We start from the raw sequence: 72089 nt of genomic DNA on the forward strand, positions 1-72089 counted from the left end.
ACTGTATCTGAAGTCTCTTTTATATAGACCTTAGTGGTCCCTAATACTGTATCTGAAGTCTCTTTATATAGACCTTAGTGGTCTCCCTAATACTGCATCTGAAGTCTCTTTTATATAGACCTTAGTGGTCCCCTAATACTGTATCTGGGCTTAGCTCTTTTATATAGGTCTTAGTGGTCCCCTAATACTGTATCTGAAGTCTCTTTTATATAGACCTTAGTGGTCCCTTAATACTGTATCTGAGGTCTCTTTTATATAGACCTTAGTGGTCCCTAATACTTTTTTAGTTTTTTTTTTATTTAGCTTGGTCCCTAATACTGTATCTGAAGTCTCTTTTTATATAGACCTTAGTGGTCCCTAATACTGTATCTGAAGTCTCTTTTATATAGACCTTAGTGGTCCCTAATACTGTATCTGAAGTCTCTTTTATATAGACCTTAGTGGTCCCCTAATACTGTATCTGAAGTCTCTTTTATATAGGCCTTAGTGGTCCCCTAATACTGTATCTGAAGTCTCTTTTATGTAGACCTTAGTGGTCCCCTAATACTGTATCTGAAGTCTCTCTTTATATATGACCCTTAGTGGTCCCTAATACTGTATCTGAAGTCTCTTTTATATAGACCTTAGTGGTCTCCCTAATACTGTATCTGAAGCTCTTTTATATAGACCTTAGTGGTCTCCTAATACTGTATCTGAAGTCTCTTTTATATAGACCTTAGTGGTCCCTAATACTGTATCTGAAGTCTCTTTTATATAGACCTTAGTGGTCCCCTAATACTGTATCTGAAGTCTCTTTTATATAGGCCTTAGTGGTCCCCTAATACTGTATCTGAAGTCTCTTTTATATAGACCTTAGTGGTCCCCTAATACTGTATCTGAAGTCTCTTTTATATAGACCTTAGTGGTCCCCTAATACTGTATCTGAAGTCTCTTTTATATAGACCTTGGTGGTCCTCTAATACTGTATCTGAAGTCTCTTTATATAGATCTTAGTGGTCCCCCTAATACTGTATCTGAAGTCTCTTTTATATAGATCTTAGTGGTCCCCTAATACTGTATCTGAAGTCTCTTTTATATAGATCTTAGTGGTCCCCTAATACTGTATCTGAAGTCTCTTTTTATATAGACCTTAGTGGTCCCCTAATACTGTATCTGAAGTCTCTTTTATATAGATCTTAGTGGTCCCCTAATACTGTATCTGAAGTCTCTTTTATATAGGCCTTAGTGGTCCCCTAATACTGTATCTGAAGTCTCTTTATATAGACCTTAGTGGTCCCCTAACACTGTCATCTGAAGTCTCTTTTATATAGGCCTTAGTGGTCCCCTAATACTGTATCTGAAGTCTCTTTTATATAGACCTTAGTGGGCCCCTAATACTGTATCTGAAGTCTCTTTTATATAGAGCTTATTGGTCCCCTAATACTGTATCTGAAGTCTCTTTTATATAGGCCTTAGTGGTCCCCCTAATACTGTATCTGAAGTCTCTTTTATATAGGCCTTAGTGGTCCCCTAATACTGTATCTGAAGTCTCTTTTATATAGGCCTTAGTGGTCCCCTAATACTGTATCTGAAGTCTCTTTTATATAGGCCTTAGTGGTCCCCTAATACTGTATCTGAAGTCTCTTTATATAGGCCTTAGTGGTCCCCTAATACTGTATCTGAAGTCTCTTTATATAGGCCTTAGTGGTCCCCTAATACTGTATCTGAAGTCTCTTTATATAGGCCTTAGTGGTCCCCTAATACTGTATCTGAAGTCTCTTTTATATAGGCCTTAGTGGTCCCCTAATACTGTATCTGAAGTCTCTTTATATAGACCTTAGTGGTCCTCTAATACTGTATCTGAAGTCTCTTTATATATAGACCCTTAGTGGTCCCCTAATACTGTATCTGAAGTCTCTTTTATATAGATCTTAGTGGTCTCCTAATACTGTATCTGAAGTCTCTTTATATAGACCTTAGTGGTCCCCTAATACTGTATCTGAAGTCTCTTTTATATAGACCTTAGTGGTCCCCTAATACTGTATCTGAAGTCTCTTTTATATAGACCTTAGTGGTCCCCTAATACTGTATCTGAAGTCTCTTTTATATAGACCTTAGTGGTCCCCTAATACTGTATCTCTTAGGATGTGGAGGTGGAGGGTGCAGACAGACAGGCTCAGACAGACAGGCTCAGACAGACAGGTACAGACAGGTTCAGACATACAGGCTTAGACAGACAGGTACCGACAGGTTCAGACAGACAGGCTCAGACAGACAGGTACCGACAGGTTCAGACAGACAGGCTCAGACAGACAGGTACAGACAGGCTCAGACAGACAGGTACAGACAGGCTCAGACAGACAGGTACAGACCTTGGCTCCACAGGTGACATAAGGAGATTGACCGTCCTTCCCCGGCAACATGCCGATCACCTGGAGAGACAGACAGGTAGACAGACAGGTTACTGGTTAATAATAATAATAATAATACAGTTACAGGTAGGGGCTGTATGGAATGAATAAATAAATAAATATGCCTTTGAAATACATCATGAAATAAATAAATGAGGCAATAAATACATAAATAATTAATTAAATTTAATTATTTCATGGTACTTTCTGTGTCCATATTTATTTATTTCCCTCTCTATTTATTTCCAGTTCTTATATGCAAATCAGGGGGCGTGGCTATCTCACATTCAGAACAGAGCCGTGGGCATAAAAGGCGAAGTGAGAGTGCACCACGACCACGCAGAAGTGAATTTAGTGATGAATAAGATGGTGAAAATTGTTAAAATTGTCCCTGTTGTGTTCCGTCGTCTTTCCTTACAAGTCCCTTCCTTTACATTATTTTTATATTTATATTTATATCATATATATATATATATATATATATATATTTATATATATATTATATATATATATATATATGTATATATATATATATATCATATATATATATACATATATATATACATACATATATATACATATATATATATATATGTATATATATATATATATGTATACATATATATATCATATATATATATATATGATATATATATATTGTATGTATATATATATATGTATGTATATATATATATACATACATATATATATACATATATATACGTATATATATATATATATATGTATACATATATATACATATATATATATATGTATATATATATATATGTATATATATATATATGTATATATATATGTATGTATATATATATATGTATGTATATATATATATATGTATGTATATATATATATATATGTATATATATATCTATACATATATATGAAGGTTATTATGGGATGGAGGGGAACATACCCGGTTGAGTTTGATGAGGACACAGGGCTGACCTCTGCTGTAACCATAGAAACGGTCCGAAATCCCAGAGCACTCCTCCAACATGGTGCGGTTAAACTGACAAGAACGCTTTGGGTTATTCCTGACCTGCAGACAGACAGGTAGAGAGACAGACAGGTTAGAGAGAGACAGACAGGTTAGAGAGAGATAGACAGACAGGTAGACGGACAGGTAGAGAGAGACAGGTTAGAGAGACTGACAGGTTAGAGAGAGACAAACAGGTAGAGAAACAGACAGGTTAGAGAGAGACAAACAGGTAGAGAGACAGACAGGTTAGAGAGAGACAGACAGACAGACAGGTAGAGAGACAGACAGGTTAGAGAGAGACAGACAGGTTACAGAGACAGACAGACAGGTAGAGAGACAGACAGGTTAGAGTGACAGACAGACAGGTAGAGAGACAGACAGGTTAGAGTGACAGACAGACAGGTAGAGAGACAGACAGGTTAGAGAGGGAGACAGGGGCTGTGTACACGTAGTTCTAAGTGTATGGTGGAGATAACAGACTGGAAGTACCAGGATGTTCCCCTGAAACGTCCTGTGTGAACCGACAGACCCTACGCGCACTAAACGGGCGCCATCTGGACCACGCAGCGGAAAGGGGCGGGACCAGGGACGTGGACCGGCAGCTGATTGGACGAACGCGTCACGTGGGTCTGGCTTCTCGCGGCTGTCACCACAGAGCTTAACGGGCGTTCAGAATACGAGCTCGTATTTTACGAAAACAGTTAACCGGAATGTTCTTAGCCTCCCCTTTCGAAATTCAAATTACTAGAAAAAAGATTATATCCTGAGAATAGTGGACCTCCATCCATACAGGTCTGGCCTGTGAGGTCCACAGAGCTCCATTCATTCAGCACTGGCCTGTGAGCTCCATAGACCTCCATCCATTCAGGTCTGGCCTGTGAGGTCCACAGAGCTCCATTCATTCAGCACTGGCCTGTGAGCTCCATAGACCTCCATCCATTCAGGTCTGGCCTGTGAGCTCTATAGACCTCCATTCATTCAGCTCTGGCCTGTGAGCTCTATAGACCTCCATTCATTCAGCACTGGCCTGTGAGCTCTATAGACCTCCATTCATTCAGCTCTGGCCTGTGAGCTCTATAGACCTCCATTCATTCAGCACTGGCCTGTGAGCTCTATAGACCTCCATTCATTCAGCTCTGGCGCCTGTGAGCTCTATAGACCTCCATTCATTCAGCACTGGCCTGTGAGCTCTATAGACCTCCATTCATTCAGCTCTGGCCTGTGAGCTCTATAGACCTCCACTTATTCAGCTCTGGCCTGTGAGCTCTATAGACCTCCATTCATTCAGCACTGGCCTGTGAGCTCCATAGACCTCCACTCATTCAGCACTGGCCTGTGAGCTCTATAGACCTCCATTCATTCAGCACTGGCCTGTGAGCTCCATAGACCTCCACTCATTCAGCACTGGCCTGTGAGCTCTATAGACCTCCATTCATTCAGCTCTGGCCTGTGAGCTCCACAGACCTCCATACATTCAGCACTGGCCTGTGAGCTCCATAGACCTCCATCCATTCAGCTCTGGCCTGTGAGCTCCACAGACCTCCATCCATTCAGCACTGGCCTGTGAGCTCTATAGACCTCCATTCATTCAGCACTGGCCTGTGAGCTCTATAGACCTCCATTCATTCAGCACTGGCCTGTGAGCTCTATAGACCTCCATCCATTCTGCTCTGTCCTGTGAGCTCTATAGACCTCCATTCATTCAGCACTGGCCTGTGAGCTCTATAGACCTCCATCCATTCAGCACTGGCCTGTGAGCTCTATAGACCTCCATCCATTCAGCTCTGGCCTGTGAGCTCTATAGACCTCCATCCATTCAGCACTGGCCTGTGAGCTCTATAGACCTCCATTCATTCAGCACTGGCCTGTGAGCTCTATAGACCTCCATTCATTCAGCACTGGCCTGTGAGCTCTATAGACCTCCATTCATTCAGCACTGGCCTGTGAGCTCTATAGACCTCCATCCATTCAGCACTGGCCTGTGAGCTCTATAGACCTCCATTCATTCAGCTCTGGCCTGTGAGCTCTATAGACCTCCATCCATTCAGCTCTGGCCTGTGAGCTCTATAGACCTCCATTCATTCAGCTCTGGCCTGTGAGCTCTATAGACCTCCATTCATTCAGCACTGGCCTGTGAGCTCTATAGACCTCCATTCATTCAGCACTGGCCTGTGAGCTCTATAGACCTCCATTCATTCAGCTCTGGCCTGTGAGCTCTATAGACCTCCATTCATTCAGCACTGGCCTGTGAGCTCTATAGACCTCCATTCATTCAGCACTGGCCTGTGAGCTCTATAGACCTCCATCCATTCAGCACTGGCCTGTGAGCTCTATAGACCTCCATTCATTCAGCTCTGGCCTGTGAGCTCTATAGACCTCCATCCATTCAGCACTGGCCTGTGAGCTCTATAGACCTCCATTCATTCAGCACTGGCCTGTGAGCTCTATAGACCTCCATCCATTCAGCACTGGCCTGTGAGCTCTATAGACCTCCATTCATTCAGCTCTGGCCTGTGAGCTCTATAGACCTCCATTCATTCAGCTCTGGCCTGTAGCGCCCCCTATATGGATCCCTGGTGGAACTGCAACCAGTTCAGAAGCCGGAAGTAACGAGAGAGGAACTTCTCCCTTATTAGAAATTCTTTGGTTTGACACGTGGGTTAGAGAGACAGACAGACAGGTAGAGAGACAGACAGACAGGTAGAGAGACAGACAGACAGGTAGAGAGACAGACAGGTAGAGAGACAGACAGGGTTACCTCGCCACTGTCCTCTTGAATGAAGAATTGATCTGGAGCACAGTTATCATTCATCTGAACCTGATAACTGTCGTTATACGCTGCAGACAGGTTAGAGAGACAGACAGGTTAGAGAGACAAACAGGTTAGACAGAAAGACAGACGGACAGACAGGCAGGTAGACAGACAGACAGGTAGACAGACAGGCAGACAGACAGGTCTCTTACAGGACAGGAAGGTGTTGAGGTTCTGGATGAAACCCTCCCAGCTCTCTGACACGGAGAACCTGATCCAGACAGACAGGTAGACAGACAGACAGACAGACAGGCAGACAGGCAGACAGACAGGTCTCTTACGGGACAGGAAGGTGTTGAGGTTCAGGATGAAACCCTCCCAGCTCTCTGACACGGAGAACCTGATCCAGACAGACAGGTAGACAGACAGACAGACAGACAGACAGGTAGACAGGCAGACAGACAGACAGGTCTCTTACGGGACAGGAAGGTGTTGAGGTTCTGGATGAAACCCTCCCAGCTCTCTGACACGGAGAACCTGATCCAGACAGACAGGTAGACAGACAGACAGACAGACAAGCAGACAGGTAGACAGGCAGACAGACAGGTCTCTTACGGGACAGGAAGGTGTTGAGGTTCAGGATGAAACCCTCCCAGCTCTCTGACATGGAGAACCTGATCCAGACAGACAGGTAGACAGGCAGACAGACAGACAGACAGACAGGTAGACAGGCAGACAGACAGACAGGTCTCTTACGGGACAGGAAGGTGTTGAGGTTCTGGATGAAACCCTCCCAGCTCTCTGACACGGAGAACCTGATCCAGACAGACAGGTAGACAGACAGACAGACAGACAAGCAGACAGGTAGACAGGCAGACAGACAGGTCTCTTACGGGACAGGAAGGTGTTGAGGTTCAGGATGAAACCCTCCCAGCTCTCTGACATGGAGAACCTGATCCAGACAGACAGGTAGACAGACAGACAGACAGACAAGCAGACAGGTAGACAGGCAGACAGACAGGTCTCTTACGGGACAGGAAGGTGTTGAGGTTCAGGATGAAACCCTCCCAGCTCTCTGACATGGAGAACCTGATCCAGACAGACAGGTAGACAGACAGACAGACAGGTAGACAGACAGACAGGCAGACAGACAGGTCTCTTACGGGACAGGAAGGTGTTGAGGTTCTGGATGAAGCCGTCCCAGCTCTCTGTCTCTGACACGGAGAACCTGATCTCCAGCTGATCTCCTTTTGGACGAATCATCATCCCTAAAACATGGAGACACTCGTTAACCAATCACAGCGCGTCTCTCTGTGACCTCATGGTAGTCCCAGGAGAGGCTCTGAACCCTTCTTCTTCATTTACACTCGTTAACCAATCACAGCGCTTCTCTCTGTGACCTCATGGTAGTCCCAGGAGAGGCTCTGATCCCTTCTCCTTCATTTACACTCGTTAACCAATCACAGCGCGTCTCTCTGTGACCTCATGGTAGTCCCAGGAGAGGCTCTGATCCCTTCTCCTTCATTTACACTCGTTAACCAATCACAGCGCGTCTCTCTGTGACCTCATGGTAGTCCCAGGAGAGGCTCTGATCCCTTCTCCTTCATTTACACTCGTTAACCAATCACAGCGCGTCTCTCTGTGACCTCATGGTAGTCCCAGGAGAGGCTCTGATTGGTCCCCTCTAATCAGTCCAAAGGTCCAGGTCTGGCCTCTTAAGGGAACCTATTAAAAGGTGCCCCTGTAATAACAGACATGTTCTCGTTAACCAATCACAGCTCCAGAGTGTAGTCTGTTGGAGCCGTTTGATTGGTCGAGAGAGTTAGATAAACATGGAGGTGAGTTATTGAGCCGTTTGATTGGTCGAGAGAGTTAAACATGGAGGTGAGTTGTTGAGCCGTTTGATTGGTCGAGAGAATTAAACATGGAGGTGAGTTATTGAGCCGTTTGATTGGTCGAGAGAGTTAAACATGGAGGTGAGTTGTTGTGAAGTGGGTGTGAAACAGATTCAGCTGATTATTTCTCACTGAACTGAAATCAGAGAAACTTTCTAAACAAGTCGCCATGTTGGTGTGTGTGTGTGTCTCTGTGTGTTACCTGGGGTACTGAGGCGGTCCTGCCAGGTGGGCTTGTAGTCGTCCAGCGTGTGTGTGTGTGTGTGTGGTGGTGTGTGTATATGTGTGTGTGTATATGTGTGTTACCTGTGTGTATATGTGATGTGTGTGTGTATCTCTGTGTGTTACCTGGGGTACTGAGGCGGTCCTGCCAGGTGGGCTTGTAGTCGATCCAGCGTGTGTGTGTGTGTGTGTGTGGTGTGTGTATATGTGTGTGTGTATATGTGTGTTACCTGTGTGTATATGTGATGTGTGTGTGTCTCTGTGTGTGTGTACCTGTGTGTGTGTGTGTGTGTTATATATGTGTGTGTGTACCTGTGTGTCTCTGTGTGTTACCTGGGGTACTGAGGCGGTCCTGCCAGGTGGGCTTGTAGTCGTCCAGCGTGAGCAGCATGATGTACATCGTCAGAACAAACATCCCCGCCAGGAACAGGTAGAACACCAGGTAGAACAGCAGGATCAGCCCTATTAGATATTAATATTATTACTAATAATCATCCTAATAACAGGTAGAACAGCAGGATCAGACCTAATAACACATTATTAATACTATTATTACTAATAATCATCCTAATAACAGGTAGAACACCAGGTAGAACAGCAGGATCAGACCTAATAACACATTATTAATACTATTATTACTAATAATCATCCTAATAACAGGTAGAACAACAGGTAGAACAGCAGGATCAGACCTAATAACACATTATTAATACTATTATTACTAATAATCATCCTAATAACAGGTAGAACAGCAGGATCGGACCTAATAACACATTATTAATACTATTATTACTAATAATCATCCTAATAACAGGTAGACCACCAGGATCAGACCTAATAACACATTATTAATACTATTATTACTAATAATCATCCTAATAACAGGTAGAACAGCAGGATCAGACCTAATAACACATTATTAATACTATTATTAATAATAATCATCCTAATAACAGGTAGAACAGCAGGATCAGACCTAATAACACATTATTAATACTATTATTACTAATAATCATCCTAATAACAGGTAGAACAGCAGGATCAGACCTAATAACACATTATTAATACTATTATTACTAATAATCATCCTAATAACAGGTAGAACACCAGGTAGAACAGCAGGATCAGACCTAATAACACATTATTAATACTATTATTACTAATAATCATCCTAATAACAGGTAGAACAGCAGGATCAGACCTAATAACACATTATTAATACTATTATTACTAATAATCATCATAATAACAGGTAGAACAGCAGGATCAGACCTAATAACACATTATTAATACTATTATTACTAATAATCATCCTAACAACAGGTAGAACAGCAGGATCAGACCTAATAACACATTATTAATACTATTATTACTAATAATCATCCTAATAACAGGTAGAACATCAGGTAGAACACCAGGATCAGACCTATTAGATATTAATATTATTACTAATAATCATCCTAATAACAGGTGGAACACCAGGATCAGACCTAATAACACATTATTAATACTATTACTAATAATCATCCTAATAACAGGTAGAACAGCAGGATCAGACCTAATAACACATTATTAATACTATTATTACTAATAATCATCCTAATAACAGGTAGAACAGCAGGATCAGACCTAATAACACATTATTAATACTATTATTACTAATAATCATCCTAATAACAGGTAGACCACCAGGATCAGACCTAATAACAGGTAGACCACCAGGATCAGACCTAATAACAGGTAGACCACCAGGACCAGACCTATTAGATATTAACATTATTACTAATAATCATCCTAATAACAGGTAGACCACCAGGATCAGACCTAATAACAGGTAGAACACCAGGATCAGACCTAATGACAGGTAGACCACCAGGATCAGACCTAATAACAGGTAGACCACCAGGATAAGACCTAATAACAGGTAGACCACCAGGATCAGACCTAATAACAGGTAGACCACCAGGACCAGACCTAATAACAGGTAGAACACCAGGATCAGACCTAATAACAGGTAGACCACCAGGATCAGACCTAATAACAGGTAGACCACCAGGATCAGACCTAATAACAGGTAGACCACCAGGATAAGACCTAATAACAGGTAGACCACCAGGATCAGACCTAATAACAGGTAGACCACCAGGACCAGACCTAATAACAGGTAGAACACCAGGATCAGACATAATAACAGGTAGACCACCAGGACCAGACCTAATAACAGGTAGACCACCAGGACCAGACCTAATAACAGGTAGACCACCAGGACCAGACCTAATGACAGGTAGAACACCAGGACCAGACCTAATGACAGGTAGACCACCAGGATCAGACCTAATAACAGGTAGACCACCAGGACCAGACCTAATGACAGGTAGAACACCAGGACCAGACCTAATGACAGGTAGACCACCAGGATCAGACCTAATAACAGGTAGACCACCAGGACCAGACCTAATAACAGGTAGAACAGCAGGATCAGACCTAATAACACATTATTAATACTATTATTACTAATAATCATCCTAATAACAGGTAGAACATCAGGTAGAACACCAGGATCAGACCTATTAGATATTAATATTATTACTAATAATCATCCTAATAACAGGTGGAACACCAGGATCAGACCTAATAACACATTATTAATACTATTATTACTAATAATCATCCTAATAACAGGTAGAACAGCAGGATCAGACCTAATAACACATTATTAATACTATTATTACTAATAATCATCCTAATAACAGGTAGAACAGCAGGATCAGACCTAATAACACATTATTAATACTATTATTACTAATAATCATCCTAATAACAGGTAGACCACCAGGATCAGACCTAATAACAGGTAGACCACCAGGATCAGACCTAATAACAGGTAGACCACCAGGACCAGACCTATTAAGATATTAACATTATTACTAATAATCATCCTAATAACAGGTAGACCACCAGGATCAGACCTAATAACAGGTAGAACACCAGGATCAGACCTAATGACAGGTAGACCACCAGGATCAGACCTAATAACAGGTAGACCACCAGGATAAGACCTAATAACAGGTAGACCACCAGGATCAGACCTAATAACAGGTAGACCACCAGGACCAGACCTAATAACAGGTAGAACACCAGGATCAGACATAATAACAGGTAGACCACCAGGACCAGACCTAATAACAGGTAGACCACCAGGACCAGACCTAATAACAGGTAGACCACCAGGACCAGACCTAATAACAGGTAGAACACCAGGACCAGACCTAATGACAGGTAGACCACCAGGATCAGACCTAATAACAGGTAGACCACCAGGACCAGACCTAATAACAGGTAGAACACCAGGACCAGACCTAATAACATGTAGACCACCAGGACCAGACTTAATGACAGGTAGACCACCAGGACCAGACCTAATAACAGGTAGACCACCAGGATCAGACCTAATAACAGGTAGAACACCAGGACCAGACCTAATAACAGGTAGACCACCAGGATCAGACCTAATAACAGGTAGAACACCAGGACCAGACCTAATAACAGGTAGACCACCAGGATCAGACCTAATAACAGGTAGACCACCAGGACCAGACCTAATAACAGGTAGACCACCAGGATCAGACCTAATAACAGGTAGACCACCAGGATCAGACCTAATAACAGGTAGAACACCAGGACCAGACCTAATAACAGGTAGACCACCAGGACCAGACCTAATAACAGGTAGACCACCAGGATCAGACCTAATAACAGGTAGAACACCAGGACCAGACCTGATAACAGGTAGACCACCAGGATCAGACCTAATAACAGGTAGACCACCAGGATCAGACCTAATAACAGGTAGAACACCAGGACCAGACCTAATAACAGGTAGAACACCAGGACCAGACCTAATGACAGGTAGACCACCAGGATCAGACCTAATAACAGGTAGAACACCAGGACCAGACCTAATGACAGGTAGACCACCAGGACCAGACCTAATAACAGGTAGACCACCAGGACCAGACCTAATAACAGGTAGACCACCAGGATCAGACCTAATAACAGGTAGACCACCAGGACCAGACCTAATGACAGGTAGACCACCAGGATCAGACCTAATAACAGGTAGACCACCAGGATCAGACCTAATAACAGGTAGAACACCAGGACCAGACCTAATAACAGGTAGAACACCAGGACCAGACCTAATGACAGGTAGACCACCAGGATCAGACCTAATAACAGGTAGACCACCAGGATCAGACCTAATAACAGGTAGACCACCAGGACCAGACCTAATGACAGGTAGAACACCAGGACCAGACCTAATGACAGGTAGACCACCAGGATCAGACCTAATGACAGGTAGACCACCAGCAGACCTAATAACAGGTAAACCACCAGGATCAGACCTAATAACAGGTAGAACACCAGGACCAGACCTAATAACAGGTAGAACACCGGACCGACCTAATAACAGGTAGACCACCAGGACCAGACCTAATAACAGGTAGACCACCAGGATCAGACCTAATAACAGGTAGACCACCAGGACCAGACCTAATAACAGGTAGACCACCAGGATCAGACCTAATAACAGGTAGACCACCAGGACCAGACCTAATAACAGGTAGAACACCAGGACCAGACCTAATAACAGGTAGACCACCAGGATCAGACCTAATAACAGGTAGAACACCAGGTAGAAGAGCAGGATCAGACCTAATAACACATTATTAATACTATTATTACTAATAATCATCCTAATAACAGGTAGAACAGCAGGATCAGACCTAATAACACATTATTAATACTATTATTACTAATAATCATCCTAATAACAGGTAGAACACCAGGTAGAACAGCAGGATCAGACCTAATAACACATTATTAATACTATTATTACTAATAATCATCCTAATAACAGGTAGAACAGCAGGATCAGACCTAATAACACATTATTAATACTATTATTACTAATAATCATCATAATAACAGGTAGAACAGCAGGATCAGACCTAATAACACATTATTAATACTATTATTACTAATAATCATCCTAATAACAGGTAGAACAGCAGGATCAGACCTAATAACACATTATTAATACTATTATTACTAATAATCATCATAATAACAGGTAGAACATCAGGTAGAACACCAGGATCAGACCTATTAGATATTAATATTATTACTAATAATCATCCTAATAACAGGTGGAACACCAGGATCAGACCTAATAACACATTATTAATACTATTATTACTAATAATCATCCTAATAACAGGTAGAACAGCAGGATCAGACCTAATAACACATTATTAATACTATTATTACTAATAATCATCCTAATAACAGGTAGAACAGCAGGATCAGACCTAATAACACATTATTAATACTATTATTACTAATAATCATCCTAATAACAGGTAGACCACCAGGATCAGACCTAATAACAGGTAGACCACCAGGATCAGACCTAATAACAGGTAGACCACCAGGACCAGACCTATTAGATATTAATATTATTACTAATAATCATCCTAATAACAGGTAGACCACCAGGACCAGACCTAATGACAGGTAGACCACCAGGATCAGACCTAATAACAGGTAGACCACCAGGATCAGACCTAATAACAGGTAGACCACCAGGACCAGACCTAATAACAGGTAGACCACCAGGATCAGACCTACTAACAGGTAGACCACCAGGACCAGACCTAATAACAGGTAGAACACCAGGACCAGACCTAATGACAGGTAGACCACCAGGATCAGACCTTAACAGGTAGACCACCAGGACCAGACCTAATGACAGGTAGAACACCGGACCAGACCTAATGACAGGTAGACCACCAGGATCAGACCCTAATAACAGGTAGACCACCAGGATCAGACCTAATAACAGGTAGACCAAGACCAGGACCTAAACAACAGGTAGAACACCAGGACCAGACCTAATAACAGGTAGACCACCAGGACCAGACCTAATAACAGGTAGACCACCAGGATCAGACCTAATAACAGGTAGAACACCAGGACCAGACCTAATGACAGGTAGACCACCAGGACCAGACCTAATGACAGGTAGACCACCAGGATCAGACCTAATAACAGGTAGACCACCAGGACCAGACCTAATAACAGGTAGAACACCAGGACCAGACACCAGGACCAGACCTAATAACAGGTAGAACACCAGGACCAGACCTAATAACAGGTAGACCACCAGGATCAGACCTAATAACAGGTAGACCACCAGGACCAGACCTAATAACAGGTAGAACACCAGGACCAGACCTAATAACAGGTAGACCACCAGGACCAGACCTAATAACAGGTAGAACACCAGGATCAGACCTAATAACAGGTAGACCACCAGGACCAGACCTAATAACAGGTAGAACACCAGGACCAGACCTAATAACAGGTAGACCACCAGGACCAGACCTAATAACAGGTAGACCACCAGGACCAGACCTAATAACAGGTAGAACACCAGGACCAGACCTAATAACAGGTAGACCACCAGGATCAGACCTAATAACAGGTAGAACACCAGGACCAGACCTAATAACAGGTAGAACACCAGGACCAGACCTAATAACAGGTAGACCACCAGGACCAGACCTAATAACAGGTAGAACACCAGGACCAGACCTAATAACAGGTAGACCACCAGGACCAGACCTAATAACAGGTAGACCACCAGGATCAGACCTAATAACAGGTAGACCACCAGGACCAGACCTAATGACAGGTAGAACACCAGGACCAGACCTAATAACAGGTAGAACAAGGCCACTACAGGTAGACCACCAGGACCAGACCTAATAACAGGTAGACCACCAGGATCAGACCTAATAACAGGTAGACCACCAGGATCAGACCTAATAACAGGTAGACCACCAGGACCAGACCTAATGACAGGTAGAACACCAGGACCAGACCTAATAACAGGTAGACCACCAGGACCAGACCTAATAACAGGTAGACCACCAGGACCAGACCTAATAACAGGTAGAACACCAGGACCAGACCTAATAACAGGTAGACCACCAGGACCAGACCTAATGACAGGTAGACCACCAGGACCAGACCTAATAACAGGTAGACCACCAGGATCAGACCTAATAACAGGTAGACCACCAGGACCAGACCTAATAACAGGTAGAACACCAGGACCAGACCTAATAACAGGTAGAACACCAGGACCAGACCTAATAACAGGTAGACCACCAGGATCAGACCTAATAACAGTAGTAGTTGTGTAGTGTGTAGTGACTGCTGTGTAGTGTGTCTGCATTAGCTGGATGTGTGTGTGTGTGTGTGTGTGTTATCTGAAAACAGTGTTTGCTTTGGGGTCAAGATAACAGAGTTCTGAAGTGTGATATAGCAAATCATAAATACTGTAATAACCAGGTAGACCACCTGGACACACATTATTATTATTATTATTATTATTACTACTAATAATCATCTTGATAAAGCCTCTGACCCAGGAACAGAAGACCTGCCTATTTAGCCTTTTTCTTGTTTTTTAACCCTTTTTGTCACGTTTCTTTCTATAATCTTTATTTGTAGTTTCTATAATCTTTATTTGTAGTTTCTATAATCTTTGTTTGTAGTTCTCTTTTTTTAATTATATACTTTTTTTTTTTTTTTTTTTTTTTTTTTTTTTTTTTTTTTTTTTTTTTTTTTTTTTATATTTTTTATTAAAATTATTAAAATTTAAAAAAAAGAAAGATAGAATAAAAAAAAAAAAAAAAAAAAAAAAATATAAAATAAAAAAAAAAAAAAAAAAAAAAAAAGAGAGAGAGAAGAGAGAGAGAAAAAAAGAATGTTTTTGTTTTTTTTTTTTTTTTTTTTGTTTTTTTTGTGTTTTTTTAAGGGACAAAGCCAGAGAGAGGTAAAAAATGATCAACAGGATGGAGACAAAGAGACAGAGAGACAAGAAAGGAGGGGAGGGGGGGGGGGGGGGGGGGGGGGGGGGGGGGGGGGGGGCAGAGAGAGAGACAGAGACAGAGAGAAAGAGAAGAGACAGAGAAAGACAGAGAGAACAGAGAGCGTTCAGAGAGAACAGGAAGAAGAAGAAATATTAACGTTCAGCATTTTATTTTATATCCCCTTATCTTCTCATGTGTAGCCCACAGTGGATGACCTACATTCAGAGGTGTTATGTTATATTAACAGCAGTCGTTTTCACCCAGAAACACAGAATCCTGCGTTCTGATTGGCTGCCAGTTTATCCTCAGATTATTATTCTAAGTGTGTGACAGCATTATGGGATGGATCCCTACAGAGATAGACCTTTTAGTTAAAGAGTAAGATCCTTTTAGTTTAACATGAAACAGCCCCGAAATCACCATCACCAAACTCCACCAGACTCCATGTAAATAATCAGGACTTTATCGTCGTAAAACACACTTCATTCAAAGTGGACAGAAACTAAATAAAACTTCCAAAAGCCGTCTTGGTTCATCTTTACACTGTTCCAACAATCACCACTCTGGTTTGGTTGAAATAAACCCTTAATTCACCCATTTGCATGTGGAGATATGCTGGCTCTATACACACTAAAAGTCCTGATTATTTACATGGAGTCTGGTGGAGATATGCTGGCTCTATACACACTAAAAGTCCTGATTATTTACATGGAGTCTGGTGGAGATATGCTGGCTCTATACACGCTAAAAGTCCTGATTATTTACATGGAGTCTGGTGGAGATATGCTGGCTCTATACACGCTAAAAGTCCTGATTATTTACATGGAGTCTGGTGGAGATATGCTGGCTCTATACACACTAAAAGTCCTGATTATTTACATGGAGTCTGGTGGAGATATGCTGGCTCTATACACGCTAAAAGTCCTGATTATTTACATGGAGTCTGGTGGTCAAGTCGTTTTTATACTTTTCAATGCTTAATGTTTTAATGTGTGTGCATGTGTGTGTGTGTGTGTGTGTGTGTGTGTGTGTGTGTGTGTGTGTGTGTGTCTGTGTGGATAGATTACAGTCCAATCAACCCTGTTTTCTTAATCCAGATTAACACACACTGTAACCCTTTGATGGCGTTCATTGTGTCCTTCAGTCTCTCCATCAAGGCCAAACATCCCGAGCCCCGGTGCATGATGGGAGATATGATTTATTCTCAGAGAGGAGTTATGTAAACCAGAGCAGACTTCAGACCAGAGAGAGAGAGAGAGAAACACACACAGACACAGACACACACACACACACACACACACACACACACACACACACACACACACACACACACACACACACACACACACACACACAGACACACACACACACACACACACACACACACACACACACACACACAACACACACACACACACAGACACACACACACACACACACACAACACCCACACCACACACACACACACACACACACACAGACACACACACACACACACACACACACACAGACACACACACACACACACACACACACACACACACACACACAGACACACACACACACACACACACACACACAGACACACACACACACACACACAGACAGAGACACACACACACACACACACACACACACACACACACACAGACACATGTTCACATCTCCAGCTAACAACCCAAACATGTTCAGTACCAACACGGTGAACAGCTGACCACCCCAAAAACATCAGATCTACTACATGACATCATGATGACACATGACATCATGATGACATCATGCCAGTGTTTCCTCTCTGTTGATTTGACCGTCCCCCCCACGGTATCAGAAGCAGGGCTGCATGGTCAGAGTGATGTCAGAGAACGTTAGTATTTGAGGAGCATCACCAGACCTGCCAGCCCTGAGAAACTGTTGAGGAGAAACTTCCTGATTTATTGTCTACGTTCTGGTTCATGAACACAGCAGCACGCAGAATAAATGTGCCATGACATGTCAAACCTGTCTACATTTAAACCCTAGAAAATAATCATGTTCAAGTAGGCTACTTTAATTAAATAAAACATTTTATTTAACTTATCGGTCATATTTAATACAACTAATTGGATCATAATATGATCCAATAAAATAAAATAAATTACACTGCATAAGGAGCACTTTTACTTTTGGTACTTTAGGTATATTTTGATAATACTTTTGGACTATTACCTAGGGAAGATGTTGAATGCAGGACTTGTAACTGACAAGTAATGTGTAACTCTACAACACAGTTTTTTCTACTTTTACTGCGATACATGATGTGAGTGAGTCTTCCACCTCTGGAGATCACCATGAACACCTGCAGCTGCGTTTAACACTGAAAACACACCGCTCAGTTCAGGGTTTACCTGCAGCTCTGCTACAGCAGCAGCTAACCGCTAACGTTACCTGCAGCTCTGCTACAGTAGCAGCTAACCGCTAACGTTACCTGCAGCTCTGCTACAGTAGCAGCTAACCGCTAACGTTACCTGCAGCTCTGCTACAGCAGCAGCTAACCGCTAACGTTACCTGCAGCTCTGCTACAGCAGCAGTAACCATACGTTACCTGCGGCTCTGCTAGTAGCAGCTAACCGTAACGTTACCTGCAGCTCTGCTAAAAGCAGCAACTAACCAAGTACCTGCAGCTCTGCTACAGTAGCAGCTAACCGCTAACGTTACCTGCAGCTCTGCTACAGCAGCAGCTAACCGCTAACGTTACCTGCAGCTCTGCTACAGTAGCAGCTAACCGCTAACGTTACCTGCAGCTCTGCTACAGCAGCAGCTAACCGCTAACGTTACCTGCAGCTCTGCTACAGCAGCAGCTAACCGCTAACGTTACCTGCAGCTCTGCTACAGTAGCAGCTAACCGCTAACGTTACCTGCAGCTCTGCTACAGCAGCAGCTAACCGCTAACGTTACCTGCAGCTCTGCTACAGCAGCAGCTAACCGCTAACGTTACCTGCAGCTCTGCTACAGTAGCAGCTAACCGCAGTTACCTGCAGCTCTGCTACGTAGCAGCTAATATCGTTACCTGCAGCTCTGCTACAGCAGCAGCTAACCGCGTTACCTGCAGCTCTGCTACAGTAGCAGCTAACCGCACGTTACCCAGCGCTCTGCTACAGTAGCAGCTAACCGTAACGTTACCCGCAGCTCTGCTACAGCAGCAGCTAACCGCTACGTTACCTGCAGCTCTGCTACCAAGCAGTTAACGCTCGCTTACTGGCTCTGCTGCTAACCAGTTAACCCATACGTTACCTGCAGCTCTGCTACAGCAGCAGCTAACGGCTAACGTTACCTGCAGCTCTGCTACAGTAGCAGCTAACCGCTAACGTTACCTGCAGCTCTGCTACAGCAGCAGCTAACCGCTAACGTTACCTGCAGCTCTGCTACAGCAGCAGCTAACGGCTAACGTTACCTACGGCAGCTCTGCTACAGCAGCAGCTAACCGCTAACGTTACCTGCAGCTCTGCTACAGCAGCAGCTAACCGCTAACGTTACCTGCAGCTCTGCTACAGCAGCAGCTAACCGCTAACGTTACCTGCAGCTCTGCTACAGCAGCTAACCGTACGTTACCTCGGCTCTGCTACAGCAGCAGCTAACCGCTACGCTTACCTGCAGCTCTGCTACAGCAGCAGCTAACCGTACGTTACCTGCAGCTCTGCTACAGCAGCGCTAACCGCTAACGTTACCTGCACCTGCTACAGCAGCAGCTATACATGCGTTACCTGCAGCTCTGCTACGGTAGCGCTAACCGTTAGCGTTACCTGCAGCTCTGCTACGGCAGCAGCTAACGTAACGTTACCTGCAGCTCTGCTACGCAGCAGCTAACCATGCAGTTACCTGCAGCTCTGCTACAGCGGCTAACATACGCGTTACCTGCAGCTCTGCTAGCAGCGGCTAACATGCACGTTACCTGCACTCTGCTACACGGCACTACACTAACGTTACCTGTAGTCACACTAGTCTCTCACACGAAGTCTGCACGGATAACACTGTTAGAGTCGACTGCTCGCTCTGTTTGTTAAGGCAACACAATTAATCCCCCCCCAGACTACAGCCTACAGCCAAGTACCTGAACACACCACCCAGACTACAACCTACAGCCAAGTACCTGAACACACCACCCAGACTACAGACTGCATCCAAGTACCTGAACACACCACCCAGACTACAGACTGCATCCAAGTACCTGAACACACCACCCAGACTACAGACTGCATCCAAGTACCTGAACACACCACCCAGACTACAGACTGCATCCAAGTACCTGAACACACCACCCAGACTACAGACTGCATCCAAGTACCTGAACACACCACCCAGACTACAGACTACATCCAAGTACCTGAACACACCACCCAGACTACAGACTGCATCCAAGTACCTGAACACACCACCCAGACTACAGCCTACAGACAAGTACCTGAACACACCACCCAGACTACAGACTACAGCCAAGTACCTGAACACACCACCCAGACTACAACCTACAGCCAAGTACCTGAACACACCACCCAGACTACAACCTACATCCAAGTACCTGAACACACCACCCAGACTACAGACTACATCCAAGTACCTGAACACACCACCCAGACTACAGCCGACAGCCAAGTACCTGAACACACCACCCAGACTACAGCCTACAGACAAGTACCTGAAACACCACCCAGACTACAGACTACAGCCAAGTACCTGAACACACCACCCAGACTACAACCTACAGCCAAGTACCTGAACACACCACCCAGACTACAACCTACATCCAAGTACCTGAACACACCACCCAGACTACAGACTACATCCAAGTACCTGAACACACCACCCAGACTACAGCCGACAGCCAAGTACCTGAACACACCACCCAGACTACAGCCTACAGCCAAGTACCTGAACACACCACCCAGACTACAGACTACAGCCTAGTACCTGAACACACCGCCCAGACTATAGCCTAGTACCTGAACACACCACCCAGACTACAACCTACAGCCAAGTACCTGAACACACCACCCAGACTACAGACTACAGCCAAGTACCTGAACACACCGCCCAGACTATAGCCTAGTACCTGAACACACCACCCAGACTACAACCTACAGCCAAGTACCTGAACACACCACCCAGACTACAGACTACAGAGAGATAGAGATAGAGAGAAAGAGAGAGAGTGATGTAGCTAGTGGGTCAGAGAGATAGAGATAGAGAGTGATGGATAGAGAGATAGAGAGATAGATAGAGAGAGAGAGAAATAGAGAGAAAGAGAGAGAGAGTGATGGATAGAGAGATAGATAGAGAGAGAGGTCCGGTTCCTACCCCAGCTTGAGGCGGTCCGGCCCAGTAGCTCGTGGGTCAGAGAGAAAGATAGAGAGAAAGAGAGAGAGTGATGAAGAGAGAGAGAGAGAGATCCCGGTGTTAACCTACCCCAGCTGGACGCGGTCCGGCCCAGGAGCTCGTGGGTCAGAGATAGAGAGATAGAGAGAGATAGAGAGATAGAGTGATAGAGAGAAAGAGAGAGATAGAGAGATAGAGAGAAAGAGAGAGATAGAGTGATAGAGAGAAAGAGAGAGATAGAGTGATAGAGAGAAAGAGAGAATCCCGGTGTTAAACCACCCCAGCTGGACGCGGTCCGCCCAGGAGCTCGTGGGTCAGAGATAGAGAGATAGAAGAGATAGAGTGATAGAGAGAAAGAGAGAGATAGAGTGATAGAGAGAAAGAGAGTGATAGAGAGATAGAGTGATAGAGAGAAAGAGTGATAGAGAGAAAGAGTGATAGAGAGAGAGATGATAGAGAGAAAGAGAGAGATAGAGTGATAGAGAGATAGAGTGATAGAGAGAAAGAGAGTGATAGAGAGATAGAGTGATAGAGAGAAAGAGAGAGATAGAGTGATAGAGAGAAAGAGAGAGATCCCGGTGTTAAACTACCCCAGCTGGACGCGGTCCGGCCCAGGAGCTCGTGGGTCAGAGATAGAGAGATAGAGAGAGATAGAGTGATAGAGAGATAGAGAGAGATAGAGAGATAGAGAGAGATAGAGTGATAGAGAGATAGAGAGAGATAGAGTGATAGAGAGATAGAGAGAGATAGAGAGATAGAGAGAGATAGAGTGATAGAGAGATAAGGTCCCGGTTCTTACCCCAGCTGGACGCGGTCCGGCCCAGGAGCTCGTGGGTCCGCGGGTTCCAGAAAGCGTCCCTCCACTCGCTGCTCGAGCCTTTCCGCTCCTCGTCCTTGGTCCCGGACATGGTGGCGGACCGGAGGAACAACCGGAGGAGAAGGAGGACAAGAAGAAGATGGAGGCGGTCTCTGCGTGCGACGCTCAAGGCTCAGATGATGGCGCGAGCTGCTGCTGCTGTGACGGCGCGAGCTTCCCGCCTCTTCTGCTGCTGCTGCTGCTCTGATAGTCCGGGTTAAAATGGACCCGTGCGGGCGAGGAGGACCGGCGATTACCACAGATAGAGAGATAGAGAGAGGGACAGATAGAGAGAGAGACTGAGAGATGGAGAGAGAGACTGAGAGATGGAGAGAAACAGAGAGAGAAGGAGAGAGAGAGAGAGAGAAACTGCGGTTTACCTCCTCCTCCCCCCAGCAGCGCCTGACGTCACATCTGCCCTCTCAAACAGCCAATCAGAGAGCACCATCAGCACCATGCCTGGTGTATGATGATAATAATAACAATCGGATGATACCAGACCCAAAATGGCGTCTCTTCACTTCAGTCTGAAACTGGAAGAACCATCAGCTGTTTACCTTTAAAAGATCTCAGATCACATCAGATCACATCAGATCACATTAGATCAGAGTATTCCAGTTATTCATGTATTGTATTGCTGCTCCTCTGGTTAACTGGCTCGTGGAGATATATTTTGGTCCTGTAGTTTGTTACCCTCCCATCATTAATCTGACCCGTTACTCTCTATATTTCATATGACAACCACAAACATCCTTTTAAACAATTAGATATTCTAAAAGTAAGAAAGCTATCACAACCGTCCATCTTTGGAGCCACTTTAAGACTTAAATTACCTGATTTATGTGTATAGTCAGTACATATAGTTATATGTGTAAATAATGGGCATTATGTCTATGTCCGTCCGTCTTTGAATGTTGTTTAAATAAAGATTTGAAAAGGTGTACTTCTGTATTCTGTTGCCCCCTGAATATGTGTAAATGGAGTTGGTTCATTTAGTCACCAAACCCACCAGACTCCATGTAAATAATCAGGACTTTTAGTGTGTATAGAGCCAGCATATCTCCACCAGACTCCATGTAAATAATCAGGACTTTTAGCGTGTATAGAGCCAGCATATCTCCACCAGACTCCATGTAAATAATCAGGACTTTTAGCGTGTATAGAGCCAGCATATCTCCACCAGACTCCATGTAAATAATCAGGACTTTTAGCGTGTATAGAGCCAGCATATCTCCACCAGACTCCATGTAAATAATCAGGACTTTTAGCGTGTATAGAGCCAGCATATCTCCACCAGACTCCATGTAAATAATCAGGACTTTTAGCGGGTGTATATAGAGCCAGCATATCTCCACCAGACTCCATGTAAATAATCAGGACTTTTAGCGTGTATAGAGCCAGCATATCTCCACCAGACTCCATGTAAATAATCAGGACTTTTAGCGTGTATAGAGCCAGCATATCTCCACCAGACTTCATGTAAATAATCAGGACTTTTAGCGTGTATAGAGCCAGCATATCTCCACCAGACTCCATGTAAATAATCAGGAATTTTGCGCGTGTATAGAGCCAGCATATCTCCATCAGACTCCATGTAAATAATCAGGACTTTTAGTGTGTATAGAGCCAGCATATCTCCATCAGACTCCATGTAAATAATCAGGACTTTTTAGTGTGTATAGAGCCAGCATATCTCCACCAGACTCCATGTAAATAATCAGGACTTTTAGCGTGTATAGAGCCAGCATATCTCCACCAGACTCCATGTAAATAATCAGGACTTTTAGCGTGTATAGAGCCAGCATATCTCCACCAGACTCCATGTAAATAATCAGGACTTTTAGCGTGTATAGAGCCAGCATATCTCCACCAGACTCCATGTAAATAATCAGGACTTTTAGCGTGTATAGAGCCAGCATATCTCCACCAGACTTCATGTAAATAATCAGGACTTTTAGCGTGTATAGAGCCAGCATATCTCCACCAGACTCCATGTAAATAATCAGGACTTTTAGCGTGTATAGAGCAAGCATATCTCCACCAGACTCCATGTAAATAATCAGGACTTTTAGCGTGTAGAGAGCCAACATATCTCCACCTGTAAATTACATTACAGCTTGGTTCTGGTTTAACACTGGACCAGTTTCACAGATTGTTGTTCCCATCAGACACACAAACCAAAGTTACCCTTTAAGGATGCGGTAGTCAGTCTTATTGTTAGCGTCATTTGAAAGAAATAATGCAGACCCAAGACTGTAAAAAATGTTTCTTTTACTCCTGCAAAAAGCACAAATGAATGTGGTTGAACACTGCCATCTGCTGGTGCTATTAGGAGCCACCAGCCTCTGGCCCCCCCACACAGGTGTGTTAGTGTAGTTATTCTAGGTTGATTACACTCTGCTCAGACACTTCACTCACAGGTTCAGTGTGGACACACCAGACAGGATCAGAAGGCATACGTGCAGGTTAGTTCCCAAATCCCACCACGGCCACACCAAGACCTGATCTATGAAGCAGAGTGACTGGTTGGTTAGGCATTTGACCTCGAGGGGTTAAGGTTAGGATAGGGTTAGGGTTACGTTACAGGGAATTTGGGACATTAAACTGCACGTATACGGAAACAGAAAGCTGTGAGTAACAATGAGTAAATACAACAACACAAAGGAACAGCAGCAGCTTGAACAACAACAACACTGAACGGTGACAGTTATAATGTTGAATCTGTAGTGTAAATATATAAAAGTATTACACAAAATGCACATTTGAGTCTTTGTCTTGCAGGCAGAGACCGCTGGCAGTTTGACTTCTATCCAGCTACACAAAGCTGTAACCAGAGCATCTGCACCCGAACCAGGAAGGACCAGGTCAGTGGTGATTTTAGACCCTTTTTAGGGGGGCTTTTAAAAAAAAAACTAAAATCAATTTTAGTGCTTCAAGTTTTCATGAAGTTTCTATATCAGAAATTTGGGTTTTCTTTCAACCAAAGCGTCAAAAGAAATAATGTGGATGGTTCCCTACAACCGTCTTCACAAGATAAATAAATTCACTGCCTTCACTTCACTACTTTCATTGAATTTGGGGGTTTTAGTCAATTTTATAGCTTTAATAAAATGTTTTGATAAAAGAACGTCAGAAAAAGCGCCGAAAGAATCGACAAAAACATCAGAAAAAGTGACTAAAACGTCAAAACATTCCCAAAAACATCGGGAAAAGTGTAAAAAACGACGACCAAAACATTGAAAAATGTTTACACAGAAAAGCAAAGTTGCACGAAGACAACAGCAGGGTTATTATCCTGTGTGTCTGTGCACCTGTAACCATGTCAAGGGAAGATTATTTTTAATTTATTGGTTGTTTACACCTCACTATCATTTCATTTGATTCTGGTCCTTAAAGGGACTTTGGTAGTTTATTTTCATATGTTCAATATCTTGCATGTATCCTCTGTTATAATAACAAATACATACACTCACCTAAAGGATTATTAGGAACACCTGCTGAGATCCTAACAATCGTTATCCAGTGAAATTACTGATTTAGCAGAGGGGGGGGGGGGGTTAACACTTTTGCAAGGCACCGTATTTGTGTCACATTCTCATTAGGGGCTGAGCCCCCCTAAAGGTCTGGTCCTAGAACCGCCCTTGTTAGGAGCTGAGCCCCCCTAAAGGTCTGGTCCTAGAACTGCCCCTGTTAGAAGCTGAGCCCCCCTAAAGGTCTGGTCCTAGAACTGCCCCTGTTAGGAGCTGAGCCCCCCTAAAGGTCTGGTCCTAGAACTGCCCCTGTTAGGAGCTGAGCCCCCCTAAAGGTCTGGTCCTAGAACTGGCTCTGTTAGGGGCTGAGCCCTAAAGGTCTGGTCCTAGAACTGGCCTCTGTTAGGAGCTGAGCCCCCCTAAAGGTCTGGTCCTAGAACTGCCCCTGTTAGGGGCTGAGCCCCCCTAAAGGTCTGGTCCTAGAACTGGCTCTTTTAGGGGCTGAGCCCCCTAAAGGTCAAAAAAAAAAAAAAATTTAAAAAAAAAAAAAAAAGTAAAAAAAAACCCCTTGGGGGGGCCCCCAAAAGGTGTGTCAAAACCGCCCCTGTTGTTAGGGGCTGAGCCCCCCTAAAGGTCTGGTCCTAGAACTGGCTATGTTAGGGGCTGAGCCCCTCTAAAGGTCTGGTCCTAGAACTGGCTTTGTTAGGGGCTGAGCCCCTCTAAAGGTCTGGTCCTAGAACTGCCCCTGTTAGGGGCTGAGCCCCCCTAAAGGTCTGGTCCTAGAACTGCCCCTGATCTAGGTTCTGCCTGGTTTTCACTGTTTGATAAACCATAATGTTTCAGATAGATGTCATTGAAAGGCGATCGTATATCCCTTAAATAACCTGGTGATAGTTATGTTAGGACATTAACGTGGTTTAATGGACCTAAACAACCATCAATCATCACCAATCTCTCTCATATTGCTCCTCGTAACCACTGACAACTGTCAAAACATCTAGCCCATCCGATCAGGAAAAAGCTTAATGTTTCCTTACAATAGGCTAACCCTAATCCTAACCCAATAGGCTGTAAGGAGGCAGAAACTCTTAATGTCTGATAACGTCCATAATAATGGGACTTTGGGTTAGGTGTTTTGACAGTTGTCAGTGGTTATGAGGTGCAATATGAGAGAGAGATTAGGTGATGATTGATCGTTGTTTAGGTACATTAAACCGCGTTAAGCTTTTTCACGTTAAGAGTTTTCTAATGTCCCGTTACGTCAGGTTTGGTGGGAGAGTGTAGTTCAGCGGTGGGACAGCGACTATGTTCTGGATGAATGGGCGAGTAGTCTGGTCTCTATAGTTCCCCAAAGCCCAAGATGTTGTCCCTAAATGTCTTGTTTTGTCCACAACTCAAAGATATTCAGTTTAGTCGACAACTTATGAACTAATCCAATCATCTTTCTTCTCTCTACTAATATAGATTTATTTTACATTTACATATGGTGACTTTTAAATGTCCGTATGGTTAAATAAATAGAACACAATTCATGTACAGCTTGTTAAGTGTTTGTTGTGGGAGAGGACTATTTAATGCTGTTCAGGAAGACCAGAGACTAATGGAGGCCAAATGCTTAATACAGTCATTATCAGGTTGTAACGGTATGTGTATTCCTCCCCTATAACTCGTTGGTTCCAGCATCACTATGGTCTATATCTAGTTACTAGTGGCGGCGCCCTCTAGTGGCCGTAGTAGTTCTGACAGGAGCACAGCAGAAGGTAAGGTGAGGACGTATAAGAGCACCAAATGTCCTGGTAAGGAGATAGTTTTAATTTATATGTACCTCTGCTCAGATCCTCCTTCCCAGTCCGAACCCTAACCCTGAACCATTACACCCCACCAGTCATTAGTACGGTCCATCAGAAGTGGACATGTCCAGAGTGTGGATTGGGCTGCAGGTTCCGGTCCAGCTGCCTGCTGACCGAGTAGTGTTGGGCCAAAGACTCGTCCGTCCACTCGGTTCTGGACAGCAGCTGGTCCATGTGAGGCCCCAGAGTCCTGTGTGGGAGTTGGTATGGACTGAGACCGGGCTCCCGCTCCAGTAGGGACTGTCCCGGGGCTCGATGTGGCCCCTCAGAACCATAATGTGGACCCGTCAGTACAGAAGTGTCCCGATGCTCGCCCATTGGATACAGCTGCTTTTTATGGATCTGAATTTGGTCCTGGTGTGCTATTCTCGCATGGCACAGCTGCTTTTTCTGAACTTCAAGATCCATCTGGGTATGGTACTGCTGTTTCTTCTGATTCTGAATGTTGTCCTGGTCCTGAAGGTCCATCTGGGTATGGTACTGCAGTTTCTTGAGATTCTGAATGTTGTCCTGGTCCTGGAGGTCCATCTGGGTATGGTGCTGCTGTTTCTTCTGATTCTGAATGTTGTCCTGGTCCTGAAGGTCCATCTGGGTATGGTACTGCTGTTTCTTCTGATTTTGAATGTTGTCAAGGTCCTGGAGGTCCATCTGGGTATGGTACTGCTGTTTCTTCTGATTCTGAATGTTGTCCTGGTCCTGGTGGTCCATCTGGGTATTCTTCTGGTTGTGGTCCGTGCCGTGTTGGTCTACCTGAGCCTGGTACTGCTTCTTGTGATTTTGGATTTGCTCTTGTTGTTCCTGGTTGTCTTGAAGGTCCATCTGGGCGTGGAACTGCTGCTTCTTTTGGCTCTGGATCTGGTTGTGGACCTGGTTCTTGATGTCCTTCCAGTGTCGTCCTCTGAGGACCGGTTCCAGGTCCAGACAGCGCTGACAGATCTCCTTCCCTGGCACCGACTGGACCAGAACGTGGACTCCCAACTGTCTCCAGACTGCCTCCTTCTCTGCAGACGACCAGGGCCGACGTCGGACCTTCCTCGGAGCAACGGGGACTGAAAGACAGATGGAAAAGTTGGACTTCACGAACACGTACAGACTTCCCAAACATGTACAGACTTCACGAACACGTACAGACTTCACTAACACGTACAGACTTCACGAACACGTACAGACTTCACGAACATGTACAGACTTCACTAACACGTACAGACTTCACAAACATGTACAGACTTCACTAACACGTACAGACTTCACGAACACGTACAGACTTCACTAACACGTACAGACTTCCCAAACACGTACAGACTTCACAAACACGTACAGACTTCACGAACACGTACAGACTTCACTAACACGTACAGACTTCACGAACACGTACAGACTTCACAAACACGTACAGACTTCACGAACACGTACAGACTTCACTAACACGTACAGACTTCACTAACATGTACAGACTTCCCGAACACGTACAGACTTCCCAAACATGTACAGACTTCACTAACACGTACAGACTTCACTAACACGTACAGACTTCACAAACACGTACAGACTTCACTAACACGTACAGACTTCACTAACACGTACAGACTTCACTAACATGTACAGACTTCCCAAACACGTACAGACTTCCCAAACATGTACAGACTTCACTAACATGTACAGACTTCACTAACACGTACAGACTTCCCAAACATGTACAGACTTCACTAACACGTACAGACTTCACTAACATGTACAGACTTCACTAACACGTACAGACTTCACTAACATGTACAGACTTCACTAACATGTACAGACTTCACTAACATGTACAGACTTCACTAACATGTACAGACTTCACTAACACGTACAGACTTCACCTCCAACATGTACAGACTTCCCAAACATGTACAGACTTCACTAACACGTACAGACTTCACTAACACGCATAGACTTCACTAACATGTACAGACTTCACTAACATGTACAGACTTCCCCACTAATGTACAGATACCTTCACTCAACACGCACAGACTTCACTAACACGTACAGACTTCACTAACACGTACAGACTTCACTAACACGTACAGACTTCACTAACACGTACAGACTTCACTAACACGTACAGACTTCACTAACACGTACAGACTTCACTAACACGTACAGACTTCCCAAACATGTACAGACTTCACTAACACGTACAGACTTCACTAACACGTACAGACTTCACTAACACGTACAGACTTCACTAACATGTACAGACTTCCCAAACATGTACAGACTTCACTAACATGTACAGACTTCACTAACACGTACAGACTTCACTAACATGTACAGACTTCACTAACATGTACAGACTTCACTAACACGTACAGACTTCCCAAACATGTACAGACTTCACTAACATGTACAGACTTCACTAACATGTACAGACTTCACTAACACGTACAGACTTCACTAACACGTACAGACTTCACTAACATGTACAGACTTCACTAACATGTACAGACTTCACTAACATGTACAGACTTCACTAACACGTACAGACTTCACTAACATGTACAGACTTCACTAACATGTACAGACTTCACTAACACGTACAGACTTCCCAAACACGTACAGACTTCACTAACACGTACAGACTTCCCAAACATGTACAGACTTCACTAACACGTACAGACTTCACTAACATGTACAGACTTCCACTAACATGTACAGATCTCCAACACGCACAGACTTCCCAAACATGTACAGACTTCACTAACATGTACAGACTTCACTAACATCCAAGACTTCACTAACACGTCAAGACTCCCAAACACGTACAGACTTCACTAACACGTACAGACTTCACTAACATGTACAGACTTCCCAAACATGTACAGACTTCACTAACATGTACAGACTTCACTAACACGTACAGACTTCACTAACATGTACAGACTTCACTAACACGTACAGACTTCCCGAACATATATTAGTAATTAGTGGTGTCATGATTTTTAATTGAAAATTGAACAAATGATCTTTTAATTTCTACTATTGAAATCAGAAAAAGGATCGGTGATTCCCTCAGTGTTTTTTCTCTCTCCAACGTCAGACGCATCTTAACTTACCAGCTGGTAGCATGCAGCTAAAGACACAGGTTAATGTTAGCTTAGCTGTAGCCTGGAGCTGCACTTGTCCAGACACCATGGCCATTGCCGAAGAAACGACAGAAAATCCTCCTACTTCCTTGAAGTCACCGTGTGGCAACATTTTGTCTTCCCGTGCCAAGCGTGGGTGAGTTATGAAAACTAGCAACGAAGGTAAAGCATGTGTGCTCCGACGGGTCTCCATGGTGCATTGATGTACACTTTGTTAAACTAATGGTGCATTCATGTGCACCCTGTAAAGTCTGAGAGAACTCAAACTGTTGTTGTAAATATATAACTTCTGCCATCTCGTGGCTCTTACTGTGGCATTGTCGTCACTGCTGAAAAGTTTGAATCGAACGTCAAATTGAATTGTGACTCCCCTATTAGTAATGGATTGATGGCGAGCTGAATCTACGAGGACCCACCTGTGATCGGGGTCTGCAGTCTGGACTCTATTTGAATCATGGAGGTCAGTGGTCGATTACTGCTCTGTGCTGGAACTACAGACGGGTAGAAAGACAGAAAACAACGTCAAACAGCACTCAGTCATTTCATACTCTGTGCATACTGTGCATGGACCGGGGTAAAGATCAACGGTTAGAAGTCAGTGGTCAGGACCAGGACTCACCCTCTGGTCTTGGGTCAGACGGCTCTTTACACTTCTCACTTATTGATTGGACCGATCGTTTCTTCAGCTTAGCTTCCTCTACTGAAGTGGCTAGAAAAAAATGCAAAGCAGTGGGGGGATTGATCATACAACCGTGTGAATCAGTGATAGTAAGTTTACGTATATAACATTTAACCAGACATCCCACATGGTTGACTCAGGGGTTACCTGTGTGGTGGTCGGGGTCCAGCAGCCCCAGGTTGTCCCACTCCCTCCCCAGCAGGTGGTAGAAGTCGGTGGTCTTGGCTGCAGCCTCCCAGTCTCCGTCCTGCAGACTCTCTCCGATGGCTATCTCGCAAACCGTCTTCAGTGTGGTCTTCACGGCCAGCGGAGGGCGACTCCAGCGGTATCCAGAAGCTTTTCTGGCAGCGGCCAGCACCAGGCTGAGGCGGCCCGGAGCCAGAAGGTCCTGCAGGGTCCGAACGCCAGAGTCCAGAGATATAGCAGCAAGGACGAACCTGCCGAGCTCCCGCAGCTTCTGACTGACGTAGTCGTACCTCCTCTGGCTGCCATCTTGGTTCCCCATCAACTTGTTTCCGTATTTACAGATCAGCCAATCAGATTTGACCTGGACAGAGCAGGGGAGTCAACACAGAGACAGGTAGAGAGACAGACAGACAGGTAGAGAGTGTACAGACCTGGTGTGAGACGTGGTCCTGGTTCATGCGATGCAGGACTTCGCTGCAGCTCTCAGACGCTCCGCTGGAAATGGGAAGGAGGCGGGACGCTGCAGCCTGGACCCTGCTGCGCTTCCTGGGCAGCTCTGGCCCGCCGGGGTCACAGGTCACATCCTGATCCACACTGGGGTCAGAGGTCACGGGCCGCTTGGTCCCGGTCTGGTGTGCTGTGGTCTTATCTCCCAAGGGGTCAGAAGGTGCACCCTCTGTGGCCCCGTTGTCTGCTGGATCACAGGCCGACTTACCTGTGGGGTCAGTGGTTGTGTCTGCTGTGGAGGTGGGGTCTCTTGAAGGGTCAGTGGTGCAAGGATTAGTGGTTGTGTCTGCTGTGGAAGTGGGGTTCCTTGAGGGGTCAGTGGTTGTGTCTGAAGTGGAGGTGGGGTCCCTCGAGGGGTCAATGGTTGTGTCTGCTGTGGAGGTGGGGTCTCTTGAAGGATCAGTGGTGGAGGTGGGGTCCCTTGAGGGGTCAGTGGTCAGCTTCTTGCGGCAGGACGCCTGATGTTTCCAGAGGTCAGCGCGGAGGAAGAAACCGAGGCAGAGGGGGCAGGGGAGGTAGTTCCTTGCATCCACTTCCTCTGAGGGCTGACGCCACGGGACGATCTCTCCACTGCCCTGTCTGATCACCTGGGAGACAGACAGGCAGAGAGACAGGTGGACAGACAGAGAGACAGGCTTGAATATTGTGCAGGTAGTTTCCTCTGCAGGTAAACAGACAGACTGGGGCTCCGTTCTGACCTGGTAGTAAAATCTGATCTGAGTGATCAAAACACAAGGGGACAGCTGTACGTACAGGTAAACCCCTCTCAGTGAGAACAGGTATGTGTCCTGGGTCACATTAAGGACCGCCTACTCAACTATTGTGAGGGGACTATTGCTGTGTTCATCTGGTGTTGGACACATGGGGAAAAGCGCCTGATGTCGGAACAACAACTCTGGAACTCCGGAAAGATTGGTGTCCGACACAATGTTTTATTAACGGTAAGTTTTTGAAGTACTTGAGTAAAGAACTGAGAAACCAGTGCTGTGTCTCAAAGCGCCAACTTGCACACTTCATATACTTAGTTTTAAGTATATAGTGTAGACAACACACTGAAAGTACCTGGATGACCCCATAAAAACGGTCAAAAAGTTCAGTGTGGAACGATTGACCCTACGTGCACTGGCGCCGTGCACCATCTGGACTACAAAGCGGAAAGGGGAAGGACCAGGTATGTTGACCAGCAGCTGTGGTCAGTGACCTACAGAAGGAAGTGGTCAGAGACCGTTAGTGGACTACAGCAGGAAGTGGTCAGAGACCATTAGTGGGCTACAGCAGTAGTGGTGAGAGACCATTAGCAGTGGACTACAGCAGGAAGTGGTCAGAGACCGTTAGTGACTACAGCAGGAAGTGGTCAGAGACCATTAGCAGTGGGACTACAGCAGGAAGTGGTCAGAGACCGTTAGTGGACTACAGCAGGAAGTGGTCAGAGACCATTAGCAGTGGACTACAGCAGGAAGTGGTCAGAGACCATTAGTGGACTACAGCAGGAAGTGGTCAGAGACCATTAGTGGACTACAGCAGGAAGTGGTCAGAGACCATTAGTGGACTATGGCAGGAAGTGGTCAGAGACCATTAGTGGACTACAGCAGGAAGTGGTCAGAGACCGTTAGTGACCTACAGCAGGAAGTGGTCAGAGACCATTAGTTGACTACAGCAGTAAGTGGTCAGAGACCATTAGTGGACTACAGCAGGAAGTGGTCAGAGACCATTAGTGGGCTACAGCAGGAAGTTGTCAAAGACCATTAGTGGACTACAGCAGGAAGTGGTCAGAGACCATTAGTGGACTACAGCAGGAAGTGGTCAGAGACCATTAGTGGACTACAGAGGTCCGACAGTCTATGGGTCAGACACACATGCGCGCGAGTCACAGGGAGTCACAGCGATGCCGATAAAGTGGTTTCAAGTGTGGTTACAGTTTTTAAAATCTTCAGGCAGGCAGCAAGTAAATAACTGAATTTTATAAGTAAATAACAGACTGTTATAAGTAAATAACAGAATGTTCTCAGTAAATAACAGAATGTTATAAGTAAATAACTGAATGTTCTCAGTAAATAACTGAATGTTATAAGTAAATAACTGAATGTTATAAGTAAATAACTGAATGTTCTCAGTAAATAACAAAATGTTCTAAGTAAATAACTGAATGTTCTCAGTAAATAACAAAATGTTCTAAGTAAATATCAGAATGTTCTCAGTAAATAACTGAATGTTATAAGTAAATAACTGAATGTTATAAGTAAATAACAAAATGTTCTCAGTAAATAACAAAATGTTATAAGTAAATAACAGAATGTTCTCAGTAAATAACAAAATGTTATAAGTAAATATCAGAATGTTCTCAGTAAATAACTGAATGTTCTAAGTAAATAACTGAATGTTCTCAGTAAATAACAAAATGTTCTAAGTAAATATCAGAATGTTCTCAGTAAATAACTGAATGTTATAAGTAAATAACTGAATGTTATAAGTAAATAACTGAATGTTCTCAGTAAATAACAAAATGTTATAAGTAAATAACAGAATGTTCTCAGTAAATAACAAAATGTTATAAGTAAATATCAGAATGTTCTCAGTAAATAACTGAATGTTATAAGTAAATAACTGAATGTTCTCAGTAAATAACAAAATGTTATAAGTAAATAACAGAATGTTCTCAGTAAATAACAAAATGTTCTAAGTAAATAACTGAATGTTCTCAGTAAATAACTGAATGTTATAAGTAAATATCAGAATGTTCTCAGTAAATAACTGAATGTTATAAGTAAATAACAGACTGTTCTCAGTAAATTACTGAATGTTATAAGTAAATAACAGAATGTTATAAGAAAATAACAGACTGTTCTCAGTAAATTACTGAATGTTATAAGTAAATAACAGAATGTTATAAGTAAATAACAGACTGTTATGAGTAAATAACAGACTGTTATAAGTAAATAACAGAATGTTATGAGTAAATAACAGACTGTTCTAAGTAAATAACAGAATGTCATAAGTAAATAACAGACTGTTCTAAGTAAATAACAGACAGACTGTTATAAGTAAATAACAGACTGTTATGAGTAAATAACAGAATGTTATAAGTAAATAACAGAATGTTATGAGTAAATAACCGACTGTTATAAGTAAATAACAGACTGTTATAAGTAAATAACAGAATGTTATAAGTAAATAACAGAATGTTATAAGTAAATAACAGACTGTTATAAGTAAATAACAGACAGACTGTTATAAGTAAATAACAGAATGTTATGAGTAAATAACAGACTGTTATAAGTAAATAACAGAATGTTATGAGTAAATAACAGACTGTTCTAAGAAAATAACAGACTGTTATGAGTAAATAACAGAATGTTATAAGTAAATAACAGAATGTTATAAGTAAATAACAGAATGTTATAAGTAAATAACAGACTGTTATAAGTAAATAACAGACTGTTATAAGTAAATAACAGAATGTTATAAGTAAATAACAGAATGTTATAAGTAAATAACAGACTGTTATGAGTAAATAACAGAATGTTATAAGTAAATAACAGAATGTTATAAGTAAATAACAGAATGTTATAAGTAAATGGGATAAATAGGTTTGGAATTATTTTTACAACTGAAATATTTTTTTTGTAACAGACAGAGGGAAAGTACCATTGGGTACTAGAACCTTATTTGAGGTACCGGTACCGGTACTGGTATTGGTTCAGATGTGAAAGGTACCCAACCCTGACTACAGCAGTAAGCAGACTGAGACCCAGACTAAGTGACCTCAGGTCCTTAGGGCTGGGTCTCAGTCTGCTTAGAGTTATTTGAGGTACCGGTACTGGTACTACAGCAGTAAGCAGACTGAGGCTTAGAGTTATTTGAGGTACCAGTACTGGTACTACAGCAGTAAGCAGACTGAGACCCAGACTAAGTGACCTCAGGTCCTTAGGGCTGGGTCTCAGTCTGCTTAGAGTTATTTGAGGTACCGGTACTGGTACTACAGCAGTAAGCAGACTGAGACCCAGACTAAGTGACCTCAGGTCCTTAGGGCTGGGTCTCAGTCTGCTTAGAGTTATTTGAGGTACCGGTACTGGTACTACAGCAGTAAGCAGACTGAGGCTTAGAGTTATTTGAGGTACCGGTACTGGTACTACAGCAGTAAGCAGACTGAGGCTTAGAGTTATTTGAGGTACCGGTACTGGTACTACAGCAGTAAGCAGACTGAGGCTTAGAGTTATTTGAGGTACCGGTACTGGTACTACAGCAGTAAGCAGACTGAGGCTTAGAGTTATTTGAGGTACCGGTACTGGTACTACAGCAGTAAGCAGACTGAGGCTTAGAGTTATTTGAGGTACCGGTACTGGTACTACAGCAGTAAGCAGACTGAGACCCAGACTAAGTGACCTCAGGTCCTTAGGGCTGGGTCTCAGTCTGCTTAGAGTTATTTGAGGTACCGGTACTGGTACTACAGCAGTAAGCAGACTGAGGCTTAGAGTTATTTGAGGTACCGGTACTGGTACTACAGCAGTAAGCAGACTGAGACCCAGACTAAGTGACCTCAGGTCCTTAGAGCTGTCGGTTCCTCCCTCAGGTGGTATTAAAAACGTTACCGGTACCTCGATGTTGTGCATGTAGTTTCCGCGGCAGCGCAGGTGTTCCAGCAGCAGGTGGCGTTGTTTGGAGCCCGTGGGCAGCGCGCTGGCGGCCGCCACTTCCTCTTGGTCGGAGTGTTTCCTCAGCAGGTGGCGAGCGATCTTCACCTGCGGCCGCCGGCAGAACACGCAGTAATGCTTCTTATCCCAGCGCCTCTTCCCATCGCTGTACGTTCGCTTCACCGTCACACCCTCCTTCTTCTCCTCCTGACCACGCCTCTTCTCCTTCTGGCCCCGCCCCTTCTCCTTCTGGCTCCGCCCCTTCTCCTTCTGGCTCCGCCCCTTCTCCTTCTGGCTCCGCCTCTTGGTTCTCTGGCCCCGCCCACTCAGAGCGGCCGAGAAGGCAGCAGCGCGCCGGCGAGGCCGCCGGCCGCCAGGCTTCCTCAGTTCTTCCTCGGGACACGAGGTTTGGCTCGAGGCTTTTGGGTCGGTCCTGTTCGCCATGGCAACCTCAGTGTGGTCCAAGCGGTCTCCACGGTAACGGAGGACCCTGATCAGACACACACACACACACACACACACACACACACACACACACACACACACACACACAAAATCAACAAACTGCACCAGATCACAATTAATAGTAAATAGATCGACAATATCAGACTGACATGACATGCTACTAAATGTTATTAGTGCCACGCCAGACTCCATACAAATACCTGGCAATTTAAAGTTTCTCCACTGATGAGCACATAATCTAACATCGTACACAGTTTAAAAGCAGATTATTGAGAGTGTAAACAGCTTCACAGAAGCTAAGTCTCCATCCACTTGTCAATCGAATTATCTGAAGTTCGGTAAAAAAACGTATGTGAATAAAGCTGAGTGTGAAAGTGTGTTTCCATCAAACAGCTTTAAAGCGAATAAAAACCTGTTAAGTAATGACGGCACATTCTGTTTTGCGATTAAATTGGTATATCGAATTGATTTGAGACATTTTATGGTGTTTCCATTCATTTCTGAACTGAATCGCACAAGATTCAAGCGAACTTTTGCGAACAAAGTTTTGCTAGACAGAAGTAGTTGTTAATATTAGAAGCCAAGCTACAGCCTAAGCTCCGATGGGCCTTTGGCTGAGGATCTGATCCAGCTCATCTAAAAGGTGAACTTGCCTTTTATTTTCCTCCGGCACCGCTGAGAGACAACTCTCTTTTTTGAGCCGTGTATCGCTGTTTGAGCGCCTTCCATTTACTCCGCAGGACGTCCCACGGCTGGTCGTAAGGGACACTCTAAAACGCTTAACTTGAAAAAGCTTAACATGGTTTAATATCTAAACAACGATCAGTCATCACCAGATGTATCATGGTCATATCTTGTCATGAACACTTAAGCCTGTCAAAAAAACTAAATCGAAATCCAACGATTATAAGTTATCTCACGTTAATGTGTCAGATAACGTCCATAATATTTGGACATTGGGTTAGATTTGACCGGTTTAAGTGGTTATGATGAGCAATATAGAAGAGGATGTTTTGGTGATGATTGATCGTTGTTTAGGAACATTAAACCACGTTAAGCTTTTTCACATTAGGACTTATAAAGCCAATGAGAACCGTGGAGAGTCAACCCCCAGCCGCTCCGCTGCCCTGAAGCAGAAACGCTTTATGTCAGATAACGTCCATAATAATTGGACTTTGGGTTAGATTATTTGACAGTTTTCAGTGGTTATGATGGGTAATATGAGAGAGAAATTTGGTGATGATTGATCGTTGTTTAGATACATTAAACCACGTTAAGCTTTTTCAAGTTAAGCGTTTAATGTCCCTGTCGTAACCTTTATTGGTCATTTCCTTCGCGAGCTCCTGATAAATGTTGGCGTTTCTTAGATTTTTGCTATCTAAAATAGCCGTTATATTTTTCTGGTGAATTAAAAAAGTCTCTTGTCTCCTCGTTTGTCCACTTACATCTGTTTTTGTTTTGCAAACAGAGCGGAAATACTGGGCGGAAATGAACTGAAACTTCTTCTTCTTCGTTTTATTGAGGGTTGCAACCATAAAATGACCTAAAACTTAATCGCAATTCATTATTTATTCGGCAAATAACGTTTCCATCAGCGTTTATCGCATAAGCCGTATATCGATCAAGAGAAAATCCGATGAGACCGAACGTATTTCATTTGAGTCGATATTCATGAAATTCAGTCGGATTTTACTGTTTCCATGACGACATTCTTAATTCGGATAAAAACGGGTCCATGGAAACATAGCTATTGTCTTCCTACAGCAGCATTAATCAGTTATTACACCAAACTGGACCAGATCACAATTAATAGATCCACTCCAGACTCCATACGAATACCTGCCAGTTTAAAGTTTCTCCACTCTTCAGCACATACACTAAGGTCGTAGAAAGTAGCGCTGCCACCTCTTAGTCGATTAGTCGACTAAGATTTCTTTAGTCCATTAGCCATTTTTTATGCTTATTCATGCTTAATTACTCATTTCCAAGAAACTTCTGAGCACATTTATGGTAAACACAAGATTTAAAGTGGTGCTTTTGCAGGATTAATTGTGGAGAAACTCAGTTTTACAGATGGTTAATTAACTACATTTATATTGTGCTTTTCTAGTCTTAACCACCTCTCACAGCGCACAGCTCTGTCACTTAAATCAACTAATCGATTAGTCGACAAAATCGTACAAGTGTTAGTGGACTAAGAATTTCTTTAGTCGAGGACAGCCCTAGTAGAAAGACAACCACAATGTTTCATAAATATTTAGTTAGTGCTCTTCAATTCGGCATTAAGAAAAGTCGCAGTTATTAAGACAGACTTCTAAATTGAAGTGCTGAATCTCATGTCCTCCTCGCGCCAAACACACCGCCGTGGATTACAGCCAAAACCGTTTACCAGCCAAATGCTGGTGAAATATGCAAGTGGCTGGTAGATTTGCATCACTCACCAGCCAAAAAACCAAATGGTAATCTACTGAGTGGCTGGAAATATTTGAACCTTTGCTTGGCTGGTAGACAAAAAGTTAATTTTGAAGCCTGATTACAGCGATCAGAGTCAACCTGTTTAATGAGTACACGTTTTACTGTTAGAGTGTCCGGTTCTTATATGAACTCAATGCCGCACTAATTACAATAAAACAATATTCCAACAAAGGCTCCGGGTATGTCGTGTGGTGTAACAGTAAGCAAGCAACACTAAATGGGCTGTTTTTATAACGGAGTCTGGCGCTGCAGCGGCTTTTCCCGTGTCTCAGTGTTTATCCGTGTTCTGACCGACTGGCCCGAACCGATCAACCACGAACCGATCAACCGATAACTAATACAAGACATTAATAACTGCTCCGACTGGTGATGGAGGTGAGACAGCCGCCAGGAGGCCGTCAGAGGAGGCGTGTCCGATAATGGAAGCGTGTTTACCTTCACTGTAGATGCTAACAGCTAGCGGGAGAGATGCTAACCACATATAGACGAGCTTTGAAACTACTGTTAGCATCTGAGGAGCTAACGTGTAGCTCTGTTACATCCGGGTCTGTTAAACACCTGCTAACAAACACATAGAGACAGAAAGATGGAGTTCATCATGTGGAACAAGCCTCACCTGCTGACAGCTTCCACTACTACTACTCTTCTTCTTCTTCTTCTTCTTCTTCCTCCTTCTTCTTCTTCTTCTTCCTCTTCTTCTCCCCCTGCTTCAGGAAGCAGCAGCCTGGCTCGGTAGCGCCGCCTGCTGCTCGGAGGGAAACATGAGCCATACCAGTGCTTCTTGTTCCACTACTGGAGCCCCTTGGAATTACTTTTTTAAGCCAAGTACCCCCTGGTAGTAAAAAGTCTGTATAAAGAGGTTGTGATAGATTCTCTAATCTACAGCCTTTTTTAAACATTTCAATGCTACATTTCAGATGTTTAGAATACATCACTTAATTCATTCATTATTATAGGATAATTATTTTAGGAATTATGCATGACATATTTTTAAACTGACATTTTTGCAAACATTTCTATCCCCTGCAGTACTCCAAAGTACCCCTAGGGGGACACGTACCCCCATTGGAGAAACACTGGGTTAGACAGACAGACAGGCAAGGCAGGCAAGGCAGGCAGACAGACAGACAGACCGGCAGACAGGCAGACAGGCAAGGCAGGCAGGCAGACAGACAGGCAGACAGACGTCAGCAGCCTCAGATATATTTACCTGCTACAGATATGAGAACAGATAATATCAGACAGGTACAGACAGGTAGGTATTTACAGTTTTATTTTAGATTGCTAAACGACAGTGGGCACAACTGAAGTCACCTGATCTAAACAGGTCACATGACCTGATTTAAACTAAAATAATTTCCCCCTGGGATTATTAAAGTATTTCTGATTCTGATTCTGATTAAACATGTCACATGACCTGATCTAAACAGGTCACATGACCTGATCTAAACAGGTCACATGACCTGATCTAAACAGGTCATGTGACCTGATCTAAACAGGTCACCTCACCTGATCTAAACAGGTCACATGACCTAATCTAAACAGGCCTATATATATATATATATATATGTATATACATATATGCCAACGTTAGTGCTGACGTACTTCTGTTTACATCTAAGCCACCGTTGCTATTTCCAGAATGCTTATTTCCAGAAAGCTTATTTCCAGAAAGCTTATTTCCAGAAAGCTTATTTCCAGAAAGCTTATTTCCAGAAAGCTTATTTCCAGAAAGCTACCCCTAGCGCTGTTAACGAGCGTGGTGCTGAGGTAAAGATGAAGAAAACGTTTAAAAACCATCTATCGGCTGAACACTGTGGTGTGCCGATGTGTCAGGCCTCTGCTAAGTACAACAAGGTCCTTAGTGTTCACACTTTCACCACGGATGAAGAATTCAGACGCAAGAGGGTTGTCTCCATTCGTAGGGACGACTCCATGATAACATGAAGTCCTGATCATGGTCACACCCGGGTGTTCGAGAGCCAGCATCGGAGAAAGGAGGACGGCTGTTGAAAAAGGGAGCTGTCCCAGCTTTATTTGAATGGGATAACTTCTCCCTCCCACCTGTAAGAACAGGTGTTTGGGAGAGGAGAGACAGACCACTGGAGGGTCCAAGATGTAGTCCTGGAGGAAGATCCTGGTCCTGATCCTTAGTTTAGTGTATTAGTTTATAATGTGGTGGACAGTCCCCCTTAATGAACTATACAGTAGCAGGAGCAGCTTTAGCCTCAGCCGCTAGTTTCCAGCTGTAGTCCCCGGCCAGCTGACAATAAGCATCCTAAAATACAATGATTAACATATTAAAATTAAATTACATTACATCTATAATAACAGCCGGCCTAAACAAGAAAGGTTAAAACATACAAAAAAGTGGCACACAAACAGACAAACACAGATAGTGGCCGTGGCATTAAATCAGTCCATGCAGTTAATACAATACGAAGTAGACAAAATAAAAGAGACGCGTCTCAGAGCACACACTGAAAGCACATACAAGACATAACACGGAGGCAGGCAGCAGAGATGGAGCCACAGCAACAATGACCACGTCACGTTAAACACACATCCTGCCGAAAACACAGCTGTACCAGAGCAGGGTCGCCTGCTGAGGGACGAGCTGAAAGGGTTAACGGTGAAGAAGAGGTTTGGGATCCATCGCTTAGCCGCCTCAGACGAGGACATCCGGTTCTTCACAAGGTGAGAGGAGGAGTCTGTTTCCAAAAAGATGCATGGGCAGTACCAAAGAAATTATTTCTCAGAGTATTAAGATAAGATAATTCCTTAATTTATCCCCTTAAGGAGAGATCCAGGTTGACCCAGCAGCAATAGGGCAAAGCAGCACAAAAACAGAAAACAAGAATATCACAGTAAAACATAATGCTAATATTATTAATATTAGATTATATATATATTAGAAGATATTAGCCTATTTATTTTAAAAGGTGATACTGAAGGCAGTATCAGCTGTATCAGCAGTGTTGAATTAAAGTGATTGCTGTTTATTCTGCTGTATAGTTAATTGTAAAAATCATTTACACATATTCAATCAAATGTCTGCATCTCATTTCTCAAGGGTTGCCTCGTACACCCTGAGGTGGTATCCTGGTTGAACCTGCGGGGCATCTATGGTCTGTGTGAGGCCGGCTCAGAGAGGAAGTCTCACCGAGTCTACGTCTGCAGACTGTTCCCTCCAGCCCATCGATGAGTGCTTCATGTGTTTGAACTCTCTCGCCCTGGGCTCCAATCAACGGGACCTGGCTGACCGGTACAGTGTCCATCAGTCCACGGTCAGTCGCATTACATCATCACGGACTAGCTTCCTAAACACGGTCCTCGGTTCAGTCTGGATACCACAGCAGCAGATAGGTGGATATTTGCCTGTGGGTTTCAAGGACTACCCTGAGACCACGGTCATCCTTGAGTGCACCGAGCTGAAGGGTCAGTGCCCATCCTCCCCTCTCCTCCAGAGTTAAGTCCCATTGCAGACTCTAGGGTCTGACTGGGACTGCTCCACATGGAGCAGAGACATTTGTTTCTCTATGCCGGCTCCATAAGCGATAAGCAGATCTCAAAGGAGTCTGGTATCATCAACCTCTTAAAACCTGACTGGCTGTCATGGTATAGATCGAGGTCTTCTGATCGAAGACATTGTACCGTGCAATATTTACAGGCCAGCATTCCTCTCTGGGCGATCTCAAATGTGTGCTGCTGAAGTCAGAGAGCCAGGCCAGAGCCAGAGCCAGAGCCAGAGCCAGAGCCAGGCCAGAGCCAGAGCCAGAGCCAGAGCCAGAGCCAGAGCCAGAGCCAGGCCAAGGCCAGAGCCAGAGCCAGGCCAGAGCCAGAGCCAGAGCCAGAGCCAGGCCAGAGCCAGAGCCAGAGCCAGAGCCAGAGCCAGAGCCAGGCCAGAGCCAGAGCCAGAGCCAGAGCCAGAGCCAGGCCAGAGCCAGAGCCAGAGCCAGGCCAGAGCCAGAGCCAGGCCAGAGCCAGAGCCAGAGCCAGAGCCAGAGCCAGAGCCAGAGCCAGGCCAGAGCCAGAGCCAGAGCCAGAGCCAGAGCCAGAGCCACAGCCAGAGCCAGAGCCAGAGCCAGGCCAGAGCCAGAGCCAGAGCCACAGCCAGAGCCAGAGCCAGGCCAGAGCCAGGCCGGAGCGCGAGGCCAGAGCCAGAGCCAGAGCCAGAGCCAGGGCCAGAGCCAGAGCCAGAGCCAGAGCCAGAGCCAGAGCCAGGCCAGAGCCAGGCCAGAGCCAGAGCCAGAGCCAGAGCCAGAGCCAGAGCCAGGCCAGAGCCAGAGCCAGAGCCAGAGCCAGAGCCAGGAGCCAGGGCCAGAGCCAGGCCAGAGCCAGAGCCAGAGCCAGGCCAGAGCCAGGAGCCAGAGCCAGGGCAGGGCCAGGCCAGAGCCAGAGCCAGGCCAGAGCCAGAGCCAGAGCCACAGCCAGAGCCAGAGCCAGGCCAGAGCCAGGCCAGAGCCAGGCGGCAGAGCCAGAGCCAGAGCCAGGCCAGAGCCAGAGCCGCAGCCAGAGCCAGACCAGAGCCAGGCCAGAGCCAGAGCCAGAGCCAGAGCCAGAGCCAGAGCCAGGCCAGAGCCAGAGCCAGAGCCAGAGCCAGAGCCAGGCCAGAGCCAGAGCCAGAGCCAGAGCCAGAGCCAGAGCCAGAGCCAGGCCAGAGCCAGAGCCAGAGCCAGAGCCAGGCCAGAGCCAGAGCCAGAGCCAGAGCCAGAGCCAGAGCCAGAGCACGAGGCCGGCTACACACCGCCTGTGTGGCGTTTCTGCTGCGTGGTGTTTTCTACGTCTTTACCACCAGAAACATGTCTGACGCGGCGCTGCTGCTGCTGCTAGCCTTGTCTGGACACATGGATGTTACCCATTGATAAAATGAAATACCATGTTAAACATAAACATATTCTGATCTGATTACAGCAAAGACAACATCGGCAGTATTAACGGCAAAATGGACTCCAGAATATTTCCTTCTGTATCGACAGGTGCAATATTACAATATTTTTTTTTTTAATTACATTCATATATCTGCATTTATGTCAAAACCTCGAGGCTTTCAAACATCAACATGTCATTTATTAACATGTATTCCTGTCTAAACGACATATAAACATCTTTTCATATTCTTTTTTGCCTGGAAACGCTTCCAACACGCTTGCGTAAAGAAACAGGCGTTGGTTCTATTTCTAGCTGCGTGCCACGCAGGCAGTGTGTAAGCTCTGACCTGTTACCATGGGAGCCGAAATATAAACGGACACGCCACGCGGCTGACACGCTCGCGCCACGCGTCCAGTGTGTGACCGGCCTGAGGGTGCATGTGGAGCGACTCATTCGTCGAGAAGCACAAATGTTTTGACACTGAAATCCCTCTACGGCTTTGTGGGAGCATCAACCAGCTCCATACTGCTGCGTGTCTCCTCACCGACATGAGTCTGGGCCTCTAGTAAAAGCATGGGCTAAGAAGTTAAGAAGCCTGAGCCTGAGCCATGGGGAGACATGAACTGCAGAAACAGCTAAAGCTGGAGGTGTCTGGTACCCTTTATTTCACCAGGGAAATAAACATGTTGGTTGTTAATAAATTAATTATTATTATTACTGTCTAAAACTGTGTCCCTTTGCTTGTTGTCATGTTCTAAGAGGCAGGTCATTACAAAAAATGACTCAACTTATTTTGAGTGCTTCTTCATTACTTTAATGCACCAATTTCATGTCTTACCATCAAGTATTTGTGACCTTCTGCAACAGTAGCAACAATACCATCTCACCAAATTCATCTTTTATTAGTCAGTAATTTATTATTAAACTCATGTGTTCTTTAAATTATTATTTATACCGTTAATAATATACTTTTAGAGTAAGGGAAGTAAACCACTATCAGTCTGATGCCCCGTGGGTGGGCTCGTCCCCTGATGGGATGGTCTGTGACCCCCAGGAGCCAGCCTGTCTCTGGACTTGTTGGAGTTCAGTGCCCAAACGTAGCGAGCTATGTGGACTGTCCACACGCTGCACTCTGTGACACAACACCAACTTTGAGGAACCATCCTTATGTTCTGCTCACCTGGGAACTCGGTGTTAACGAGGCCAAAGTCGGAAACACGCCCTCTGAAAAGCTGCAGTAACATCAAGTTATTATCAGCACTTCTGTCTCATTTGTGTCACTAAAATCAGTCGTTCACACAGGCCTGTCCAGCTGCTGTCTGTGGACATGTTGTAACGAGACACTGTTGTGATCCTGGGAGCCAGATCAGCAGGAATGTCCTGGTACACCGCTCCGATGTTAAGGGGTTCAGGCAAGGGGGGAGTTACTCCTCTATACAGGTTGGTCTGTGAAAAAGACAAAAACAATCTCATTATTATATGCTAAAGCATAAGTAGAAGTGAAGTAGCAGCAAAGACAACTAAAAAAAAAAGACCTAGCGTGATGGTGTTTTAAGTTTGTAAGCAACACAATAATGCAGTAACAATACAAAGCTGATTCCTTCTTTCTTTTGGTCGGGCTGAGGGGATCACCATCTTGTTCCCCAGACCAGGTTTAACACGTTTTAGTAAAAGTTAACCTAACCTCCATTAATGAAACTGTTAGCGTATGTTTAAAGGTGAGTTACCAATGTTCTCTGTGCAGCTGTGCAGCGGTGGGACGGCCTCGAGCTCCAGCTGTGAGTAATGTGCCGTTTGGTACAGAAGAGCTGCCACGTGGTGGCTCAGGGCAGAGCCAGCCTCTCACAGGCTCACAGGCTCTGAATCCCTCAGCACAATCTGCTACAAAACACATGTTAGAGAGAGAAAAAGGACCAGTTTAAAGAGCAGTTAAATGTTACCGGTGCAGAATAAGTGAGACATTATAAAAGTGCAACTCATGTGTAGAAGGCCTAGTCTACAGCCTACTTTATTATGCAAAATTCAAAGATTCCAAGAGTCCAATTTTATGATTACGCTCAGTTTACTCATTTACTAACAGAGGGTTAGGGTAGTAAAGAAAGTAAAGAAGGAACTCTGAACACAGTCTAGTTTCTGGGAGATTTATGTTTTACAATGCAGGACATTAACTACTGGGGGGTGTGAGAGAGAGAGAGACAGACAGACAGAGAGACATATGATATTGACTGTGTGTGTGGGCCTCTCTTGTGCGTAACGATTACTGTATTGACGTATGAGCCCAAACAATAAATGAGATACTCAGGCTTTCATCACTCAGTTCCTCTTAATGACATCACGTCAGACAGACAGACGTCAGCAGCCTCACCTGGGATATATTTACCTGCCTGAGGGCTTCCTACTGATCTGAGAACAGATAATAACAGACAGGTACAGACAGGTAGGTCATGTAACACTCTTTCTCTTCACTGAAAGCTCTGGTATATTTACCTGCCTGAGGGCTTCCTACAGATATCAGGGAATTATAGATGGTGGTTCATGTTAATCATGCTGTTGAAAGCTCCCCCACCTTTAGTTGTGCCACGTGCCGTTACTTTACAGGATATAATAATAATAATAATAATAATAATAATAATAACAATAATAATAATAATAATAATAATAATAATAATAATAATAATAATAAGTCTTGTTTGCTTTTTTGTTTTTGTTTTGTTTTTGTTTTTCCTGGCTTCATATAACAAATGTTATTAGTGTATATATTTTGTCTTAAAACTAACCACGTATGGGTCACCCCTACTCGTATGTCGTACCGTATTAGTTTAGTGAAACATATGTATGTTGAGTCTCTGTTTTAACATTTATTAATAATTTTTTTTTTCTTTTTTTTTTCATCCTGTTTTATATAGCAGATGTTAATAGTGTTTATCTTATGTCCTGTTATTGTAATTTATATCTGCCAAATGGGACTACAGATGGAAATTAGCCTTTGGGCTATAATCTGGCACTTTTACGTGTACTGCTGTACATGTTCATTAAATGTGCATTGTCCTTAAATAAATAAATAAATAAATAAAATAATAATAATACAGCCAGTCAGACAAAGACAAGACATGACGGAACAAGAGACACATGTGAAAACCAAACTAAAATGTGTTTGTGGAGGGTTAGGATGGGAATCAGTGTAATATAATAATAATAAGTTATAGTAATAAGTTATAGTGAGTTTAAAGAGTATGGTTTAATGTGAAGACAACCCTACCCCAACCCTATCCAACACGTTACGGTGTTGTCTTCACACTGGTGGTAGAAGAAGAGCACTGCTTTGTTCATCACCAACTCCAGTGTAGTGTGAAGACAACAGAACTCAGTGTTGACAATGACTAATAAAGAATTAACACTACGAGGTGTAAATACCAATAATACTATCATAGTCCACTAACTGAAATAAAAGACACATGGCAGAAATTGTAGACAAAATCCATTTTTGACAATTCAATGCACATTTCAGATAAAACTGCAGCAGGGCACTATATAAATATATAAATATATATATATATATATATATATATATATATATATATATATATATATATATATATATATAATGTACATATACATTCTTTCATCATTTCCAGGTGAAAACTGCCTGTCAGAAGGTCTGTGATATATCAGATCAGCCACACAAATTACACTTCATCATCTTTGATAATGATATTGATAATCTTATCAAAGTAATCATTTCATTTCCAACACTTGTACACAGCAAATATATGAATAAAATGTTGGGGACAGACTGAATAAAGAGTGTAAGTGTGATTTTAACACCACACAGTTATAAAATAGCACTGCTAGTGTTGCCTGGGACTTATTTACGTTGTCAAATCAAAGTGTTAAGGCTCTTACCGTGCGTTCAAGGACATCGGAAAAACGTTTTTCCGAGTGAAAACGTCACCATTCATGTAACGTCCTGTGGGAATCAGAGGTGGGAAACTCGGGCTGTTTTTTGTGCTTGTGACTTACAATGACTTACTAAGATACATAACAGCTACAAGTGTATGCACTATACAGGATTGACCCTATTATACTTTATCAACAGGAGTAGAGAGGTCAAACTGCAAACTGCCACAAATAGTCTATAAACAAAGCATCAGGCTGTCTTTGAGATTTCACATGAACAACGGTTAAAGTTACTCAGACTACCGAAGAATAACGTAACTCCTCCGTTCCATTAGGCCTTAGAGACGCACCCCAAGCCTCCATCCTTAACCGTTGTGTCAGCAGTGTGTCAGCATGTGAACAGAGTGCTGTGTGTCCCCAGTGTGTGCAGACTGTGGTTACAGTTTTGCCTGAGGCCTCTTGGAGGAGCAACACTTAGGTTTTAGTTGTTGATCTCTCTGCAGGGGAAACAGTCTCTATATGTTCCGTTTGAGCTTCAACTTTACTCTGCAAACTAAAGGGTATTGGGAGTTGAACCTGGAATTGCCTCCAGCCTGAAAATGAACAACAAAAAATTTGCTATTGTCATTTTGACGTCACGATGGCGTGCGCTACCTTGGATGCGGCTAACATACTCTACGCTTTAAGCTTTTTTATACAGCCAAGGATGTCCTGAGAACCGGTACTACCGACACCTTCGACACCTTTGGTATGGTTGAATCGTTCAGTGCAACTTACTGTTGTCGATTTAGTTTAACTTACAAAACAGGTTTTCAGTCAGTGTTTAGTGAGGACGACCGAGACTTACTTCTTCTCACCAAGGAGCTCTATTCAGAACACTGCAATGCCATGGCACCAAATCCCACTCTAGTTCACTCATTGGGTGTTAGGAGAACCTGTCCCTTAAATGCACTGCAATTCTTTCATTCCTCAGACAATTATGCAGTGGATATTATGCACGACCTACTAGAAGGTGTTGTACAGTGTGAGTTAAAGCTTCTTGTTCAGTATTTGGTGAAGGACTTCATCTGTCAAATGATTCAGAGCTGTAACCATGGATACAGAGAGAGAAAGACCAGACCCAGTGGAGTCAAAGTTAATGACGACGGCAGTATGACCTCGGGCTCAATGCCATCCAGTGTGGGTGCCTCCTGCTACATACTCCCTTGATTTTTTGAGTTATTGTTATTTTGATTATGCTTTTGATTCAGATTGTCAACATTGTATTCTCACCAAAAATAACAGATGGTGTGACTTATTATTTGAAACAGCTCATTTCTGACCATCACAAAGGTTTTAAGTTGGTGTTTACAGATAAGAGGCTCATCCCAAAGCATCATCTGATGACTCCCCAGATGTATTAGGAAATAGGTCCACTTCTACACATGTGGTGACCGGGTCAGGGTGCTCAAGTATAATCCAAATTAAATGGAAAACTGCTCGTTTTTCATCTGTTGTTTTGTTGTTATTCGTGTTTCCGTTTTAACCCAACGGCAAGAATATGGCTCATTTTTATAATGTGCATAAACATTGACAATCTGATGGAACACAGATCTTGTTTTGGTGTTGTACGGCTTATGTGTTGAAGATCAGAAGTGGCTTGAGTACCATGACCCAGAAGTGGACCTATTTCCTAATACATCTGGGGTGAGTCATCAGATGATGCTTTGGGATGAGCCTCCTATCTGTAAACACCAACTTAAAACCTTTGTGATGCTCACAAATGAGCTGCTTCAAATCATAAGTCACACCATCTGTTATTGTTGGCGAGAATACAATGTTGACAATCTGAATCAAATCATAATCACATTCCAATAAATGTTGTTCTGGTCAACTAGGTTTCCAAAAATCAAGGGAGTATGTAGCAGGAGGCACCCAGACTGGATGGCATTGAGCCCGAGTTCATACTGCCGTCGTCATTAACTTTGACTCCACTGGGTCTGGTCTTTCTAGTAGGTCGTGCATAATATCCACAGCATAATTGTCTGAGGAATGAAAGAATTGCAGTGCATTTAAGGGACAGGTTCTCCTAACACCCAATGAGTGAACTAGAGTGGGATTTGGTGCCATGGCATTGCAGTGTTCTGAATAGAGCTCCTTGGTGAGAAGAAGTAAGTCTGGGTCATCCTCACTAAACACTGACTGAAAACCTGCTAACCTAAGTTGCACTGAACAATTCAACCATACCAAAAAGTACATGTACATTTGACTTGTATAATTGGCGGGGTGAGCACTGCCGGCAGTCAGACACAATGACCCATCTGATTGGTAGAGAGCTAACCAGGAAACAGGGAGCGGGATGAGCGTGACTAGAGTCTCTCAAAATCTTTTAAACTGACCTTTGTTGATGTGAAATGAAGACAGATTCAGCAACTGCACGGCCCATTTCTCTCTTCAAATGTTTTCAGAAACATGTTTCGTGAACTATTTTAGTACAATATGAGATCAGATTCTGAACGAGCCGCCATGACAGTCTGGCTTTGAGTTGTGATGCGTTCGTCCAATCAGCTGCCGGTTTTCATTTTTGGGCGATAATATAGATTAGCGCCACCTGCAGTTATGGAGATGTATTACGTCTCGTCTCTTTGGTGTGTTCTGAGGTACTTTTTTGGACCAACTCGGGGAGACTGATCAGTCCGACTGGCTTTTCTGCCGACGCTTGGCCGTCTGGTGGGTGTGTCAGGGCCTTGATGACGTATCTGAGAAGGGCACCTGGATTCCCTGTGTCTCCAAAACTTTTAAGTCATGAACAAGAGGCTGTAGGATTGGATCAAAACCAAACTTCTTCAAGTCCTCTGAATGAAAAAGCGCCACAAGATCAATGTTCATCAAAACTGAATTCAGCTTCATTGGCAAATGTCTTAAAATAAAGTAAACACAGCCAAGTTTGTGAATCCCCTTTTTAGATCCTAGCGGATTGGCCGTTTCAAAATCATTACAATAAAGCTGAATTTGAAGAGCATGTTTTTTGCTGTGAAGATAATGGATGATTTCTGAAATATGAACCATCATTAATGTCTTTGAACATGCCATCTTCATGAAACTTTACTTGTTGGAAACAGTTGCTGAGTTCACCGTTGGTAAACACTGACTCAGGAGTTCCCAAAATCTGCGTCCTCCACCCCTAGAAAAATTAGGGACGTAACAAGGCACATAAACAAATTAGTCATTAACAGTAATGTGACTGTATACCCCAGTAGTTCTATCCTTACGTATATCATAACGCACACCAAGAACATGCTCTACTGGGTCAACAATTTTACATTTTTTCTCAAAATGTCTTTGTCTCTTAGTTTCAGTATTGAGGAATGAAAATGGATTTTCAAGCTGCTCAAAACAGTCTTTAACTGTATGTAGAGTTTGTTCAGTTACCTCAGATGAAAGACATTTAAGAACAGTGTCCTGTGCTTGGACATGGATGTCATTTACAAATTCCTCCATTGAACTAACTAAAGACTGCAAAGTACTTTCAGAGACTCCAGATGCTTGTACTTGAGCGAACATATCCAGTAACTGTCTCTTTTCTAGAGGAGCTGGGTAACCTACGAGAGAAACAGCACTTGGCAGTGGATCAAGACCACAAACATTACTGTCAACATTGTCCAGAGGATCAACAGAACTTGAAGCTACACAGTCTCCATGTACTCTCTATAAATGTTTCTTGAATCCACAATACGTGTGAAAAACAGAAGAACACCCATTCTCGCCACATTTCAAAACCACTAAACATAACAAACATCTTCCAGCCAATAACCAACAAGAAGGATTTGTGGGTGAGGGTGGGGGGGGTTAGTACAGAAGGGAGGGGGAGGGGACGGGATGAGGAGGGAGGGGAGAGCTAGCCTCCGTGTTGTTTGACAATACGAACGTCAACAAGAAGTAACGTCACCCACCGTCGCTTAGAGCACCTTTAATACTATATATATTGTGAGTATAATATATATATATATATATATATATATATATAATATGGTCTATATAGAATATAATATATAATACAGTCTATATCATGAGTATAGTATATATAATACGGTCTATATAGAATATAATATATATAATACGGTATATATTGTGAGTATAGTATATATAATATGGTATATATCGTGAATGTAACCGTTGTATTTGGATGGTTTTAAATCATAATTGTTATTTCTCCTTTTTATACAGTCATGGCCAAAAGTGTTGGCACCCTTGAAATTTTTCCAGAAAATCAAGTATTTCTCACAGAAAAGTATTGCATTAACACATGGTTTGCTATACACATGTTTATTCCCTTTGTGTGTATTGGAACAAAACAAAAAAGAAGGAAAAAAAGCAAATTGGATATAATTGCACACAAAACTCCAAAAATGGGCTGGACAAAATTATTGCCACCCTTAACTTAATATTTGGTTGCACACCCTTTGGAAAAAATAACTGAAATCAATCGCTTCCTATAACCATCTATACGCTTCTTACACCTCTCACCCTGAATTTTGGACCACTCTTCCTTTGCAAACTGCTCCAGGTCTCTCATATTGGAAGGGCGCCTTTTCCCAACAGCAATTTTAAGATCTCTCCACAGGTGTTCAATGGGATTTAGATCTGGACTCATTGCTGGCCACTTCAGAACTCTCCAGCACTTTGTTGCCATCCATTTCTGTGTGCTTTTTGAAGTATGTTTGGGGTCATTGTCCTGCTGGAAGACCAACGATCTCAGACGCAAACCCAGCTTTTTGACACTGGGCCCTACATTGCGACCCAAAATCCTTTGGTAATCCTCAGATTTCATGATGCCTTGCACACAGTCAAGGCACCCAGTGCCAGAGGCAGCAAAACAACCCCAAAACATCTTTGAACCTCCACCATATTTGGCTGTAGGTACTGTTCTTTTCTTTGTAGGCTGTGGTGTATTTGGTAGCGATGCTGTAATGCTGTGTTGAGAGGAATCCGCTGACGCTGTTTCTTGATTATAAAGGTTTATTTACATCAAAGAAATCAGCATCAATTTACAAGCTCTGAAGAGCCCGGAGAGGACCTGTTTTCCCAATTCTCCAATGGTCCTTTGTTTTTCTTTGTTTGAAAACTGTATATATATATAATGTGTGTAACATAGATGGGGGAGGAAACAATACTTTGACCAATGGCTATCATCCTTTTGGAACCAAGCCAACAAGGGCATCCCTAATTCTAAGGCCCCACTGATAACGCTTTCCAGATGTTTCCTGAGAGGTGTCCTCTGAAAGTGGGGTAAAGTTCATCATGCATATAGATAGTTCAGATATAACTAAAATACAAGTTATAGAATGTGCAGATAATAATACACTTCAAGGCCTCATTCCATTTTCGGTAAACAGTAGAATGATGTGCTTTACCAAAAAGCTCTATCTTGGTCTCATCTGTCCACAAGACGTTTTCCCAGAAGGATTTTGGCTTACTCAAGTACATTTTGGCAAACTGTAGTCTTTCTTTTTTATGTCTCTGTGTCAGCAGTGGGGTCCTCCTGGGTCTCCTGCCATAGTGGGGTCCTCCTGGGTCTCCTGCCATAGTGGGGTCCTCCTGGGTCTCCTGTCATAGTGGGGTCCTCCTGGGTCTCCTGCCATAGTGGGGTCCTCCTGGGTCTCCTGCCATAGTGGGGTCCTCCTGGGTCTCCTGCCATAGTGGGGTCCTCCTGGGTCTCCTGCCATAGCGTTTAATTTCATTCAAATGTCGACGGATAGTTCGTGCTGACACTGATGCACCCTGAGCCTGCAGGACAGCTTGAATTTCTTTGGAACTTGTTTGGGGCTGCTTATCCTCCATCCGGACTATCCTGCGTTGCAACCTTTCCTCAATTTTTCTCTTCCGTCCACGTCCAGGGAGATTAGCTACAGTGCCATGGGTTGCAAACTTCTTGATAATGCTGCTGCGCACTGTGGACAAAGGAACATCTAGATCTCTGGAGATGGACTTGTAACCTTGAGATTGTTGATATTTTTCCAAAATGTTGGTTCTCAAGTCCTCAGACAGTTCTCTTCTCCTCTTTCTGTTGTCCATGCTTAGTGTGGTACACACAGACACACAATGCATAGACTAAGTCAACTTCTCTCCTTTTTATCTGCTTTCAGCTGTGATTTTTATATTGCCCACACCTGTTACTTGCCCCAGGTGAGTTTAAAGGAGCATCACATGCTTGAAACAATCTTATTTATCCACAATTTTGAAAGGGTGCCAATAATTTTGTCCATCCCATTTTTTTTGTTTTGTGTGCAATTATGTCCAATTTGCTTTTTGTCCTTCTTTTTTTGTTTTGTTCCAATACACACAAAGGGAATAAACATGTGTATAGCAATTGTGTTAATGCAATACTTTTCTGTGAGACATACTTCATTTTCTGGAAAAATTTCAGGGGTGCCAACACTTTTGGCCATGACTGTATTTGAGATCATTTAATTTAAGTCATTGAAACAGAAATAGTCGCAAACATGTTTTCGTTGTTTGGTGACACAACTTTAAAGTACTGAAGTACTTCTGTAGTATCTAACATAACTTTACATTAACGTATAAACAGCCCATGAAATACTGAAAGAATAATAAGGAATGAGATGCAAGTAAATATTCAAAATCTTTATTGCACTCAAAATAAATATATGAATTACACTAAAATATTGAACACAAACAGAACAATATAAATTGCACACAAAACAAACACACAAAATACACAAAATGCAAATTGTCAAAGAAGTTTGTAAATGTTAGTGTCTCTGCCCAAACTCTCCTTCCCGTATAGACAGCTCAATGCGTAATGTGAGCAGCTGTCTCTTTGCAGAGGAATGTCTTTGGAGCCTAGAAGCCAGATAAGAACCAGAGAGTTTGGGTCATTTGGGTTGCTTGACAGTGCGCCGATTACGTGGTTCTCAAACTCAGAGAGATCTGCATTTTATATTTTGGGTCGGCTCTTTGGATGCAGGGGCTCTGGTGTTGCAGGTTCCCACACTGTAAAGGACCAGGTGTGTCAGGGTAGGGGCTCTGCAGGGACTGTAAAGGACCAGGGGTCACATTTATAAATGTGGCGTACTCACAAAACGGGGCCTAAAATGGGCGTCCACCACTTCCCACGCAAAGGTTGTGATTTATAAATACAAACTTGACGGGAGAATGTGCGGTCCTCCACGCAAACTCTGAACCAGGCATACGCACATTTTGGAGACAAAATAGGAACTGGTGACCCAGATGGTGAGGTGGTGAACTGAAGTCAGACTGCAGAGAGTACATGTGGGAATAACGATAAGGTGCAGTCTCGCCGTCACATTGTCCGCTACGGAGCACATGAGTAGGGCATGGCCAGACTACATGGAATACAGGATAACGTCAACTACCCTACCATTACATAATGGCAGAGCACAGTGTAAATAACAAAATACTGTATACGTCTTTAAAACTGTGCATACATCATCAAATGTCAAAGTCTGGAAAAGTAGCCGTTAAGCTCTTGCGCAATCCTTACCCTTAATGTCCTCGTTATCAGTCCGAACTTTAATACTGTTTGTGACAAAACCTGCATGAAGAAACGTGTGTTTGCCTATTACATTTCATTTTCAAATTGTATCTCAGCGTGAGGGATACCACTAGTAAATGCTGTGATTTTGGCAAGGTGTTAACAATCACAAATTGTTGTAAACATAAATACTGGGGTGGCCCCCCCGTGTGTAATGCTGCATGATGGCCCTGCTGGCCCTGCAGGAGGACTAACCCCACAATGGAAGAATCAGGAGAGAAAGAGACTTCAGGCACCATGAAGATGACTGGCTCATATGCCGATTTAGATTCCCTAAAGCTGAGCTCTTGGATCTATTTACTGAACTGGGTCCAGTAGAGAGGGCAACGCGTCGGAACTGTGCCGTACCGGTCCAAATACAGGTCCTCACCACTCTGGGGGAAACCAGACAACTAAGTGTTTTATATAAATATTATAATCTTCAACTTTATCACTAAGGTTTGTTTGGATATAATACATAGTTCTGTTAAATCTTATCATATAGGTCTGATATATTGAAGCTGTCCCAGAGTGCCATTTTGGTCGTATTATTAATACATGTAGTTATAGATCAGGTTTCCCTACACTGTGCAAGAACAGAGCGAAATTATAATTCAATTTGCAGCAATTCACCAGCGTCTGAGAAGTTTTTAGCTTTTTCTCAGCCAGTGGTCATGATTCGGCATAACAAAACAACTGCCAGGGTCATTAACACACTGATCAGCATTCACGAGGTGCTTTGCATTGACTATTTATGGTTAAAATGGGATAAACGGGATAAGAGGCTGATCCATGTATGCACACTTTAAGGTAATCTGTGATTTATAAAGGGAACATTGCGTAATTTTTTTTGCCGTACACCATTTTGGGCACTTTAAGTATGGATCCTACGCACAGTTTTATAAATGAGACCCCAGGTTTGTCAGGGTAGGGGTTCTACAGGGACTGTAAAGGATCAGGTGTGGCAGGGTAAGGGTTCTACAGGTACTGTAAAGGGTAGGGGTGCTGCAGGCTAGGGGCTTGCCTCTCCTTAGCTGCTATGTGCTCCTTCCTGTACTCATCCCTTAAGTTCCTCCATTTCTTCTTGCCGTCCTCCTCTAGATCAAAACAAACAAGACAATTTACTAAAAATGGAAAGATCACAAAGATTTAAAAATAAACATAATTTTACTCATAGGTAGACAAACAACAGATTTGCCCAAACTCATTAAGTTGGACCCTTATGAACATATGTATCTATGCACATACTATATGTAGAACCCACAGGGGAGCCTCGACCAAGAGGTCTTCATTGTGTCCCCATGATCCATTAAATGTAATGTGTTATCTGAATGTTTTATTTAACAAATGTATTTTTATATGTATTTTCATATGGCAATATAAACCTTAGTAATTTTTTTATGGATTTTTCCCAAAGGTCATTATCTTTATATGTATGAGTTGTGTTTGATTGTTCATTGGCTTGAATAAAAGCCTAATACAGCCAAAGACCATTTCCTGTCAGTGCATAGTGGCCGTGCACCACCCCGTCCAAATGTGTGCAGAGTGTACTACATGTAAGAGTACTCACCAAAGTATCCCAATAGAGACATTATCAGAGTATCTGTCTATCTCAGAGTAACTGTCTATCTCAGAGTAACTGTCTATCTCAGGGAGACTTCTTGTCTACACTTTTTTTTAAAGTATTTTAAAACTTTTTTGACGTTTTTTTTTGGTGCTTCTTTTGAAAAATTTTTAGCGCTTAGTTTTTGCAACTTTTGAGGCATTTTTAACACTATTTTTGATGACTTTTTTGGGGGGGTTGAAGGTGAAAACAGATTATGAGCGATTCTAAAGTAAAAGAAGTAGAGATTGTGAGCCATTCTTTAAGAAGCCACATATCTCCAGAACCTTCTGACGTCATCAGGAGATCCAGACCGGTTTCTGTTTTTTTTCTATTGATTAATACATTATTATTGATGTTGAATATGCACAAAAAAGGCAGCAAATACGTCAACAAAAGGAACGATGTTGGAACGAAACGACAAAAGTAAAAAAAAACTATGAAAAAAGTGTAAAATAGTGACAAAGACATTGTCAAAAAACCCGAAAACGTCAAAGAAGCATCATTTAACTACATGAAGCTGGAGAAAAAGTTCCGTTGTTTACTATGTAACGGTTCCCAAATGTTAAAACTGACAACTCAACTTGAATAAATAATATAAATAAAAGTTATAACTTGAGTTGATTAAATTAAATTAAATTAAAGGGGTGATAGAATGATTATTTAGGGTATTTCACACTGTTCCTTATGGTCTCCTAATGGGGTATGTAACATTGGTTGGGCTGAAAATGGCCTGGTTGATATTTTATTGGCCCTTATGCATCCCTGTGTTTTGGCCCTATTTGTAACAAGAGCTTTTCTTCCAAATATGGTATGGTCATGAATATTTAGATGAGCTGCGCGCTGATTGGTTGAGCGAATCATCATACACACACATTAGTGACGCGCGCTGATTGGTTGAGCGAATCCCCAATACACACACATTAGAGATGCGCCCTGATTGGTTGAGCGAATCCCCAATACACATACATTAGAGACGCGACAGAATCTCATATTTCAGACACGGCAATGTTTCGTTATCAAATTCACTTCTGAGACTTTTTTAAGCGAGAAATCAACTATATAAAGCTCAAATATGGGCCGTTTTACGAAAATAAATGGCTAATTGCAAATTTGGTAAGACGTGTCGGACCTTAGGAGCTCCACACAGTCTGAGGAGAAAGCGGCAGCCTGCTGGGCTCCATACCCAGCGCAAAGTCACCCTTTGTGGATTACTGGACTACCGGGGCTCCGCGGCCGGCTGCCGGCATAACTATAATATATTTATGGTTTTAATTTCGTCAAGGGACTTATATCACATCTACCCCAATGTCTTACAAAGCTAATCAAATTAAGGCATTTTTGTGAACACCGGGGATTTTGTTAAAAGGAGCAGCTAGCTAACTATGTGTCCCATTGAATACAATGGGAAACGATTGCGGCTAGCTAGCTACACTTTCGGCATAACTATAGTATATTTACAGTTTGAATTTCGTCACGGCATGTATATTACAGCTTGCCCAAGGTCTTACAAAGCTTAGCTAACACTTGTCCGATTTCGGATTTAATGTATTTTTGTGAATGTCAGAGTTAGGAGGAGGCTAGCTAGCTCTCATTGATGGACTCCAGCTCACCGCGGCTCTATCAATGAGACTCACAGACAAGAGACATTCATTTCCCCGATTGTTTGTTTAAATAACTCAACACACATATGCATTATAAGATTAACTGGAACCTGCGGGCTGCGGTAAAAGATTGCGGGCGTAACAAGCTCGCTGACCGCGCTCTCAGTCACACACCGGCCGGCCGGTAGCAGGAAGAGGGGAGAACAGCGAGCTGCAGGCCCTGGAACTCTGTCAGGGCAGCGTTGTGTGGTAGTCCAGTCACCCAGGAAGGGTGAGTTTGCGCGGGTATTGAGCACCGGGCCGCCGGCCGAGCTCAATCAAGCTCACAGCAGGCCGGGGTCTGTGAAGGAAGGCAGGCCGGGCGGCGAGGCAGCAACACAGGCAGCACCAGCGCTGAACTCCGACACACAGTCGGACAAAATTTGCAATTAGCCATCAATTTTAGTAAAACGGCCCATATTTGAGCCTTACATAGTTGATTTCTCGCATAATAAAGTCTCAGAAGTGAATTTTGTAATGGAATAGCAAAGATCTGTGTGACCTAGATTCAGAAGACTACCTGATCTCAGGTCAGTTGTGTAGCCTATGTAAATGTACTACCTGATCTCAGGTCAGTTGTGTAGCCTATGTAAATGTACTACCTGATCTCAGGTCAGTTGTGTAGCCTATGTAAATGTACTACCTGATCTCAGGTCAGTTGTGTAGTATGTAAATGTTCTACCTGATCTCAGGTCAGTTGTGTAGTATGTAAATGTTCTACCTGATCTCAGGTCAGTTGTGTAGCCTATGTAAATGTACTACCTGATCTCAGGTCAGTTGTGTAGCCTATGTAAATGTTCTACCTGATCTCAGGTCAGTTGTGTAGCCTGTGTAAATGTACTACCTGATCTCAGGTCAGTTGTGTAGTATGTAAATGTACTACCTGATCTCAGGTCAGTTGTGTAGTATGTAAATGTACTACCTGATCTCAGGTCAGTTGTGTAGTATGTAAATGTACTACCTGATCTCAGGTCAGTTGTGTAGTATGTAAATGTACTACCTGATCTCAGGTCAGTTGTGTAGTATGTAAATGTTCTACCTGATCTCAGGTCAGTTGTGTAGTATGTAAATGTACTACCTGATCTCAGGTCAGTTGTGTAGTATGTAAATGTACTACCTGATCTCAGGTCAGTTGTGTAGCCTATGTAAATGTTGGGCTGTGACAAAGGTTCCGGTTTTGAGATGCTTACATAAGCAACTAGCTTTGTTGAGATTCGCCCGTTTTCAGCGGCAGTTTCAAAATATGAGATTTTCATAGTAAAGGGAGTCAGTGGGATTTTTAGCTTCTATGTATGTCCTATTTACCCACCGAACTGTCGTTATTACACTATGACAGGGTAAAATCGGTTTTGCATTCTATCACCCCTTTAAATTAAATTAAATTATGATTAAAATTTTTTGTAATACGTTAGAGAACAGCTGATCTAGACTATACTGACCTGGGCTAAACCTAAACTAAACCTGAGATATATCTAGACTGGTCTAAACCTGAGCTAACCCTAGCCTACATGTGGACTATATCTAGACTGGTCTAAACCTGAGCTAACCCTAGCCTACATGTGGACTATATCTAGACTAAACTAAACCTGGGCTAACCCTAGCCTACATGTGGACTGAACCTGGCCCAGTCTGCCTCTCTGGATCCGGGCCAACAGCTGTTTGTTGTGTCGCCGCGGAGACAAACTGGATCTCAGCTGTTCATCTTCAGTCACACCTGATCAGGACCTGCAGAGGAAACAACATGTGGACGAAAAAGTGAGAAAAACGCCAAATAAAAGATAATTTCTGGACAGTTTTTGATCCTTTTGTTCAGTGATCTGATAATTAGTCGACATCTGACTGAGGGAGTTAGTTTACCGTCTGGTTTCTTGGGTTGGTGTTTCCAGCGGGACAGCATGGCGAGAGACACGGCCAGCAGAACCAGCAACAGAGACGATACTCTACGGACACAAACATAGAGACACAGGGTTGGAACATTATGAGTACTCTGTATTATACTGTACATCATTAATGTTCTGATATAAAACAGATATATATTATACACCTCCGGTCAAAAGTTTTAGAACACCCCAAAGTTTTTAGCTTTTAAGTGAAATTTTAGCAGTTCAAGTCCAATGAAGAGCTTCAAATGGTTCAAAGGTAAGTGGTGAACTGCCTGAGGATTAAAAAAAAGTAAGGTTACCCAAAACTGAAAAATAATATACATGTCAAAATTAGATCTACCTTAGCAAAAAAGAACAAGATGGAAGAACTTTCTGAAGAATATTTGATTTCCATTGTAGAAAGAATGCCACGAGTGTGTTCAGCTGTTAAATCTGCTAAAGGGGGCTACTTTGATGAGTCAAACATTTAGAATACATTTTGGTTTATAAACTGATTTCATGATTTCTTTTTTTAACTTAAATTGTTCATTTGTTCTATTCTTTCATTTCAGAGTACAATAAGACATTGAACTGCATGAATTTCAATTAAAAACGTGCAAAAATTGGGGTGTTCTAAAACTTTTATATATACAGTACAGGCCAAAAGTTTGGACACACCTTCTCATTCAATGTGTTTCTTTATTTTCATGACTGATTAGCATTGTAGATTCTCACTGAAGGCATCAAAACTATGAATGAACACATATGGAATTATGTACTTAACAACAAAGTGTGAAATAACTGAAAACATGTCTTATATTTTAGATTCTTCAAAGTAGCCACCCTTTGCTTTAATAAAAAAGGACCATTTGCTTTAATAAAAAAGCAAAGGGTGGCTACTTTGAAGAATCTAAAATATAAGACATGTTTTCAGTTATTTCACACTTTGTTGTTAAGTACATAATTCCATATGTGTTCATTCATAGTTTTGATGCCTTCAGTGAGAATCTACAATGTAAATAGTCATGAAAATAAAGAAACACATTGAATGAGGTGTGTTCAAACTTTTGGCCTGTACTGTATATATATTCCATATATATTCCATCTGAATGATGTTGATTGTAGTTAAAGAGAATTCTTACGTCACAGTGATGGTGATCCAGACTTCAGCAGCAGACTCTGTGAACAACAGAAACAAGATGATACATCTTCACCTTTTCTATCATAACTTCTTCAGTCTGGGATGGGTCAGGGTTATGGTTTGGGGGTTAACCCTGACCCTGACCCTGACCCTGACCCTGACCCTGGGATATCATTTGTGTCTCAGGTGTGAAAGGTTACCTGCAGGTTGGGCCGTCGTCACCATGACGACAGGTACGCTCTTGTTTGAACACACCGAGTTGGCAAACGTGGAACAATTAACCAGAGTTTCCTGATGAGACGCTGCAGGACACAAATCAACCAGTCAGAGAGTTTGTGTGTGTATGCGTGTGTGTGTCTGTGTATATGTGTTTGTGTGTGTCTGTCTGTGTATGTGTCTGTTGTGTGTGTGTGTGTGTGTGTGTGTTTGTACCTGAGCAGTCTGTGCAGGGTCTACACTGAATTCCCTCATTCCCTGAACAGTTCTTTATCACAAAGTAACCTGCAAATCAAAGACAGGAAGTTAGATTCATGTTGTTCTCCTGGAGGATTTCCTGCGCTGTGATTGGTCCATTACCTGGGTCACATGTCGGACAGCGTATAGCAGCACCAGGTTCAAAGGTCACCAGCAGCAGACACACAACACTCAGGAAACAGCCACTCTGATGGAAACACAGCCAATCAGCTTCTCTGTTTATAAGCTCTTTACCCATCATGCATTGCAGCTTGAACTAAAGTCTCCTATAAGGTTGCACGCACACGCGCATGTACGCACGCATGCATGCACGCACGCACGCACGCACGCACGCAAGCAAGCACACACGCACACAAACACACACACACACACACACACAGACACACACACACACACAGACACACACACAAACTCATACACACAGAAACACACACACAGACACACAGACACACACACACACACACACACAAACACACACACACACACAGACACAGACACACAGACACAGACACACAGACACACACACAGACACAGACACAGACACAGAAACACACACACACACACACACAGACACACACACACACACACACACACACACACACACACACACACACACACACACACACACACACACACACATACAGACACACACACACAGACACACACACACACACACACACACACACACACACACACACACACACACACACACACACACACACACACACACACACACACACACACACACACACACACAATACAGACACACACACACACACACACACACACAGACACACACACAGACACACAGACACACACACAAACACACACACACACACACACACACACACACACACACACACACACACACACACCCTAGCATGCTAACACCTGCTGTGTTCTCTCATTATCTATATTACTCCTGAGGTGTGTTTTTATAACTTCTTATCTCGTTTTCACGCCTTAAACGCGCAGTAATATTTTTTTATATCTGTGATCCTTCCGGCAAGTTGTGGAATGTAACTAAGTACATGTACTCCAGTACTGTAACTAAATACATGTACTCCAGTACTGTAACTCAGTACCAAATGTTGAGGTACTTGTACTTTACTTGAGTCTTTTCTTTTCATGCCACTTTCTACTTCAACTCCGCTACATTCCAGAGAGAAATATTGATTAGATTGATTAATTGATTATATGATTACACCATTAAACAAATGGGAGGATTTTTCTCTACTGGATGTACCGGCCCTTTAAGAAGGTATTTCAGCTACCGGCCCTTTAAGAAGGAGTTCCAGCAGGTAAACACTTCTGCAGGTATAAGACTCAGGAATGAGATAAAAACACAACTTTCTCAAATACAAAGTAGAAGCTGAGGTCACTTTTTGCAGAACACCGGTTGGTTGTGTTAGTGTTAGCTGAACTAACCAATCAGACGCCAGCAGAACTGTTACTCATTAATCAGAACTTTAGACTGATGTAAATGTGAGGAACAGCACAGAGCATTATTATTACTGCTGATATTAATAACTAAACATGTAAACAGGTAACTGTACAATAACATTTTAATACGTTAACACGCTTGTGTGTCTGATTTAATATCCCAACAGAAACTACAACTGACATTAACCCTAACTAAGACAACCCTAAATGTCTGACTAAATAAATCCACTTTAACAAGGGCTACAAGTCCAACTGTACGTGGATGAATGAGCTGTACACCTGCCAGGTAGAGGGAGAAACTCACCTGTAGTTCAGTCCTCATGTCTCTGCTCTCCCAGGCAACTCACTGCTCTCTTCTGCTGCTTCTTGTCCTTCTTCTTCTCCTTCTTCTTCTTGTCGTCCTTCTTCTTCTGCTGCTGCTGTTTGATGGCGGTAGGTTGGAAGGGTTGTGGTGAGGCTGGAGAAAGTTGTTTCCTTTTCTATCCTTGTTATCAGACGGGGGTCCTAAAGCAGCAGGGCAGGGGGGGAGGAGGAGCCACTGGGAGGATTAAAGCAGTATTTATGTGTGTGTGTGTTGTGTCTGTATGTGTGTGTCTGTGTGTGTCTGTGTGTGTTTGTGTGTTCAATTTTATTTATATAGCACATTTAAAAACAACCATAGTTGACCAAAGTGCTTAACAAGAGCAAAAAAAAATAAATAGATAGTATACACAAATAATACACAATACACAATACAAAATACACAATAACCAACAGTTGAAAAAGGTCAAGATATCAAAAAAACTCAACTTGAATTGAAAGCCAATGGCATGGTAGTGGGTCTTAATCAAGGTTCTTATATGAACAGGTAAACCATTCCAGAGGTTTGGAGCAGCCAATGAAAAGGCTCGCTCACCTTTGTTTATTAACCTGGATCTGGGCACATGGAGGAGCATCTGATTGGACGACCTCAGCGCTCTGATAGGTGTGTGGACATGTAAGAGCTCCGATAAATAAGAAGGCGACAACCCATTTAAGATCTTAAAGACAATTAATACAATTTTGAAATCAATCCTGAAACAAACAGACAGGAAGCCAGTGGAGCGTGGCCAGAACCGGTGTAATGTGGTCACGCTGTTTGGTCCCGGTTAAAAGTCGAGCTGCTGCGTTCTGGACTAACTGTAAGCGACGAAGGGATGACTGATCCAATCCAACATACAGAGAGTTACAGTAGTCTAAACGGGACGTAATAAATGCATGTATGACTCTTTCAAAGTCTTTGCGTAGCAGGTAGGGCTTGACCTTTGCCAAGAGTCTCAGCTGGAAGAAGCTGGTTTTAACAACAGAACTAATCAGTTTGTCAAATTTAAAAGCACTGTCAAAGATCACTCCCAGATTCCTGGTAAAAGGACGAGTATGGGGACCTAAAGTACCAAGAGTATCTACACAGGCACTGAAATGTTCAGCACGACCAACACAACAATTTCAGTCTTATTGTCATTGAGACAGAGAATTCTGATCCAACCATATTTTGAGATCACTCAGGCAGTTAAGCAAAGGCTGGACAGTGTCCTTATCATCGTTTCTTACAGGCAAATAGATTTGGACATCGTATGCAAAACAGTGGAAGGAAATGTTATGTTTTTTTAAATGGACCCTAAGGGCAGCATGTACAGAGAAAAGAGCATGGGTCCCAAAATAGAGCCTTGGGGGACCCCACAAGAAAGAGGAGCAGATGAAGAGCAATTACTAAGGTGGACAGCAAAACTCCTATCGGTCAGGTAAGATTCAAACCATTTGAGGGCTCTGCCTTAATGCCAACACTTAGTTTGAGTGGGGATAAAAGGATGGAGTGGTTGACCGTGTCAAAGGCAGCAGTCAAATCTAAGAGCACTAAAACAGCGAAGTCTCCTGAGTCGACCGCTAAGAGAAGGTTGTTGAAGACTCTTAGGAGGGCAGTTTCAGTACTGAGGCTTAAAACCAGACTGGAACTTTTCATAAATACTAAAATCATCTAAAAATGATTGAAGTTGATTAGAAACAACCTTCTCCAAGACTTTTGATAGAAAGGGAAGTTTAGAAATAGGTCTTAAATTAGACAAAACTGAAGGATCCAGATTCTTATATTTAAACAGCATGTTTAAAAGCAGCTGGAACCCACCCTGAGCTGAGAGATGAGTTAACCAATGACAAATAACAGTGTTAAACAAAGCTTTAACTGAGCGTGCAGGGATGCCGTCCAGCAGGACTCAGCTGCTTGACTACGTCAGAGAGAAGGTGTAATGTAACTGACTCAAACTGCTGGAAAACAGCTGGACATAAAGGGGGAGCAGAGGGGTCACTAGTAAAAACAGGGGATTAAAAACTCAGACCAGCAGTTTTATCAATGAAATGTTTCAGGAAGTTTTCACACAACAATGTGGATGACCCAGCACAGTCAGTTTGACAAGGGTTGATAGTGGAGTTCAACACTATGAAGAGAACCTGAGGCCTGTTACTGGCTACCAGGTGAGACACATCAGGAGCTTTAGCAGACTGAACTGCTCCCTGGGATTTATGGCATGTGTCCTGTAAAGTTCAAAAGTTTATCCCTCTTCCACTTTCACTCAGCTTTTCTGCAGGCAGCATAGAGCGACATATATATATATATATATATATATATACATACATACATATATATATATATACATACATATATATGTATATATATATAGTATATCTCGAGTCGAGTCAAAGAGGTCGATGAGTTCCTCAACATGAAGATTATAATCGTTGAGATTGTACAACACTGAGGAAACTGTGAGGCAGTTAGAGCAGTGTTTCTCAAACCTTTTTCAATATTGTACCCTCTTTGAAGTTTCCTACTGACCAGCGCAAAACATTTCTGGTAGAAAACTTAGTCTCTATAAAGAGGAACAGTCCAGCGCCAGTCAGAGACTCACTCAACAACAACAGACAGTGAAATGCTACATTTCAAATGTTTAGAATCCATCACTTAATCCATTTGTATCAGTATAATTACATATCTTTAAATTAGCATTTTTGCAAACATTTCACCTACCCCCTGCAGTCCTCCAGAGTACCCCTAGGGGGGCACGTACCCCCTGCAGTCCTCCAGAGTACCCCTAGGGGGGCACGTACCCCCTGCAATCCTCCAGAGTACCCCTAGGGGAAAACATACTCCCGTTTGAGAAAACCTGAGTCAGAGGGTTAACTGCTCCCACAGTGTGGGAGCAACACAGTGTGGGAGCAGCAGTAGAAACGTCTGAGCAGGGGGCAATCACAGATCACAGTAAACAAGTGTGTGTGTGTGTTTCTGTGTGATTGTGTGTGTGTCTCTGTGTGTGTGTGTCTGTGTGTGTGTGTGTGTGTGTGTGTGTGTGTGTCTGTGTGTGTGTCTGTGTGTGTGTGTGTGTGTGTGTGTGTGTGTGTGTGTGTGTGTGTAGAAACAGACGTCAGCGCTGACACACCTTGGATATATTTAACTGTGTGACAGCTTCCTGCAGGTACCAGAAGCATGACTCATCTGTTTACATCTAGCCAACAGTGTAACCATGGAAACGACGACTGAGTCCCTGAACTGAACTGCAGACTGACGGACGGATGAATGGGAGGTCACATGGAGTCCAATATTTGGGTTTATTTTACGAATAAGTTGGATTCTGACGTTAGTATCTTAATTTAACTTTAAATACCTGTTGTGGCTTTTGTTTTGAAGGCAGTTTTTTTCTTTTTTGTTTTCGCTGCTTTGTTCAACATTTTTTAAACAATTTTCTACGTTTTTATTTACTTGTATTACAGTTAAATATTTATTTTGTCAGCGTTTGACTTATTCGGCTGCACAAGTTTGATTCTGACATCACATTCTTTATTTTAGTCTAAATCCCTGTTGGTGCTTTTATTGTGAAGGAACTGAGCAGCCTGAGCCTCCAGGTGAGTTTAACAACAGTTAACGGGACGGGGTCAGGGGGGGTTCTCGCTGGATTTCTCCCTTTTTCCTAAACGTATTTAGCTTTGGCTCGATTAGCATGAAAACATAGAGAACAGTCGACTTGGTACACACATGTTATTAACCCTAGTGATAATTACACATATGTTATTAACCGTAGTGATAATTACACATATGTTATTAACCGTAGTGATAATTACACACATGTTATTAACCCTAGTGATAATTACACATATGTTATTAACCCTAGTGATAATTACACACGTTATTAACCGTAGTGATAATTACACATATGTTATTAACCCTAGTGATAATTACACACGTTATTAACCCTAGTGATAATTACACACGTTATTAACCGTAGTGATAATTACACATATGTTAGTAACCCTAGTGATAATTACACACTTTATACCCTAGTGATAATACACCGTTATTAACCCTAGTGATAATTACACATTATTTATTAACCGTAGTGATAATTACACGTTAGTAACCCTAGTGATAATTACACATATGTTATTAACCCTAGTGATAATTACACGTTACCCTATTATCCATAGTATATGGTGATATTACACGTTACCTAGTGATAATTACATATGTTATTAACCCTAGTGATAATTACACACATGTTAGTAACCCTAGTGAAATTATACATATGTTATTAACCCTAGTGATAATTACACATATTGTATAGTGATTTACAATGTTATTAACTCCGTGATAATTACACATGTTATTAACCCAGTGATAATTACAACATGTTATTAACCCTAGTGATAATTACACAGTTATTACCCTTGTTGATAATTACACGTTATAACCCTAATTGATAATTACACACGTTATTAACCCTAGTGATAATTACATATGTTATTAACCTAGTGATAATTACACACATGTTATTAACCCTAGTGATAATTACAGTTATGTTTAACCCTAGTGATAATTACACAATGTTATTAACCCGAGTGATAATTACACACGTTATTAACCCTAGTGATAATTACACATATGTTAGTAACCCTAGTGATATTTCATGTTATAACTCTAGTGATAATTACACGTTATATCACTTATAACATTGATAATTACACACATGTTATTAACCCTAGTGATAATTACACACATTATTAACCCTAGTGATAATTACACACGTTATTAACCCTAGTGATAATTACACACATGTTATTAACCCTAGTGATAATTACACATATGTTAGTAACCCTAGTGATAATTACACACATGTTATTAACCCTAGTGATAATTACACACATGTTATTAACCCTAGTGATAATTACACATATGTAATTAACCCTAGTGATAATTACACACATGTTATTAACCCTAGTGATAATTACACACATGTTATTAACCGTAGTGATAATTACACACATGTTATTAATATTACATTTATTAACCGTAGTGATAATTACACACTGTTATTAATCCTAGTGATAATTACACACATGTTATTAACCGTAGTGATAATTACACACATGTTAATAACCCCTAGTGATAATATACATTCATGTAACCCTAGTGATAATTACACATATGTTTATTAACCCTAGTGATAATTACACTATGTTATTAACCCTAGTGATAATTACACATATGTTATTAACCAGAGTGATAATATATACGTTATTAACCTAGTGATAATTACACACATGTTATTAACCCGTAGTGATAATTACAACATGTTATTAACCCCTAGTGATAATTACATACGTTATTAACCCTAGTGATAATTATACATATGTTATTAACCCTAGTGATAATTACACGTTATTAACCCTAGTGATATTATATGTTAGTAACCCTAGTGATAATTACACACGTTATTAACCCTAGTGATAATTACACACGTTATTAACCTAGTGATAATTACATATGTTATTAACCCTAGTGATAATTACACAGTTATTAACCCTAGTGATAATTACACATGTTATTAACCTAGTAGTGCATGTTATAACCCTAGTGATAATTACACATATGTTATTAACCCTTAGTGATAATTACACATGTTATTAAACCTAGTGATAATTACACATGTTAGTCCTCTAGTGATAATTACACATATGTTATTAACCCTAGTGATAATTACACATATTATTAACCCTAGTGATAATTACACACATGTTATTAACCCTAGTGATAATTACATATGTTATTAACCCTAGTGATAATTACACATATGTTATTAACCCTAGTGATAATTACACACATGTTATTAACCCTAGTGATAATTACACATATGTTATTAACCCTAGTGATAATTACACATGTTATTAACCCTAGTGATAATTACACACATGTTATTAACCCTAGTGATAATTACACACATGTTATTAACCGTAGTGATAATTACACACATGTTATTAACCCTAGTGATAATTACACACATGTTATTAACCCTAGTGATAATTACACACATGTTATTAACCCTAGTGATAATTACACACATGTTATTAACCCTAGTGATAATTACACATGTGTTATCATACATATGTTATTAACCCTAGTGATAATTACACACGTTATTAACCCTAGTGATAATTACACATATGTTATTAACCCTAGTGATAATTACACATATGTTATTAACCCTAGTGATAATTACACATATGTTATTAACCCTAGTGATAATTACATATGTTATTAACCCTAGTGATAATTACACATATGTTATTAACCCTAGTGATAATTACACATATGTTATTAACCCTAGTGATAATTACACATTATTAACCCTAGTGATAATTACACATATTTTATTAACCCTAGTGATATTATTATACATATGTTATTAACCCTAGTGATAATTACACATATGTTATTAACCCTAATTGATAATTACAACATGTTATTAACCCTAGTGATAATTACATATGTTATTAACCCTAGTGATAATTACACATGTTATTAACCCTAGTGATAATTACACATATGTTATTAACCCTAGTGATAATTACACACATGTTATTAACCCTAGTGATAATTACACACATGTTATTAACCCTAGTGATAATTACACATATGTTATTAACCCTAGTGATAATTACACACATGTTATTAACCCTAGTGATAATTACACATATGTTATTAACCCTAGTGATAATTACACATATGTTATTAACCCTAGTGATAATTACACACATGTTAGTAACCCTAGTGTTAATTACACATATGTTATTAACCCTAGTGATAATTACACATATGTTATTAACCCTAGTGATAATTACACATATGTTAGTAACCCGTGTTATTTACACATATGTTAGTAACCCTCATGTTATTTACACTAGGGTTTTGGTTTTTTTGTTAGTCACATTTTAGTCGACTAAAAGTCTGGTCATTTTAGTCTAGTTTTAGTCAAAAGAGAACTCAATATATCTTAGTCAAGTTTTAGTCAAAAGAGAACTCAAGGTATCTTAGTCAAGTTTTAGTCAAAACATTTTAGTCAGGTTTCAGAACAACAGGTACCCAAAAGCAGACCCAGATGAGGTGAGTAGAATGAACAAGGTGAGTTTTTATTTGGATATTGGACGTGTAAAACCAGGCGAGTCCAGAAGGTGGGGCAGTGGGTGTAAGGGAGCCAGCTGGAGGGTTAGTGAAGACAGGCAGAGGGGAGGGAATATACCAGGGGCTTCATGTATAAACTTGCATACGCACGAAAAGCTTCCGTACACCGGTTTTCACCGACACTTTGTGATGTATAAAAAATGAACTTGATGTGAGAATGTGCGGGCCGCGGCGAACTCTTTTCTGGCTCTGTAACGTGGCGAATTCTAACTGAAAAGAGCCGAAAATCACTGAACATTACAAAATAAAGTTTCCACTTCAGTTACTGGCATACGTCTGTAACGTTGTCTATGAAAAAACATA

At 42.5% G+C, this 72089-nt stretch overlaps 2 protein-coding genes across 5 annotated transcripts; both read right to left on the reverse strand.

Annotated features, from left to right (window-relative positions):
* Positions 1-2351: 2351 nt before the first annotated feature.
* LOC120573284 (sodium/potassium-transporting ATPase subunit beta-2-like) lies at positions 2352-22743 on the reverse strand (the record flags this gene model as incomplete). The annotated part of the gene is given in 6 exon segments (XM_039822929.1): positions 2352-2411; positions 3325-3450; positions 6149-6228; positions 7306-7410; positions 8593-8721; positions 22351-22743. Coding segments are annotated over 6 exon segments (609 nt in total), but the record flags the coding sequence as incomplete, so codon positions are not given.
* Positions 22744-27319: 4576 nt separating this feature from the next.
* LOC120573273 lies at positions 27320-40496 on the reverse strand. 4 transcript variants are annotated; one of them, XM_039822914.1, is made up of 8 exons: positions 40412-40496; positions 36820-37345; positions 32149-32811; positions 31679-32078; positions 31472-31561; positions 31269-31343; positions 28424-28776; positions 27320-28183 (listed from the first exon to the last, which is right to left on the reverse strand). In XM_039822914.1, the coding sequence occupies exons 2-8, from the start codon at positions 37297-37299 to the stop codon at positions 27779-27781; spliced, it is 2466 nt and encodes an 821-aa protein (XP_039678848.1). In that variant the 5' UTR covers positions 37300-37345; positions 40412-40496; the 3' UTR covers positions 27320-27778. The 4 variants fall into 4 exon arrangements, with proteins under 4 accessions (XP_039678848.1, XP_039678849.1, XP_039678845.1 ...); XM_039822915.1 differs by having other exon boundaries at positions 27320-28135; positions 28376-28776; XM_039822911.1 differs by having other exon boundaries at positions 27320-28776.
* Positions 40497-72089: the final 31593 nt, after the last annotated feature.

The sequence above is a fragment of the Perca fluviatilis genome, chromosome 14 (assembly GCF_010015445.1).
Source record: "Perca fluviatilis chromosome 14, GENO_Pfluv_1.0, whole genome shotgun sequence".
Classification (NCBI taxonomy): domain Eukaryota; kingdom Metazoa; phylum Chordata; class Actinopteri; order Perciformes; family Percidae; genus Perca; species Perca fluviatilis.

What these genes read in the sequence shown, in the direction of transcription:
- LOC120573273 (XM_039822911.1), bottom strand. Translation starts at nt 37,299, where the DNA reads ATGGCGAACAGGACCGACCCAAAAGCCTCGAGCCAAACCTCGTGTCCC. An exon ending in ACTACATGCACAACATCGAG is followed by an intron (nt 32,812 to 36,819) that starts GTACCGGTAACG and finishes TCTGTCTCCCAG; the next exon opens with GTGATCAGACAGGGCAGTGG. An exon ending in ACTGCAGACCCCGATCACAG is followed by an intron (nt 28,777 to 31,268) that starts GTGGGTCCTCGT and finishes TCTGTCTTTCAG; the next exon opens with TCCCCGTTGCTCCGAGGAAG.